The sequence below is a fragment of the Capricornis sumatraensis genome, chromosome 23 (assembly GCF_032405125.1).
Source record: "Capricornis sumatraensis isolate serow.1 chromosome 23, serow.2, whole genome shotgun sequence".
In the NCBI taxonomy this organism is placed as follows: domain Eukaryota; kingdom Metazoa; phylum Chordata; class Mammalia; order Artiodactyla; family Bovidae; genus Capricornis; species Capricornis sumatraensis.
In genome coordinates, this window is record NC_091091.1 from 9,886,390 (window position 1) to 9,958,478 (window position 72,089).

Sequence of the window (72,089 nt, forward strand, 5' to 3'; positions counted from 1 at the left end):
GTCCCTGGAAACGCTGTTCCCACTGCTGAGCTCAGGCTCAACTGTCCTGTCAGCCTACAGAGTCCAGCCCCATCCTCATGCTCATTAGCATGTTCCCCATGCTCCTTAAAGCTCATCCCAACAGTTACTTCTGATAACCAGCTACTCTGTGGCTCAGCAAACGCAGGGAGAATGTTCTGATTTCTATAGGAGCTATTTCTGAATTCAACGGTCCTATCTTACATCATGGCACTAAAATCCTCAAGGGTGGTCCTGATTTTACACATATTTGTGTCACTGGCTGAACCCAGCATGATATTTCTCCTCCTCCTTGCTCTCCTATCGGTGCCAGTGTTACCTCTGAAAAGAAGAGAGGTCCAGGCCCTGCAGAAGGATGCACAGAGCTTATCTGGAGCCTGTCCCTCACCTAGCACTGTCTTAGGCACCGGACAGTAAGGTCTCTGAACTTCTAGACCAGTGGAGATAGGATATTTAAAATAATAATAATAATATGTACACCAAAACACATCAAACAAACATCCAACAAAACTGAGGGCTGGATTCATTATATTATTCTGTTTTCTAGTTGTTCAAAATATTTTCATATTAAAAATATTTAAAATGAGGAAAAAATAAGTGAAAAGCCTCTACTCCCTCGGGAAGGAACTAGTTAGTCAGACTGATTCATTTACAAAGGTTCTACACAGAGAAAATCTTACTGTAACTTGTTTTATTTTTAACACCGTCTTTCACAGGGTGGGGGAAAGAAGCAATCAGGGGAAAGAAAGAAATGCACTGATATGAATTTAATCCAACAATAAAATGAGGTTCTCAAGTCATTCTAGACTTTCCTCATTTCTACCTCCATATCCTCTAAAATGGTAAATGATAAAAGAAAATAACAGAAAACTATAATCACTTTATAGTACATTTTGGCCTCAGGAGAGGAAGTGCTATAATCAATCACTACCATTTACTCTACATCCGTGATGTGCTGGGTGTTTACAGACCCGATCCCATCATGACTCTGTGAGATGAGCCTTATTGTCCCCATTTTATAGATGTGACAATTAAGATTCAAATAATTCAGGTCATTAGATCAACATCCTGCTGTCAGGGATGGCTGAGCAGGCACCCAAACCCATCTCTGCCAAGACTCAAAAGCCCTGATTTTACTTTCATTGCACCGTGCTGTGTGCCCTCCAACAGTCGATATTCCCTTCCTTTCATTTTTCATAAACATCTGGGCTCCACAAATGAGTGAATCTGATAAAGAAAATCTCCACCAGGCAGTTTAGTAAATTAAAAAAAAAAATCCAAGAAACTACAGTCTTGAAGTATACAGTGTCAGAAATAGTACCTCCAAATGTTAACTCAAAGCAATAAACAAAATTGAGTAGTAAAGAACTCAACTGTACAATCCTCTAAAGTCATAAAAGAAATACCGTGTAACTATTTTAAACAGCCATAACATCTGAACAGATCTTAAAGACGCAACAGGCAATAAATCAATGAGAGGAAAAAAATGAATTCTTAAAGTCACTTTCTAATACTATCTATCTTTAAACATTTCTTACTGTGGACAGTGTACAAAACTCACCCTCTACATGGCAATAGAGGAATAAGACAAACCAGAGCCTTTGTGAGCAGGCTGAGATTTTATTATTTACTGAATTCTCAAAAATTAAGAATAGCATTAAATTTGAAATACAGGCTGCTGTTTATTCCAGTAATAGTCGCATTAACAAGTCTGGAAATGAAATACAAATTAGAAAATGCAACGATCAAATTCAATCTATATATCAATAAATTTACTCCTAAAATAGAGACCTTGGTACAAACAGGTCTGCGCTTTCTCTGTCACTTCTTCCCACACAGGCTGGGTAGCAGGACCTCAACTACTCTGACCACACGTCCCAAAAAATAAGGAGCCAGAGCCCTTTCTACCAGGTGGACCCCAACCTCCTCCATCCCACCTCTGAGAAAGGGAAGTGGCCCCTTGCAGGAATCTGCATAGGCCAGGCTGCTGAGCAAGGAGACTCGAGGGTCCAACCTCAGGAAACACGGACACATACATGCAGGTCAGGCAGAGGCAACAGGGAAGGAGTCGGAGAAGGAACAATCGGGAAGATCAGGGAAGAGGAATACACGGAGTCCCCAAGAACCAAAGGAGGAAAAGGAAATGAAAGAAAGGAGCTCCCTGACAGTCAAGAAGGAAGATAAAGAAGCTTTTGCCGAGTTACCTGACACACTGCCAGGTAAGTGAGCCACACTCAAAATTTTAATGATACAAAAAGACCCCAATTATCTTTTTTTCCTAAAGATACATCCCTAATTAAAACTTGTATTTGAATCAAAAAATTAATTCAGCCAGTATTACAGTTATTCTTTGAAGTAGAATATTTGAATAATGGGCAAAAGAGACCATCAGTCTCTTTTGCATATAAAAATTATATGACTTAGGATTAAACATGTACGTTATTTCGTTTCAGAGATCACCTATGAAAATTGAGGACCTTTCAAAATCTATTCCACAACTCTACAAATCTATACACATATGTATCACTAAAAAGACCAGGAGAAATGACAAAAATTAAAAAAGAAAGAGCATGCAGTATGGAAACAGACCTTTAGTATAAAACTATAATTCACAATGCTAGGATCTCCCCGGTGGCCCAGTGGCCAAGACTCTAGACTCCCAATGCAGGCGACCTGGGTTTGATCACTGGTCAGGGAACCAGATCCCACAAGACACAGGTAAGAGTTCCCATGTCATGACTGGAGAAAAAAAAGAAACATCTTGAGTGCCACAAATGAGGCCCAGTACAGCCAAATAAATAACACAAAATAAATATATATTTTTTAAATCCACAATGCTATCAGTAAACTCATGGACAGGGTTCAGATGTATCATTTGTCTTGAGAGAACATGAGCAACATAAGCAAACAGACTTGACTGGCCTCATTTAAACCATGGTTAACTACAGTTAACTGTTCTCTAGCCTGCAAGGTACAAAACATTTCACTTCTTTTTCCACAAAACAGGACTAACCTCAATTTCCCACTTCTCCAGAAATTATCTCAGATGTCATTGCAGGATGAGCAGACACCACTAAGCCAGGGGCCCACCGAATGGAGTCAAGGGAGAGAAGGCTGCCCCATATTCTCCACCAGACCTACCCTACCACACTGATTTGAAAAATATGTTAAGTTTAAATTAAGAGGGCTTGTGGGATACACACAGCCTGCAGCCCAGACCCTGAGCTCCCCTCCAGACAGAGAGGCAGGCTCACTGAAGAGCAAACCCCTTACATAAACCCTATCTATATATCCAGAAAGGGTTCAGATGAGACTTTCAGCAGCTACGACTGAGCTGAGGAAGCAGGGCTACTGCCAGATGTTTCCCTCTTGAGGTCCTGACAGGCAAAGCTAGCAGGGCAAAAGGTATGAAAACATCAGGCTGTTTTCCAAGAACCCTGACAGGCCTCACTCAAGGTTGCTGCCAAGTTCGCTGATGAGACCGCTCAGACGTAGTATGAAACTGCTCTCTCGACCTCAGGCAAATACTAAAGCTTTCAGCTGAACACTGTTGAAAGTACTTGGGGGTTTTTCATGTCTGTGAGGGAGGCATTTCCTGGACCAAACTTGGACGTGGTAGCCCTCTAATAAAACTGATCACAAAATGGCACAGATTTTCCTTTCTTTTTTTAAAGTCTATTTAAAGATGATTCACTCCAAGAAATTCACAGCAGCAGCATTATTCACACCAAAAGGTAGAAGCAACATCCCAGAAGCAATCCCAGCGTCCACCAACAGACAAACAGAAAAGGACAGTGTTTACATACAATAGGATACTATTAAGCCTTAAAAAGAAAGTAAATTCTCATATATGCTACAGTATGGGTGAATGCTGAAAACATGCTACATGAAACAAGCCACATATAAGGACAAATACTGTATTATTTCACTTATATGAGGTACCTGGAAGAGTCAAATTCATAGAGCAAGTAGAATAGCAGTGCCAGAGGATAGAGGGGGGAGGGCATGGAAAGTTATTATTTAATGGGCACAAAGTTTCAGCTTGGGATGATGAAAACATTCTGAAGACAGATGGTGGTATTGGTTGTGCATCAGCGTGAATGTCCTTAACGCCACTGAATTGTACACTCAAAAATGGTTAAAATGGCAAATTTTAAGTTATGTATATTTTACCATAAAACAGAATAATAAATAAAAGATGTTTGTATTTTTAAAAGCAAATGATAGATTTGCTTAGTCACATCTTAGAAATATATTTTAGACCTATACAAATACAATATAGATACATATATTTCTGCTTATTTGAGGATCCAATGCAATTGTCTCCAGCTACCATTCTTGGCTGAACTGCCATTTTTGACTTTCACGTAGAAGGCCAAAGAGCAGACTGCTTTCTTCAAACATCATTCCTGGCATTCGTGAACAGGCATTTGATCAGTGACTGCATCACCACTCAGGTTACACCATCAGCATGGCAGCATCAGCAATAGGAACAAGGCACATCCTTCGGACAGTTTCTGTTAACATCCAAAGACTCACTTCCAAATGCTGGTGAGCATTCCAGAAGCATACCTCAGAAGAAAACACTCCTCCACCCAAAGGCAAATCATGTGATGCCCAAGGGATTCTGTCATGTACTTACACAAGATGTTCCAAGACGGGATGGGAAGGCTGGTTATTACATATGTGAAAAGGCTGTTTGCATAGACGGAAATTCTAACACTGCACTTTGCAGATAACAGCATTGACACAGGACACTTACTAACAATATCAAAGAGCCTGCTTGCTGACAACCCAGGGTTGCTTGTAGGCAAAGCAGTCGATTGTTGGGAACTGAGCTGCCTTGAAGGAGCAAACATTTCTCACATGTTACCTCCGTAAAGATTCTTTTGTCATTCTTCCCCAGGGGAGATGCTGAAATCGGTGTGCAGGTAGTGAAAGCTGAGATGCAGATGGAGATTTGGAAAACAGCTTTGTTATCTTAAAAGCCAATTACGCTGCTCCACTGCCACACTTTCAGAGCCCAGGCTTAGGGATGCGCTATGTTCTCAGCTGGCTGTGGGAAGCGGCAATCACAGGCCAAAATATCAAAGGAAAATGTGTTTAAGATTTTATTTCTGCTTCTGAGATCATCCAGACATATTCTCCTCTGCGTACCACACTAAGCCAGGGTGAGGGATAACTTCACAGGAAACTGTAATATCACCAAGGAAATCTTTACGTCCAGGAGTTAAGGAGGAAATGCCAGTCATTGCTCAAAAGTTCAGTAAGTTGGATACAAACTACAACTTACAGCATCTTAGATGGACAGCTAACCAAAATAATAAAAAGCAATTCAAAAACCAAACCAAATAAATAACAAAATAAATGAATAAAAGCCTTGCTTCTACCTCCTCCACCTCAGCTGAAAGTCAACATCTGCTGCTGCTGCTAAGTCACTTCAGTCGTGTCCGACTCTGTGCGACCCCATAGACGGCAGCCCACCAGGCTCCCCCGTCCCTGGGATCCTCCAGGCAAGAACACTGGAGTGGGTTGCCATTTCCTTCTCCAATGCATGAAAGTGAAAAGTGAAAGTGAGGTGCCTCAGTCGTGTCCGACTCTTCGCGACCCCATGGACTGTAGCCCACCAGGCTTTTCCATCCATGGGATTTTCCAGGCAAGAGTACTGGAGTGGGATGCCATCGCTTTCTCCAAAAGTCAACATCTACCCAGGTTCAAAAATGTTCACAACACTGATCATACATGCTGAAAAATGAAGTTCTTGTGGCATAATGTCAAACTCTGTTATAATTTTTCATATTAGCATTGTTAATAACATTTATAAAATTTCAGATTTATAGTCCATATTTCAGAAGTCAATTTCAGAAACAGTGATATTTAAACATTTCCATCCTTGGGCATTTGGTCAAAATGTTTATTCAATGTGCACGTCTAGTATTTACAGACAAAATGGGAGGGAAACACATCCAAGTAACAGTATTAATAGTTATCTCTGGGTGATGGGATAATGAAGGATATTCTTTCTGCTTAGATATTTTCTAAATGGAAGAAGCACAAAAGGAGTCAGGGAGAAAGGGAAGGAATAGGCTAAGATGGGGAGAGGAGGAGGAGAAGGTGAAAAAGGTTTTCTAAAAAGAGAAGCCAAACTTAGGTTAAAAGGCAAGTAAGTGCCAAGCAGCCTTGAACAGCCAGCACAGGCCGCCCCCTGCCTCCAGCAGTCACCTTCACATGGACTCTGATATTAGCTGTGCCCCTAGTGATCCTGCCCTCAAAGCCACCCTTCCCAGGGATTGCCTTCCTGAACATTTTAGCCCTAACTGCTAAGAGTCCATGTCACCGCATTTCGTCACATGGGCCCTGCCTCATTCTGACTTGGGCGCCTGACTTGCTGTCGTCTGTGGTGTTTGCCACCACGTGGAGGAGTGCTTCATTCTTAGAAATCACCTAGTTTCAATCCCTTCTTGGAGCCTGGTGAAGCCTGGACTGGGACCTGTGCATCCTGACTCCCTGATGGGCATCTTATCCACTCAAGTGCGTGGTCGTCAGGCCCATCTCGACTGCTCTGTCTGGAGAGGGACCCCTGCAACAGAGACCCACATGCCTTCCTGTGTGGATCCCAGGAGCTGGCCTGCTCGCACACGGTAGAAGCTCCCAGAGTTTGGCCAAGAATGCAGCCCTTTCACATGCCCACCAAATGACAGTGTGACTGGGTCTCAATACTGGGACAGGCAGCCCACACTACCAGACGCAGTGATTCAATTCCTCTTCCTCAAGAAATCTGCTGCCCGTTTGCCTTTGAAGGAATCAAGCTTTCCTGAAGCTTCGTGGGGCCACCGATTTGAAATGCAGGCTGGTGCTGGGCGCAGACCTGCTTGGAAGAGCTGTCCCTGGGTGACTGGGAGCAGCCACACTACTGCCTCGTCGAAAAGATGCCCACCTGGGAGTCAGGACGCACAGGTTCCAGTCCAGGCTTCGCCAGCCTCCAAGAAGGGATTGAAACTAGGTGATTTCTAAGAATGAAGCACTCCTCCACGTGGTGGCGAACACCACAGACGACAGCAAGTCAGGGACCCAAGTCAGAATGAGGCGGGGCCCACGAGAGACGACGGTGAACAAGAGGCGATTCCAGGTGAGCTGCTGGCCGGGCTTGTGACAACTCGAGCACCGAGAACAAAGCCAGAAGGGAGAGCAGGGATGCGCCCCACTCCCCGCGTGACGGTGCCTTCACCAGCCTTTCACCCGCAGAGCCTCACACTGCAGTGGAGAAGGGAAGATGGTTTAACAAGAAGGCGTTATCAGTAAACTATGTCAGTGACTTACCTGAAGCTCGCCAGAAAATCAGAGATTTCAGGTCAAGGATGTGGCCAGTAACGGGTTTAACAGACAGAATCTGACTTCACAGGTGGTTGATCGTGCCTGTTAAGGAGTCACTGTTTTTATAGTCCTCTTATGAGTATTTATAAAACTTAGTGAGAGAGTCGATATGGCTTGACTATTTTGCTAGGACACTATATGCTGGTTAAAGAGAGGGAACCATATCTGCCTAGTTTATCCCCGGGCCACCAGCACCCGGCTGGGCTCCTGGCTCATAGTAGGCACCCAACCAGCGTTTTCTGAAGAGTGTGTGTCTCACGAATGCTGTATAGAACTCATTATACATAAAAATGTGTTTTGGAAAACTTTCTACAAATATTCCTCTGATAATCTTCTTTCTAAGGGTTGCCAAGTAGTCCATTATTTGGATATACATCATTTGCTTAACCAACCCCAAACTGTTGTATACTAGCTTTTCAACTTTTCACTATGACAAACATCTCTGTGATAAATAGTGGTCTTAACTATTTCTTAAAATAAACCCCTCGAGTAGAATCGCTGAATCAAATAACTCAGTATTAATGCCTTTCCTCTTACAAGTTACCCTCATCTTGAGGGCCAACTGTCATGAACTCTATTATTTGGGTCAACTACTGTGGAAGTCTCAAGCAGCAGAGTCTCCTAAGACAGGAGACGTTGACATCAACAGCCAAAGTCCTACAGCGTCCTCTCTAGGGCTGTGTACCCATCAGACCCAGAAATCTGGGAAGCAGCATCTGCTCAAGTGGTCTGCTCTCCTCCCGAGCCTCAGCCTTCTGCTCAGTGGAGGACAAAACCACACTGTAGCATCACACACGCCTCCCCTACCCCTCTCCCAGTAGTTGGCTGGTCTTCCACGATGCTAGCCTCATCTTTTGCTTCTTTTTTCTCCAAGGAATAACTGAATGCATTCCCACCATAAGACATAGCAATGTCAAGTCCCAGATAACTGTACTGAGGCTCTCAGCCTGTGTCTGCCTCCCCACTTTAGGCAAATTACATCTCATTAGTTCCTCTAAAAGGGGGACAGACGGCAATAAGGAGAAGCCCTCAACGGCCCAATTCTATCTTTTCATCCACTTTCATAAAAATAAACCTTTCAGAGCTCTTCCCGGGGGATTTAATGAAAGCTTTAGACACTCTCACCAGAAACATGCACACCCAGAATGACAAATCGGATTTAAGTGGCTTCCTGAAATTCATCTATGGACCCCAATAAGAACCGCTGAACCACTGATTGGGTCTTCAAACCAATGGCCAAAAAGAGGCCTGAGATATTCCTGGGGTGTTCATGCTACCCTATCTCTGTCTCTAAAATCAGAGGGAGGGGAAAGTCCACCATGTCCAGGGCCCCTTGGAAACCTGGAAGTCAGCCAGGCACAACTGCTGTTATCTCTCCAGGGCCTTTCAAAGGAACTCAGGTATCACTGCACAAAGAGTGGCAGGACAGCAAAAGCCAAACGACCCACCCTCTGATGGGGCACAGAGCCCTTACACGGCACAGGAAGGCTTTGGCTCCTGACCCGCTGCCAGGCCTCACACTTGCTGACTTGACTGTGGGGTTCGCCCCGTCACCAAGAACACTCCACGCACACAGAGACTTTGGTCTCACCTGTATCCTCAGCCTCGTCCAAGCCAGAGGTGCTGGTCCCAGTGAGTCTGAAGGCCTATACGAGAGACTGAGGCCGCCCATGCAGGCTCCCACAGAGGCCGTGACATACATGGGCCATCCTGTGCACCTGGGACCTTAGGGCGAGGAGACTGGGGTCAAACACAGGGAACAGGGACAGGCTCCAGGATAAGATGGGGAAGAAAAGCAAGGGATCGGATGACAGGCCACAAGGTAAGAAATCCCAGCAGCTCATGGCCACTGAGCTGGGGACGGATGGGCAGTCCCAGGGCACCAGCTCTCAGTCTCCCTCAGGGACCCCCTACTCAAGTGAATGGTCAACGCACCGGCAGGGCAGCCCCCCTCAGACAGTAACCCCCTGCCACCACCGCCCACGTCACCTCACAACCAGGAAGCAGCCCCCCATGCCCTCCTGCATGCACCAAGGGCCTCAGGTGACAACTCTGTGATGCAGTGCCTATTACTGCCATTTCCCACAGGAGAAGGTCCACGCCTCAAAAGGACAGCACCTGTCCCCTCTTGCCCTCTCCTGGTCTCAGGTGACCGCAGCAGCCTGTCTCAGGCTGAAGGCCATGGATTTTCTCTTAGGACAGGATACCCAGCAGGCCAGCCAGAGGCTTTCCTCCACTCCTCCACTCACCCAGCCTGCCCATCCCTCCTGGTTTCCCTCAGAGCAAAAGACTCTGCCCTTCTGGCCTCAGGCCCCCTTTTTCAGACTGGCCTCAGGCAAACCCTCAGGCTATGTTTGCAGGAAGGGTAAAAGCACCTCTCCCCTCCAGCTGCTTTTTCTCTCCCCTTTTTGGTACCTCTGGCCTCTGCTACTGTCCCCTGCAGCTGGAAGGGGGAGCCCTTAGGCCAACCCTCCCCTCTTCCTCAGGGGACAGTCTTCGTGTCTCTCTTTCCACCTCTCAGCTCCTGGGGCTTTTTCCTTCCACCCCCAAACATCACTTGACCTATGACCCTTGGGAGTTCCATTCCTAACCTGAGTATCATCCAACCAGCCCCCACCCCGCCCCACCCCATCCCATAACCTGAGATTAATGGTAACATCCCATAGCATTTGTCCTTAGGTAACGTTTGTTATAACATCCTTCTCGGATTCACACAGTGGGCCCGTGAATCAAACACTGAAAGCTGCACATTTTGCCCCTTTAGCTCAGACAGCCTGCCAGAAGGGATATGGATCACAAGCTGTAAAATACGATAGTGGAGTATCAACCGCTTACTGCTGTTCCTATAAAGTGGTTTGGATGCACAACCAATAGGATCCGGGAAGGCAGTTCTGAAATAACTTATTTTACTAATAGAATAATAAACGACTGATGAAAGGGGCTTCACCAGTCACTTTCAGGTGTCCCCCAGTGACAGGACTCACAGATGTGGGGACCAGGTGACTAGGAGTCAGCTAATCCAAGCTCTCCACTTACAGATAAGGAAGCTGAGGCCCAAGTTCACCAAGGTCATAGTGTGGGCAGGCATGCCCTGGCTGGCAGGGTATCTGTAAAGGCATTAAGGAGAGGAGGGGGAGAGAGAAGGGAGAACAAGGAAAGTGAGAAGCAAACCACCGAAAACAGAACTGAAACTGGAATTTAGCACTTTGCCAGAAATTAAGGGAACCTTAATTTCACAGAACCTTGCTTTTAATAAAGAATCTTCCTTTTAAAAGCTGATATACCTTAAAGATAGAAAGCCATTCATCTTCTGCAAGTTTTATGTTCCTAGGAAATAGCTAAAAATTAGCCACATTTGCAAAGACAGTCATCTGGCACCCGCCCCCTGACCTCCTGAGTGGTTCTGAAGGGCACTCCCAGATCTGGATCCTTACAGTGTCTGCGGGCCCTCTGCAGTCAAAATCCCCTCACTTAAAATGGAAATCACAAAAACAAAAGGAAACAAAACCAAACTATACCAGATCTGGGTCCATCTGTGCCACCCTGCTGTGGTGTCAGCCTCTCACGCGCTCTGGCACATGGGGAACCAGGAGTGGGCCACCTCCCTGTCCAGCTGCCTCACCCCGGGGGCTTGGTGTGCAGCTGCCCACCACTTGGTGGCGGCTTTATCTGCGGATGAGCCTGTCTCCCCCGTGAGTCCCTTAGGAACCCAGACCCCATCTCGCGCATTACTGCATCTCAAGGCCCAACAGGGGTCTGGCCCATAGCTGACCCCCAGCACATGGTCACCCTCCACTACCTGGCCTATGTGCACAGGCCTGTCTGGCCTCCCCAGTCTTCGCTTGGCCCTCTCCCATCCTCTGCCCTGCCACGTCACCTCACCAAGCAAACAAGCTAACCCCAGCTACTGGGGCCACAGGAAAGCCCCGACAACTAGCACAGGGAAAAACCTGGAACACTTCCTCCCAGTTCACCTGCATGTCCTTCTCTGAGGTGATCCTAAGACACCCTCTCCTACAAAATCTTTCAATCTGAAAATGTTCTGATTCCTCAGTTTCATGTATAACATTGCTGAGATGAGGGAAATGCACTTTTTAAATTGCAAAACAGAAAACTTCATCTGGAATAACAGTGGATCATGCATTTGGTGAGGGCTTCCCATGTGGGAGCTAAATTTGGACACAATGTGACTATTTTACCTCACAACTGGAGACGGGTGCAGCCCTTCTTTTTAAGTGCTTTCCTACAAACTACTACAATTAATCCCATCAAATAAGATAATCTATCTCTCTCCTATCAGGTTATGCACCGTCATACATTTTTAATTTCTCCACGTGTAAAGTCTCCCAAAGGGTTAAAACAATGGACACCAAGCCTTTTTGTGCCTATTGCAGGGAGTGGGGAGGGTGGAAAATAACAAAATAAAAACAAATCAGGTATCTTCCTAAGATGGAATGCCCTAGATGGCACTTCTCGCTTCGAATATTAAGCCTTAACTCGCATTTCCAAATTTTCTCTCCACCCTGGGTCCTCATCCATCTAACCCATATCAGAAAACACTGGCAAGGACAGAAAGCATTTTCTCCACTGCCCTGGCCTGGCTCAGACATCCCTCTGCTGGCCTAGATAAACTGGGCCACGTGAGTTCAGTTTTTATGTCATGAGGTGGACAGTATTTAAAATTTCTGAATCTGCAATCATCTCACCTGACTGTAAGTAGAAGTAAGAGCAGCTGACTCTTCACTTATGTGAGTATTGATTATGGAAGTGGTTCTCAGAGTGGTCCCAGGCCAGTAGCATCAGCATGCTCTGGGAACATGTTAGACATGTAAACTATGAGGTCCCAGCCCAAGCTATCGATACTTGCCTCCAAAACTCTGGTGGAGGTGGACCCAGCACAAGCGCTTTAACGAGCCTCCAGGTGATTCTAATATGTGCTGAAATTTGAGAACCATCAGTGTAGGCTGATAAACCTCCAAGGTCATGGGATTGCCCTGCTAGGCTAACGTGTGTTTCCCAATTCTATGTAATTATAATGGCGCCATACCAACAGCACTTACCCTCCACACTCATCTCTAAAAGGGGATGATAATAATAACAGTCATCTTATAGGCTTGTCACAAGAGTCAAGGGCTTACACAGGGTCTGGCACACAGTTCATCTTCAACAAGTCTGAATCCCTATAATTACTACACCTTTGCTAAAAGGTCGAATCAAAATAGGAATACAGCAAAATAAAACCTGCTTCTAGCATGCTAATGTGAAAATTAATAAAGGAAAACCTTACATGCCCCAACAGGAAAAGATAAACATTGCATCTGCTCATAGGATGTCAACTACACCCCAGCGACTCAGTGAGTGCGAGAATATCATCACCCTGAACGCTCACCTTTTTCCAATGGACTTTCCTTCACAACTACCCTTCTAACTTCCTCCTTTTTTCTCTATAAAATAGCATCCCTCTCCTTTACCTGTTGGACTCGCCTATAATATTTGCCATGACTTGCTTGTCCTGAACTGCAAGTCTCTGCTATTCCCAAGGGGCTTCCCTGGTGGCTCAGACGGTGAAGAATCTGCCTGCAATGCAGGAGACCCGGGTTCAATCACCTGACTGAAGACATTCAGGACCAAGAGACAGCGCCTGAGAGAGAGGGCCTGGCTTCACAGTCTACCATGCATTTACTTGCTCAGCCTACAACCTAAGTTCCCACTATATGCCCGGCAATCTGCAGAGGGGAGAAAAAAAATTCTCTCTACAGGACTGTGCCTCCAGCAGTCTTTCTGGACATCCAACAACTCTGGAGCGTAAGGCCTCACACACCTCAAAGCAAGATATGAGAGGAAGGCAATGAATATTATTAACAACAGTAGTCGTAAGAACAGCACTTATATTGTGATTACCTTCTGCCAGGAACTAAGCACCTGACAAAGGTTTACACAGTCCTCAACCTCTGAGGTACCTGCAGTTATGAGACCCAACAGTGAGGGATAGGGAAACTGAGGCATGGAAGGCTTCCATAACTTGCCTAAGGTTCCATAGCTCCTAGATAGTAAGGCCAAGACCTAAACCCAGAAACAGTGCTCTTAACCTCTATATTAAATGACACAGAGCTGTTAGTTACCTAGGCAATACTAGTCACTTACCACTGATTTCAAAGAATGATTTTTAAGACACTTAAATTTAGGCACAAAATCTACCGTCATGAGGTTCAATACCAGGCTCCCAAAACCCTAGACAGAAATGCTAATTACACTTCGTTTCTCAGGCCCCTTCACTACCCTGTAATCTAATTCTACTCAAGTCAAGTCAAAACTCTTACAGACTGGACAGCTACATGCAAGAGAATGAAATTAGAACATACACTAACGATATATACAAAAATAACCTCAAAATGAACTTAAGACCTAAATGTAAATAAAACTCCTAGAGGGGAACACAGGCAGAACACTCTTTGACATAAATCACAGCAATATCCGTTTTTGGATCTGTCTCCTAGAATAATAGAAATAAAAACAAAAATAAACAACTGGAATCTAATTAAACTTATAAGCTTTTGCACAGCAAAGGAAACCATAAACAAAATGAAAAGACAACCTACAAGCTAGGAGAAAAATATTTGCAAACAATGTTACCAACAAGGGCTTAATTTCCAAAATATACAAACAGCTCATACAGCGTAATAGCAAAAAAAAAAAAAAAAAATCCCTATCAAAACACAGGCAGAAAACCTAAATAGACATTTCTTCAAAGGAGACATATAGATGGCCAACAGGCACATGAAAAGATGCTCAACATTGCTAACTATTAAAGAAATGAAAATCAAAACTACAATAAGGTATCACCTCACACCAGTCAGAATGGTCATCATTAAAAAGTCTACAAATTACAGATGCTGGAGAGGGTGCAGAAAAAAAGGAATCCTCCTACACTGCTGGTGGGAATGTAAATTGATAGTGACTACGGACAACAACAGTATGGAGATTCCTTAAGAAAGTAAAAACAGTTATTATATGATCCTGCAGTCCTAGTCCTGAGCAAATATCTGGCATATCCTGGACATATATCTGGCATATCCTGGGCATATATACATCATATATATCTAATTTGAAAAGATATATGCACTCCAATGTTCATCATAGCACTATTTACAACAGCCAAGATACGGAAGCAAACTAAATGTTCACTGAGAGGTAAATGGATAAAGAAGATATGGTGTATACATACATATACCATATATATATATAATCAGCCATAAAAAAGAAGGAAATAATGCCATTTGCAGCAACATAAATGGACATAGGGGCTTATCCAGTGGCTCGGCCATAAAGAATCCGCCTGCAATGCAGGAGACACGAGTTCGATCCCTGGGTTGGGAAGATCCCCTAAAGGAGGGCATGGGAACCCACTCCAGCATTCTTGCCTGGAGAATCCCATGGACAGAGGAGCCTGCCAGGCTATAGTCCACGGGGGTTGCAAAGAGTCGGACACGATGAAGCAACTGAGGACACACAGATGGACCTAGACGTGCTGAGAGGTAAGTCAGATATTTGTCTTCCATGAGGTAAGACAAACATTATGTAACATCAATTATATGTGGAGTCTGAAAAAATGACACAAAAGAACTTACTTACAAAACAGAAATAGACTCACAGATGTAGGTACAAACTCATGGTTACCAGAGGGGGTAGCAGGAGGGGGACGGGTGGGGAAGTAGGTGACCAATTAGGAGTTTGGGATTAACATACACACGTTGCTAATTATAAAGTAAGTAAACAAGGACGTTCTGTACAACACAGGGACCGATATATAGAACAACAACATATAATGGAGAAGAATCTGAAAAAGAATATATGCATGTGCATGTGTATAATTGCATCTCTTTGCTGTACACTTGAAACTAACACAACATTGTAAATTAACTATACTTAAATTTAAAAGATGCTTGCTCTTTGGAAGAAAAGTTATGACCAACCTAGACAGCATATTCAAAAGCAGAGACATTACTTTGCCAACAAAGGTCCGCCTAGTCAAGGCTATGGTTTTTCCAGTAGTCATGTGTGGATGTGAGAGTTGGACCATAAAGAAAGCTGAGTGCAAAAGAGTTGATGCTTTTGAACTGTGGTGTTGGAGAAGACTCTTGAGAGTCCCTCGGACTGCAAGGAGATCCAACCAGTCCATCCTAAAGGAGATCAGTCCTGGGTGTTCATTGGAATGACTGATGCTGAGGCTGAAACTCCAATACTTTGGCCACCTGATGCGAAGAGCTGACTCATTTGAAAAGACCCTGATGCTGGGAAAGATTGAGGGCAGGAGGAAAAGGGGACAACAGAGGATGAGATGGTTGGATGGCATCACCGACTCAATGGACATGGGTTTGGGTAGACTCTGGGAGTTGGTGATGGACAGGGAGGCCTGGCATACTGTGGTTCATGGGGTTGCAAAGAGTCGGACACGACTGAGCAACTAAACGGAACTGAACTGAAATTTTAAAACTGAATAAAAAAACCACTCCTCACCGAGCAGCATTTCTCCCTACTCCTTACTCCCCTGGCACCATACCACTTAACCTTGATTATAAGCCATCTGTCACATAGAGTTCCCTAATTGTTTCTTTTTTTTTTTTTTTAAGATTTTTGATATGGACCATTTGTAAAGTCTTTATTGAATTTGTTACAACATTGCTTCTGTTTTATGTTTTGGTTTTTTAGCCACAAGGCATGTAAGATCTTAGCTCCCAGACCACGGAGCAAATCCCCACCTCTGCACAGGAAGGCAAAGCCCCAAGCACTGGACCAATAGGGAAGCCCCTCACTGTGTCTTATGAATGGGTCTTTTCTTCCCCAGTCGGTGAAACCCCACACAACTAGGTAGAAACATGGGCTTACATGAGTAGACTTGGAGAGCGTTACAAGTAGGCTTGCAGTAGGCTTGTTCACTTTGCTTTTCTGACACTTCTTTATTATCAGTCCCTAAGAAGTAGAAGTATAAAGTCTGTGCTATTTAAAGCCAGCACTAGGGGAGGTATTGGGCTTCCCTGGTGGCTCAGCTGGTAAAGAATTCACCTGCAATGCGAGAGACCTGGGTTGGGTCCCTGGGTTGGGAAGATCCCCTGGAGAAGGAAAAGGCTATCCACTCTAGTATTCTGGCCTGGAGAATTCCATGGACTGTAAGTACAGTCTATGGGGTCACAAAGAGTCAGACATGACGGAGCGACTTTCACTCACAGGAGATATTTGACACCAACATTCACTAACCAGCAAATGTTTCAAAGTTGTACTCCCTGCCTCTCCTACATTATCTCATTTAAAGCCCTCAGCAGCTCAGCAGCCTTGGGGAGGAGGCTGCTGGCATCCAGCCTGAGGAAGGAGAAACCTGGGGCCACCAAAGGAGAGAACTTGCCCAGTGTCACTGAAGGCAAGTGAATGGAGAATGGAGATTGAAGCCAGATCTGTCCCCCAAGCCCATACCCTCTGCCTTCCTCTAAAGTCCAGACTAAGAAGTCCAGGTTCAAATTCTCCTCAAAACAATACATTACTTTTGTTTTAAAACAAAATCTTATGATAGAGAAAATTTAAGCTCAATTGAATGTCATTAGAAAAAGATAGGACCACTATGTTCATGGACAGCATTACAGCTAAGAAGGAAGAGGTGTCAACTGTCCCCTATGTTAGACTATACACTCAACGCAATGTCACTGCATTTCTAAGATGTTAAGAATTTGATAAGCATTCCAAAATGTATATGGAAGAGGAAAGGTCCACAAATAAACAAGCTCTGACATGTAAGACACTGCAGAGCGATAATAATAAAAATAATCTGGCACAGAAATAGACAGATGACTGGGACAGAATAGAGAACTTAAACCCTGTGAAGAATCTCAAAATCTGAAAATGCAAACGAACCTGTTAGTGGCAGAAAGCAAACCAGTGGTTGCCTCCTGAGTCTGGACACAAAAGTGAGATGAAAGGCAAATGAGAAGTTTTAGTGTGAGGGAAATGGTCTGGATCTTGACTGTGGTGGTTTCAGAGGTACACATCCTGTCAAAATTCATCAAACTGGGGGCTTCCCTAGAGCCTCAGATGGTAAAGAATCTGCCTGCAGTGCAGGAGACCCAGGTTCGATCCCGGGGTCAGGAAGATCCCCTAGAGAAGGGAATGGCTACCCACTCCAGTATTCCTGCCTGGAGAATTCCAAGGACAGAGGAGCCTGGCGGATTACAGTCCACCAGGTCACAAAGAGCTGGACACCTCTGAGCAACTAACACTTTCACTTTCTGGTGGTCGAGTGGTTAAGACTCCATGCTCCCACGGCAGAGGGTGCAGGCTCCACCCCTTGTTGAGGAAGTTCCACATAGCATGAGATGTGGCCAAGGCCAAAAAGAAAAAATCATTAGATTGTACACTTTAAATGTACAAGTGAAGTTTACCATACACAGATTATAACTCAATAAAGTAGAAAAAAACAGACATAAGGAATCTGATGAATGATAGAGGCAGCTCCATATTTATCCCTAAAATACCAGGGATATAGTTTAATGATCTGGGGGAAACTGGCTCACAAAATGGAGACAGCGATGGCACCCCACTCCAGTACTCTTGCCTGGAAAATCCCGTGGACGGAGGAGCCTGGTGGGCTGCCATCTATGGGGTCACAGAGTCAGACACGACTGAAGTGACTTAGCAGTAGCAGGCTCACAAAATGGAAAGAAAAAAAATAACACCGGATTCCTTCCTTATACCATGTATTAAGACAAACCTCAGACAGATCACAGCTGTCATTGTGAAGGTAAAAGTAGGAAGTTGATAAAAGAAACTATAGAATATATTTGTAACTTGGGGTAAGGAAGAACATCTTAAGACTCTTACTGTGAAAAAGGCAAAAAGTAATGGCATTGGGCTGTATCAAAATTTTAAATTTCTGAAATTACCACTGAAAATTTCAAGAAGCAACAGTTAGAACTAGACATGGAACAACAGACTGGTTCCAAATTGGGAAAGGAGTACGTCAAGGCTGTATGTTGTCACCCTCCTTATTTAACTTCTATGCAGAGCACATCATGCAAAATGCTGACTGGATGAAGCACAAGCTGGGATCAAGATTGGAGGGAGAAATATCAATAACATCAGATATGCAGATGACACAACCCTTATAGCAGAAAGCAAAGAGGAACTAAAGAGCCTCTTGATGAAAGTAAAAAAGGAGAGTGAAAAAGCTGGCTTAAAACTCAACATTCAAAAAACTAAGATCATGGCATCCAGTTCCATCACTTCATGGCAAATAGATGGGGAAACAATGGAAACAATGACAGACTTTATTTTCTTGGACTCCAAAATCACTGCAAATGGTGACTGCAGCTGTGAAATTAAAAGACGCTTGCACCTTGGAAGAAAAGCTATGACAAACCTAGACAGTATATTAAAAAGCAGAGACATTTCCGACAAATTCTGTCCAGTCAAAGCTATGGTTTTTCCAGGAGTCATGTATGGATGTGTGAGTTGAACTATACAGAAAGCTGAGTGTTGAATAATTGATGCTTTTGAACCGTGGTATTGAAGAAAACTCTTCAGAGTCCCTTGGACTACAAGGAGATCAAACTAGTCAATCCTAAAGGAAATCAGTCCTGAATATTCATTGGAAGAACTGATGCCAAAGCTGAAACTCCCAATACTTTGGCCACCCGATGTGAAGAACTGACTCACTGGAAAAGACCCTGATGCTGGGAAAGACTGAAGGCAAGAGGAGAAGGGGAAAACTGAGGATGAGATGGTTGGATGGTATCACCGACTCGACAGACATGAGTTTGAGCAAGCTCTGAGAGTTGCTGATAGACAGAGAAGCCTGACATGCTTGGGGTGCCTGACGTGCTCCAGTCCATGGGGTGACAAAGAGTCGGACACAACTGAGCGAGTGAACTGAACAGACCACTGATAATTAATATCCAAAATATGTAAGACATCTGCAAATCAACACATTAGAAAAACAGACTAAAGTCAAGGAAATTGTAATAACTAACAAATACATTAAAAAGTGCTTACATTCACTAAGAAATTACCTAAATTCACATTACAACAATAAGGAGCCACTTTATAGCCATCAAGTACTGAAAAAATTAGAAAGACGGTTAATATCAACCACTAGAGAGGATGTGGTGAATCAGGAATCCTTCACGCACTGCGGTGAGAGTGTCAGCCAATCCAGCCACACTGGAGACTAACTTGGTAAAAATAGGGGTTTGTTCTCTTTAACCCAGCCTTCCCACTCCTGGGGACATACACTTAGAGCAGTGGTCTTCAAACTTTCCTAGGTACCAGTCTCCAAGCTTGCTTGTTGTTCAGTCACTAAGTCGAGCCTGACTCTTTGAGATCCTTTCAGACTCTTCGAGACTGCAGCACGACCACGACTTGCTCTAAAGCACCAACTGATGGTGTCTGTCCCCAGGGTTTCTGATTCAAGAGGTCTAGGTTAGATCCTGATGCTATCTTCCCAGGTGAGGCTGATGCTGCTGGGTGTGGACCACTGTAAGAACCACTACCCCAGACAGTCTCACAGGTATCATCAAGAGATGCTCCAGGACATTCCTTCATCACAGCTTTGCTCATGGTAGCAAGACTGGAGGGGAGCTAAGCGTACATAATTAGAAAAATGGTGAGATTAGTGGGTATGTCGCAGGCCAGCCATACCAAGTAGCAACGACAGCCAGGCACTGGATAAACCTATGCTAACCACAGGTAGCAAATAAACTGCTAAATGAAATTCGTTCAACTTTTATGAATGTCTGAAAATTTCCATAATAAAAGTTTTAATATTGAATGGGAAAGCAACTGAATGAAACTGTACTAGCACAGCACTATTTACCTAAACTAAAAACATGCACACAACACCTTTAACAAGGGTACAGACACACCCAAGAACACCAATGCGAGAGAGGAAGTTCCTCTGACAAAGAGGGAATGAGACTGGGAAAGAAGGAAAAATATAAAACAAGAAAGGGGCTTTGTTCAGGGAGATCTGGTGCCCCAAATCGAGGAATGTTAACTCAACCCCAGCACCAGAAAGTCTAAATGGTGAAAACCACATTTACCTTTAATGTTTGCTTCAGTGAAAGCCCCCAGCAGCTTTGCGGGTTAAGCGGGACAGATCAGCTTGCCATGGAAAGAGAGAAGGGGAATCTTTCTGAAATACATGATTAGGGTGATTTCAGATCCCCCAAATTCAGCCTGCTACTGAGCCCTGGGCTTTACCTGTGTGACATATTGGTTTAAAAAAGAAGTGGGGATGCTCAGCTTTTGGCAAAAGATACACGTGTCTACATCCGTGTCTGTGCCTCTTGTCACTACGTCTGCGCATGTGTGGGTCTGTGAATTTGTCTGAGGCAACGTGTGTGTGGTGTGCTCACTGGCGGAGGGAAGAATACTAGAGAGGGCAGCAGAGCACTCCAGCACAGACTGAGCGACACACGCTGATCAGACACTTGATTCTGCTTTACTGAAACCAGAAGTCACAGTTGCAGAACCAAGCCATCTCCCCGACCCCACTCACTGTTCTTTTCCCCTTTCTGCACCCGTGCCTCCCCCACGTCCAGTGCTGCTTCCCAACTCCCCTGTCTAAATGGGCTGATACGAAATATGGTCCTCTGGCAATCGGGTAGCTTATTAAAGTGACATACTTTACAGTCAAAATTCTTGGGATGTGGTTCAGTTCAGTTGCTCAGTTGTGTCCGACTCTTTGCAACCCTATGGACTGCAGCCAGACTTCCCTGTCCATCACCAACTCCTGGGATAGGATGTGGTAGGAGAGGATAAGTGACCATTGATATTCCCTACCAAGAGCCTTAACAGAAAGTCCAAAATCTTTAAGACTGGGCATACTTTAACAGTCCTTCCAGAAGAGGTTGCTATGGCTACAGAGATCATCCAAAAGAGGCAAAGAAAGAGCCAACTCTATTCTGTCATGTCCCCTTCCCCCACAGCCCCCACCAACTCCACCAGTCCCCATTTTTAAAAGGACCATTGAACAATTTATCATATGAAGTGGTGGGAAAGTGTATGGGACAATTAAAAAATAAAGGTCATTGTTAATAGAATTTATGTGAGAAAATGCAGCAGCTTTAGGTCAGAAAATGAAGCAGCTTTAAGTCAGCAAGTCCATGCCAGGAAAGTATGTCTTTAGGGGAAGAAGAAACAGCTTAACAACTGGAGGAAGGAACAGAATAGCAAAGGTAAAACACAGAAAGAACTGGACAAACACTCCAGCTGCCCTCAAAGACGGGGCCAATTACCCCCGAGCAAATAAGTGAGAACTTTTATTTTCCAAACACTGTTTTGTCTTTTCTATGGCAGGACTTTTCACTGATAACGTGATAATAAATGCTTCGGAACTCTACAGTTGTCCTGAAACGTTTTGTACAAAATAAAGTTTTGTAAATAAAGTGTTCTGATATGCAATTAGACCATTTTCTAGGTTAAAAAAAAAAAGTATAACAGTTATATGTAGGAGTCTTCAAGATTTTCATGAGATAAGTTAGCAAAACACACCTGCCTGTTTTTTCAGCTGACCTGCAGGATATGTCACAATTTGCAAATTAAGGGGCCTTACCTGGAAAAAGTAAAAGGGTTGAGGCTTCAAGGTAAAATTGAATGTCTAAGGTCAACATAGGCAACTCTGACATTTGAAAACATACAAAGTTCTTTAAGTGTCAAAACTTACCAACAAGCTTTTATTATGAAAAATTCTTTAAATTTCAGTCGAATAAACATTTATTGAGTTAGGCACTGTGCAAGATGCTAGAGATCCTCAAATGATTAAGACACTGTTTTAATAATTGTGTCCTTTTAATGTCAATGTATCAATTCCTTTAATTAATTTGTTCACGCTTTCTGCTATTTGAAATAGCTCACTACAGCAATGAAGAGCTGCAGGAATAGACCCTACTATTTAACTAAAAATGTAAATTTCTAATCTCTGAAGCAGAAACAGAAGGAACAGACTATTTCTCTGCTTTACATATTGCTATCTTTTTCTGCACATTAACTAATAAACTGTGCGTGGTGGCAGGTGCCACTTCCTGCTATTCAGAGGGTCACAGAGCTGGAGAGGTTCGAAAACATGCTACACACTTTAAGAGAGGCGGGGAAGGAACCCAAAAGACCAAGGCCTCCTGTCATACACAAAAAGCAAGATAAGGAAAGTCCGCTTCTACAGGCAGAAGTCTCCTGGAGATTCCCCAGAAGCTGGCGCTTCTGACAGCAGGCACAAGCAGCTGCCGCTGGCTTGCTTGGCCAAGGTATGGCTTCAGGGCTGGAAAGTTGCCACCTGCTGAATCACTAAACATCCCTGGGCTTCCCTTGGAGCACTGACCAGACGGGGACCCATCCCCCGCCCGGCTTCTCCCGTGAACACCTTACTCCCCGGACCAATGAAACGCCCAGCCCTCTCCCTTCCCGCACCAGCCAAAACAGCCAACCAACCTCGCTCTGTCTGGGCAGCCCCAGGCAACTCCCACCGCTGCTACGTCACTAGTCCCACTCCTCTCTTTCTGCCCGCTCGGTCCCCAGCTCCCCGAATGTTCAACCCCCGGTGCCAGGAAGCGTGGGGAGTTCACAGCACACCATGATTGGCACCCGCCACTTCCACACCCAGGGAGCCAACCCCAAAACACCCCCAAGTCTGCACGGAAAATAACCCGCAAGCAAAATAACCTGTCCAAACAGCTCCGAAGGCCCGGGAAGGTAAATGTCAACGGAGCTAGAATAGTAAGCAGGCCCGAAAACAGAAAATAAACTTCCTCTTCAGAAAAGCAGTCGTCACTCTTCGTGTCGTAAGAGTGTACCGCTGAAGTCGCTACTGTCTGAAGGTGAAATGAAACATCTGAGAAGCTCCTGGAAGGATTCTCTTCACTCCCTCTGGCCCTGGCAAGCCTCATCCCGAATTTTACTCGAAGCTCCGGAGACGGAAACAAGCTTTAACAAGAAGCTTCCAGTGTGCCTCCGTGAGCGGACCAGGACACCGTACCAGACCCACCAGAGGAAGCAGAAAGCCCGAGCCTGGGCTAAGAAGGTGGGAGAAACAGCCCTGCTGTCGCTGCCCTGCCCTTGACAAGTCGCCTCGGAATCGCGGAGACCCTTCACGGGAAAAGCCGCGTCCTGGAAAGAATGTCCAGCTCCAGGCTGGCTGATGGCTCCTCCAAGGCCTTACCCTTAAGCACCCTCAAGCGTGGGGGCAGCCCCGCCGGGTGTCAGAGCCGCCCCCAAACCTGGAGGCTGTTAAGCGGTCTGTGGAGGGAGACTCGCTGCTCAGCGAAAGGGGTCCCACCTGTTATGTTACCCACGGACATCGAGCGGGGGAGGGGGGTGGCGCGGAGGTACCCCGAAACTCAGAGTGCCTTGCCAGCTGCGATCGGACCCAGAGGTACCAACTGTCACGCCGCCACCAGATGGGGGTAGGGCCGTAATTTGGGGTCGGATCTGCGGGTCTCCCGACCCCCGCCCGCCACTGTCCGAAGGTTCTTCGGCCCCGCCACAGTCCGCTCGCCCCAAACCGACACTAGGCAGCCTTCCAGACCGCACGCAGGACCTCTGAAAAAGGTGCCCGCTGACGCCCCCGCCTTTCTCCCCGCCCCAACTAGGTCCGGGAGCCCCGCAGGCGGCCCGCCCCCTCGTGGCCCCGAGAACAGCTGCGGGACCGCCCCCCCGCCTCCCGAGCGGCGGCGCGGGGGGAGTGCCAGCCAGGTACTCGCCAGGCACGGAGCCGGCTGCGCTCACGCCCCCTCGCCCCGGGGTTGCCGGCACACCTTTCCTGGCGTCAAGCCAGGCCCCGGAGGTGGGTGTCCGATCTGCTCCCCAGCGATCGGCTCTCTCCCGCCGCCCGACTCACTTGCACCGGAGTCGCGGCAGCCGCCGGAATTCCGCTCGCCGAGCCCCCAGCCGCGGAATGAAATCCGGGGCAGGGCAGCGTTGGGGCTCCGTACCCGGATTGCGCTCTCTGTCCGGCTCGTCGGGCGCTAGGCGAGAGCAGCCTTCCCTGGCCGGCCGTTCCCGCTCCCGTGCTGCCCCTCGCTGCCGCCGCCGCTGCCCCGGCCACTGCCTAGCTGGTGCGAACGCTTCCGACTAGCCACCGCTCCCGGGCTGCCGAGCATGCCCAGTCCGCTGCCCGAGCCGGCCCAGCTGCCCGCGCTACGCAAATCCGCTCCTCCGGGTGTTCGCGGCAGCTGGGAGGGCGGGGCAGGCGGGCGGGGTCTGCAGGGAGCTCGTCCCCGGACCCAGCAGGACTCCGGCCAGACTGCGCACCTAGGGGCAAGCGAGGCTTGGCACCCTGTTATTTCATTTTCAAGTAGCTGAAAATTCGGGAGGCGGGCGTTTTCTCCACCGAGGAGAGAGGCCTTGCTTGCACATTTTTCGGGGGCCGTTTAGTGAGGCCGGACGGAAGCCAGCTTTTACGCGTGGGGACAGTATTCCACTTGGAGCAAAACCATGTAGCCGGTCAGAGCAGAGAACGCAAACTCGGCCTCCTGGAGACCCGGTTCGCAGGCACGAGTTTGCTGGCTGCCCGAGGATTCTCTTTCCCACCGAGCCTAGGAGTACAGCACTTGGAATTAACTCGTGATTGATCATAAAAACAAACAAACAAAACTTAAATGGCGGACCTCACACTCTACGATTCATTTTCAAACCTCTATTCACAGACTCCCCAAAAACAGGGAGCGAAGGCGAGCAAGGCCTGGAGTACCTTCTATTGGAGGGGGGAGACTCGGGCCCGCCCCTTCCCGGCCCCACCTCCTGCAGACCCGAAGGAGCTGCGGGAAAAAGCTGGAGAGCCGGCGCACGCGGGCCGGAGCATTGCGCATGCCCAGTGGCCCGACCTGGTGCAGGTCGCTCGAAGGAAGGTTTTTTCCGGCTGCCAGAGCCGGACTCCTGCGCCCGGGAAGCGGATGCCCGGGCGAGCTCTCGGCTTTCTGCAGTGGGATCTTCCCTTCTGTCTGTACCGCTCGGTACCCGGGTGGCGGAGAGGCAGCCTAGGGCTGCGCGACCCTCGGGGTCCGGGACTCGGCGAGCGGGGGAGGGGGCGTGCGGCGGTATCGCCGTGACACGTGACTGTCCGCGGCGCTCCGGGCAGCCATCTTCCGCTGGGCCCTCGGTCGGTGGGCAGTCGGGACGGACCGGAGAGTTGGCAGGATGGGAGCAGAGAGCTCGGCTCCCCGCCACGCCCTCACGCCGGGCTCCAGCTTCTGCTCTGCACCTGCCTCCGCCCCGCCCGAGGGCGCTGGATTCCGGGCTCTGGCCCTAGGTTTCTGAGAGGACAGGCTCCCGCGAGGGCTAAAAACAAACGGTTGTGAAATCGAGAGGGCAGGACTCCGGGGGTGGATGGCCTGTGCTTTTTCCCAGAGGCGCAAGTTGGAGAAAGGGGCCCCCTTCTGTAAGGCAGTGAAGCCGTTGCTCTAGCTGCTTCCCTGTTCTGATCTGTTCCCTGCGGAGACGTGGTGGGTCGCTGGGAACCTCTGGACAGAGGCCATCGCTGTCCCTGAGATGTAATATCCCCGAGCCCCTGCCGGTGCACAGCTGGAATAGTGAACCTTTATTGATGTCCTGCCACGAACCACTTGGGGTCCCTGTGGCCTTAGGACCAGATGAGTCTCCATCACCCGAGAATTTGTTAGAAATGCGAAATGCTAGACCTCCAGCGTTTTGAATCAGAAATACTACTGGGGGAGAGGAGGTATCCTGCCACCTCAGTTAAGCCCTCCAGCTGGTTCTGGTGAACATTATACTGCTTTATTTCAACTAAATTTTAGGGCTCCTCGATTTATAAACGAGGGATTGAAATTTTGCCCCAGAAGAGGGTGAACTGGTCGGAGAGTGTGACCCAGTGCCGGCGTTTAATCGCACCCTTCACTCTGGCTGCTTCACTGTTATGTCACTATACTGCTCTTTCAGGGAGATTTTTGAAAGTACATTTGTCACGTAGGGGTTTAAAATAAAAACTGCAATTCAGTTCAGCAACATCTTTTGGATGTACAGAGGCCAAAGCTCTTTGAGTCATAGTAGCCCTACTGAATATTTTCATCAGTTTACACCAAAGAAGTGCAAGAAAGGCTTGCTTTCTTGTGATGTAAATTTTTCAAACTGAGGAAGTGCCAGAAAACTGCTGGCTGATTTCTCTGAAGTGCTGTTTATGCAGAATGGCCAGACTTTGGACTTCTAGAAAATGCCATTCAAGGAAGCAGATGGTGTTGACATGTGTCAAGGAGTCTTTCAGTTCAGTTCAGTTGCTCAGTCGTGTCCGACTCTTTGCGACCCCATGGACAGCAGCACACCAGGCTTCCCTGTCCATCACCAACTCTGGAAGCTTACTCAAACTCAGGTCCATTTAGCTGATGATGCCATCCAACCATCTCATGCTCTGCTGTCCCTTTCGCCTCCTGCCTTCAATCTTTCCCAGCATCAGAGTCTTTTCCAGTGAGTCAGTTCTTCCCATCAGGTGCCCAAAGTATTGGAGTTTCAGCTTCAACATCAGCCCTTCCAACAAATATTCAGGACTAATTTCCTTTAGGATGGACTAGTTGGATCTCCTTGCTGTCCGAGAGACTCTCAAGAGTCTTATCCAACACCACAATTAAACGCATCAATTCTTCGGCGCTCAGCTTTCTTTATAGTCAAACTCTCACATCCATACATGACTACTGGTAAAACAACGGCTTTGATTAGATGGACCTTTGTTGACAAAGTAATGTCTCTGCTTTTTAATATACTGTCTAGGTCGATCATAACTTTTCTTCCAAGGAGCAAGCGTCTTTTAATTTCCTAGCTGCAATCACCATCTGCAGTGATTTTGGAGCCCAAAAAACTCTGTCACTGTTTCCATTGTTTCCCCATCTATTTGCCCTGAAGTGATGGGACTGGATGCCATGATCTTAGTTTTCTGAATGTTGAGTTTTAAGCAAACTTTTTCGCTCTCCTCTTTCACTTTCAACAAGAGCCTCCTTAGTTCTTCTTCATTTTCTGCCATAAGGGTGGTGTCATCTGCATATCTGAGGTTATTGGTATTTCTCCCAGCAATCTTGTTTCCAGCTTGTGCTTCATCCAGTCCAGCATTTCAAATGATGTACTTTGCATATAAATTAAATAAGCAGAGTGACAATATACAGTCTTGACATACTCCTTTCTTGATTTGGAACCAGTCAAAAGTGCCCCACCCACAATGTAAAGCTGAACTACTGCTGTTGCTGCTGCTGCTAAGTCACTTCAGTCGTGTCCAACTCTGGGTGACCCCATAGATGGCAGCCCACCAGTCTCCCCCGTCCCTGGGATTCTACAGGCAAGAACACTGGAGTGGTTTGCCATTTCCTTCTCCAATGATGAAAGTGAAAAGTGAAATCGAAGCTGCTCAGTCGTATCCAACTCGCAGCGACCCCAGGGACTGCAGCACCAGGCTCCTCTGTCCATGGGATTTTCCAGGCAAGAGTACTGGAGTGAAAGCTGAACTGAGTTTTATAAAATGGTAGTGGTTTTTGTTTGTAAGTGCTTTTACTAGGGTGATACTTGTAATTCTTTTCCTTAATTCTTGATTTTCCTATGTTTGAAATGTTTCATAATAAAAAGCATTCTAAATTCCTTTCCATGAATAATTTTAAACACATGGAAAAAAAGCAAGTGTAAAACTATTTCCAATTTGTTCCAATTTCATAAGATAATTCAAAGAGAAAGAGCTATAATAAACTAGGGAAAATAAGAAATTGAAAAGCAGTGAAAATAAATTCTAGATGAGATGATTTTAAGAAATACTTGAGATGATCCTCCTTGATATTCAGTGTAGTCCTGGTTGTTAAGTCACTACCATTTGTAACCAAAATAAGAAGAAAAAAATTAAGGAAAACAAATAATTGTCCTTCTCCCAGTCCACCCAACACTAGTTTGGGTAAAACACGAGTTTTACCAGTGTATTTTTCTATTCAAAATTTAAGTAAACAGCATACTGCTGCTGCTGCTGCTAAGTTGCTTGGTTGTAAAATTTTAGAATTCTCAAGTACATAGAATATCATAAATTACATTGTTGTCAAGACAACAATGAAATAAAAATGAATCACCTCCAAATCACAATCTGTCATTAAAATATCTTTTAAATTAGTATTAAGAATAAATACTTCAATTCAGTTCAGTCGCTCAGTCGTGTCCAACTCTTTGCGATCCCATGAATTGCAGCACGCCAGACCTCCCTGTCCATCACCAACTCCCGGACTTCACTCAGACTCATGTCCGTCGAGTCCGTGAAGCCATCCAGCCATCTCATCCTCTGTCATCCCCTTCTCCTCCTGCCCCCAATCCCTCCCAGCATCAGGGTCTTTTCCAATGAGTCAACCCATCACATGAGGTGACCAAAGTATTGGAGTTGCAGCTTTAGCATCAGTCCTTCCAATGAACACCCAGGAGTAATCTCCTTTAGAATGGACTGGATGGATCTCCTTGCAGTCCAAGGGACTCTCAAGAGTCTTCTTCAACACCACAGTTCAAAAACATCAATTCTAAGGCACTCAGCCTTCTTCACAGTCCATCACTCACATCCATACATGACCACAGGAAAAACCATAGCCTTGACTAGACGGACCTTAGTCGGCCAAGTAATGTCTCTGCTTTTGAATATACCATCTAGGTTGGTCATAACTTTTCTTCCAAGGAGTAAGCGTCTTTTAATTTCATGGCTGCAGTCGCCATCTGCAGTGATTTTTGAGCCCCCCAAAATAAAGTCTGACACTGTTTCTACTGTTTCCCCATCTATTTCCCATGAAGTGATGGGACCAGATGCCATGATCTTTGTTTTCTGAATGTTGAGCTTTAAGCCAACTTTAAGGTCTATCTAGTCAAGGTTATGGTTTTTCCAGTAGTCATGTATGGATGTGAGAGTTGGACTGTGAAGAAGGCTGAGCGCCGAAGAATTGACGCTCTTGAACTGTGGTGTTGGAGAAGACTCTTGAGAGTCCCTTGGACTGCAAGGAGATCCAATCAGCCCATTCTGAAGGAGATCAGCCCTGGGATTTCTTTGGAAGGAATGATGCTAAAGTGAAACTCCAGTACTTTGGCCACCTCATGCGAAGAGTTGACTCATTGGAAAAGACTTTGATGCTGGGAGGGATTGGGGCCAGGAGAAGAAGGGGATGACCGAGGATGAGATGGCTGGATGGCATCACTGACTCGATGGACATGAGTCTGAGTGAACTCCAGGAGTTGGTGAAAGACAGGGAGGCCTGGCGTGCTGCAATTCATGGGATCGCAAAGAGTTGGACACAACTGAGCGACTGAACTGAACTGAACTGATAGCTAGAAGCCCTTTCTTAGAAATAGTGAGCTTAGGATACTAGGGGCAAACAGGACTTTGAAAGATAAGAAATAAACTGAGGAATGTGGTATGCAGCCCAGACATTAGCATGAGTTACAGTGTATTCACAAGGACGCATGAGAAAAAGTAGATAAGAGAATCGCTGAGGAAGGAACTCCTTTTGAGGGGCAACAGTGATTTTTGGAGAAAAATAAATCTGGGTCAATTGGAACTAAAAATATCAAACCTCTGACCTATGCTTTTGTAAAAGTATAAAAGAGAATCATAAGCTTGAAATAAACAGGCAGTCCAAGAAAAATGAGACGCTGCCTCAGTTTCTTGCCGACACCGCTCACCCCTTCAGGTTGAATCCCTGGCTGCTGGAGCTAGACTCTGGCATTAGAGGCCTTTTTCAAGGTCATCATCTGGCCAACCCACAGCCCAGTTTCCAAAACAAGTTTGATCAGATCAGAAGAACCAGATGCACACAACAGGGCTGATTCCAAGTGTTTATCCTGAGGCTTCGATCTGGTAACCTCTGTCTGGGCCTTTTCCTATGCCTGTGGCTAGGATTCCTGGCTTCAATGACTGCTGGGGTTCTCTCCCTGGTCAACAAAAAGCTGGAATTTATTTGAAGACACTGAGGTGTATCAGGGATGCAGCTGAGGCTCAGACAGAGATCAGAACCAGGAATTGGACTATTGACAGGAACCCAGGAAGTCTCCCTCTGTTTCCTTTTCTGTTTCCCTCTATTTACTCTCTCCCCTCACACTATGGGTTTTTCCATCTTTCCAAGTAGATAAGGTTGGAGAAGGTGATGGCACCCCACTCCAGTACTCTTGCCTGGAAAATCCCATGGACGGAGGAGCCTGGTAGGCTGTAGTCCATGGGGTCGCGAAGAGTCAGACACGACTGAGCAACTTCATTTTCACTTTTCACTTTCATGCATTGGAGAAGGAAATGGCAACCCACTCCAGTGTTCTTGCCTAGAGAATCCCAGGGACAGGGGAGCCTGGTGGGCTGCCGTCTATGGAGTCGCACAGAGTCAGACTAAAGCGACTTAGCAGCAGCAGCAGCAGCAAGTAGATAAGGTAGGAAGTCCCGGGAGAAGGAAAACCAGGCGTGGCTTTCTTGACATGCTGTGTGCTGTGTGCTTAGTCACTCAGTCGCGTCTGACTCTTTGTGACACCATGGACTGCAGCCAGCCAAGCTCCTCTGTCCATGGTATTTCCCAGACAAGGATGCTGGAGTGGGTTGCCCTTTCCTCAGGGGCTCTTCCCGAGATTGAACCTGAGTCTCCTGCCTCTCCTGCATTGGCAGGCAGATTCTTTATCACTCTGTCACCTGGGAAGATACCTGGAATATGCAGGTATCCTTAACTTAAAACTTCCCCAATTTGCTGTTAGAGAGACATTGCTTTGGGAAAGATCCTTGGGGTTCTTCTTACTTGCTGCAAGTAGTAAGTTGTTCCTTCTCCCTATCTTTGTCTTGTGTCTTTTGTTTCAACACCCACCAAGAAGCAAACCCAGTTGTAGGGTAACACCTTCAGTTTACAAAGAAGGAAATGACCACATGAGAGCTCCCAAATTTTTCTCTTCCAAAGAGTAGCAAGACTCACTCTACCCATATTCATTAGAATTGATGCCTTTGGTGCTGGAGAAACCTCATGAGGGTCCCTTGGAGGGCAAAATCAAACCAGTCAATCCTAAAGGAAATAAACCCTGAATATTCATTAGAAGGACTGATGTTGAAGTTGAAGCTCCAGTAATTTGGCCACCTGATATGAGGAGCAGACTCATTGGAAAAGACCCTGATGCTGGGAAGGATTGAAGGCAGGAGGAGAAGGGGAATGAGATGGTTGGATGGCATCATCAACTCAATGGACATGAGTTTGAGCAAACTCCAGGAGATAATGAAGGCCAGGGAAGGATGGTGTGCTGCAGTCCATGGGATCACAAAGAGTTGGACACAACTGAGCAACTGAACAACAACAACCCATATTCATTATCCCATTTGTCTAACTGAATCTTATTTCCCTTCCCCAGATTCCTACTGTCCACTAGAACCAGTCTTACTAATATTTCAAAACCCATCTCCAAGTCTACCTTTTTCATAAAAGCTTCTTTCCCTTCTAGGACATAGAAATCTCCTATTTACACATTTTGGCATTTACTTAAGTTACATTGTATCTTTAACAATTCTCTGTATGTTTCCTGCAGATAAGTTTTGAGTTACAGCTTACCTATTAAATAGCATATTGATGATATATATTTATTTTTAATCTTCCATAGCACCTAGCACAGGAGTGAGCATCAGGTAGCCCACAGTATTTCTTGAACTTTTACACTTTTCTCCTTTTTACTTTTCTGTTACTGTGTTTTTGTTTAAAAAGGGTAAACCACTAGGCATGGCAATGTCCTTGCGTTATTGCTCTCTAATTAGCAACCACTCTTCACAATCTGCTGTGTGCATCTAAAAAGGATTTTGAAATTAGACATTTATGACTGGGCACTAACCAGGGTCTGATGAATCAGTACTATCAACAGAATGCTGCACTGACAGACACATCACAATTGTCAAGAGCTGTAATTTGCTCCCAATTTTTTAAATAGTCAGTGTGTAACTCCAGGCAAGGCTTGATTATCACCTCTTAAAATGGGAATAATATAAACCACCTCCTCTTTGCTCCCCACGGGTTTCACAGAAGTTAATTAGATCTTTAATAAGAATATATTAACTGTCTTATAACTAATTAGCAGTAAACAGAATGAAAATATCAGATACTGTCAAGGTATTAAGAATGTTTTTGTTGTTGTATTTAGCAATCATCTGCCTTCTAAAGATAATGATTACGGCCACAGCTGTAGTACAGAAAATAATGACTATGTACTGGGTCAGTGACTCCTCCAACTATCATTTGTAAACAAGTCCTGAATGGCCAGAACTAATTGGAGGGTTGAGAATAAAATTCTCTCTCTCACACTAAGGGAGGGATTTACATAGTGCAATCACTTGGATTTCGTAGGTTCTACCCAAACTCTTCAAAGGCTTCAAATCTAGGACATGCTAGAGAGAACAGCAGCAATTGAGGACTGGCACTTTTTCTGGAACCTCCACAGCACCTCCTTTGTTCTGTAAAATGTTAAAGGAGCATATAGAAATTCTTCTATGATTACCTTTATAGTACAGCAAATTGAGGACATTCTCTCTGCCAAATTAACACCTGGAAGACGTATCTGGAGTAACTTAACAAAAGATTTGTTAAATATTGTGCACTGTGATCTAGACTAGGCTTTCTCAACCTTGGCTCTGTAGACATTTTGGAGAAGAAAATACTTTACTGTGGGAGGCTGTCCAGTATATCATAGAATATTTAGCAGTATCCCGGGCCTCAACCAACTAGAAGCCAGTAGCACTGCCCCTCCCAACTGTGACAGCCAGAAATGTCTCCAGACATTGCCAAGTGTCCCCTGGGTAGGGGTGGAGGTTGGAATCATCCTCAGTTGGGAACCACTGCTTTAGACAGTAACAAAAATGAAGTAACAGAAAAGAAAATTCTTGGGCTCTCGAGTTATCAAGCATCCTTCTTTCATGTCACTCAGCAATTTTATATACTATGTTTATACCTTAAGTATCCATATTGAATTAAATCAGCCAATGATTGTTCAGCTCTTGATGGACAAGTCTGAGGGTTGTTTCTGTCTAATCATAAATAGAAACAGATGGGATATGTTCTATTTCTCCAAAGCAGGCACATACGTTATTCTCATCCTAATATCTGCCCCATCCTCAAGATTCTCAAACAATGAATGAAACATACTTATATCTTACAATTATTCATCATTTGTCTGAAATTCAAATTTAACTGAATGTCCTGGGGTATATATATATTAATGGCTAAATCTGGCAACCTTATAGACTGAAAATTTATGCTTCTCCCTTGAGTTCTAGCTCCAGAAACTTTATAACTTGACTTCGTGAAGAATAATAAAGACCAGTTATTGGAAGGAATTTTTAAAAAGAAGAAGAAATGTTGGTAGAAGGAGGGACATAACTAAATTTAACTATGGTGAATTTCCTTTGAAAAATATTTGTTCTCTTACTGAAAATTGTGGCAACTTCTTAGAATCCACTCAAAGCCTAATGGGATTCATTGTGTAATTTATTTCAAAATGCTTCTGCTGCTCATAGGCCACTTAGCATTTACCTGGCAAATGATGATGTTCTAGCGTTCTTGTCCAGTCATCCTGTGGGAAGTCATGGAGTAGACTGAGACGTAAGCCCCTCGTAATCTCCTAGGAGGGAAGAAGAGGAGAAGCTCGGAGCAGTTTTACTTTTCCTTCAGCTCACCTTCCTGATCACCTGGGAACTGATTAGAAATGCATGATCTTGGACCCTACCCCCAAACTACTGATGGAAATTCTAGGGATGAGTCCCAGCAACCAGGTATTTAACAAGCCTTGCAGGTGATTCTGATGCACATGCAAGTTTGAGAACCCTGGTTCTCAACTGTGAATGCGGAAGAGAAACACCTGCTACCTGGAATCCGCGCCCAACAGATTCTGATTTAAGTGATCTGATGTGCAATTCAAGCATCAAGATTTTGTAAAGCTCTCAGTGTGCACCACTGCCTTACAGTATTTATTTTCAAATGCCAAAGGGAAGAGAAGCTCCTGACATCGCAAATATAATGCTTTCTACTTCTGGCCCAGGTCAACTTTACATGCAGGCAAAATGGACAGGCGTTACGTGATTAATATGTGGTTTCTCCCTCAAAGCTCTAAATTCACTCTTTAAGGACCTCCTAGAGTCACTTTGATATAATAGAAAGAGAGAAAAATAATTTCCTGATCCCCAAGTCCTGCCTAAATATTCATTAACCTCCTGGAGCCACATTCTCTTGTGTCTACACGAAGGATGATATTAACTCTCCACAGGGCTTTGAGTGTGATTGAAAGAGACCATGTAGATAAAAAAGGCAGAGGATCAATAATCACATCTGAACCAAAGGAGGCTTCATGGAAGGGGGAAATTTAAAAGGACAAAACTGAGTAAATTCACAAATTTCAATGTGTCTTTCTACTATAATTATTTACATTATTTTCTCATTTTATATTCCCTCACTTTTTTGTGTGTCTCCCCTCCCCTCCACCAACCTAATCATTTTTCCTGTTTTCAGTGCAGATACTTTGGTGACCCATCTGTATTTTTGGTTGAGCCATCTCGATGACACTAAGAATGGTAGTTCTAAAGACTGTGGTAGCTACATACCACTATTATGGTCTATTATTCCTTGGGGCCAAAACAAAGTTAACATGACAATTGTGTGTGTGTGTGTGTGTGTGTGTTTAACATGCTTGCCTGTTGGGCAAGCTAATCATTTAAAGCCCCTTATTCATCTCAAGATGGATGTAACAGACTTCCCTATGAGCTAAAACCCCTCAGTGCTTTGGAGCTGCCCTGTCTGATTCAGAGCATGGTGCATATTCTACCATTAAATGGAATAGTTCTTTACAAGACTTCTTTTTAAATTGTGTATTTAGTTTTCACTGTGCTGGGTCTTTGTTGCTGCAATGAACTTTCTCTAGTTGCGGTGAGCGGGGCTACTTTCTGGTTGCGCTGCACAGGCTTCTCTTTGTGGGGGCTTCTCTTGTTGCAGAGCATGGGCTCTAGGCGCGTTAGTTGCAGCACATGGGCTCAGTAGTTGTAGCTTGCGGGCCCTAGGGCGAGTGGGCTTCAGTAGGTGTGGCACGCAGGCTTAGTTGCTCTGCGGCATGTGGAATCTTCCCGGACCAGGGATCGAACCCCTATCCCCTGCACTGGCAGGCAGAGTCCTATCCACTGTACCACCAGGGAAGTCCTTTAGAAGGCTTCTTAATATAGAAGCTTGAGATGTATGGACATACCTCTGTTACCTGTTGCAACATGGGATGGTGGCCCCCTCCTACGGAACTGCTGAGCCTAACCATTCAAACACTCACCAAGTAGCCTTGGAAAGCTGGGCATGCTGTGCATCTAGAAAAAGAACAAAGGGGAAGTTTCCAAGAAAACCTGAGTGGCAAAAATGAAGTAACTCAGATGAGCCCTTGGCATGTACTCTAGCTAGCGTCTGCTGGATCAGCCCTTAGTTCAGTTCAGTTCAGTTCAGTCACTCAGTCGTGTCCGACTGTCTGCGACCCCATGAATTGCAGCACGCCAGGCCTCCCTGTCCATGACCAACTCCCGGAGTTCACTCAAACTCACGTCTATCAAGTCCGTGATGCCATCCAGCCATCACATCCTTGGTCGTCCCCTTCTCCTCCTGCCTCCAATCCCTCCCAGCATCAAAGTCTTTTCCAATGAGTCAACTCTTAGCATGAGGTGGCCAAAGTACTGGAGTTTCAGCTTTAGCATCATTCCTTCCAAAGAACACCCAGGGCTGATCTCCTTCAGAATGGACTGGTTGGATGTCCTTGCAGTCCAAGGGACTCTCAAGAGTCTTCTCCAACACCACAGTTCAAAAGCATCAATTCTTCAGCACTCAGCTTTCGTCACAGTCCAACTCTCACATCCATACATGACCACTGGAAAAACCATAGCCTTGACTAGATGGACCTTTGTTGGCAAAGTAATGTCTCTGCTTTTGAATATGCTGTCTAGGTTGGTCATAACTTTCCTTCCAAGGAGTAAGCATCTTTTAATTTCATGGCTGCAATCACCATCTGCGGTGATCTTGGAGCCCAAAAATAAAGTCTGACACTGTTTCCCCGTCTATTTCCCATGACATGATGGGACCAATCTGAAGCAGAAATTCCTTCTGGGACATGTGTCATGAACCAGAAACCAGACACTGGAGCAGAGCCAGAGGCAATGGGCTTTGGAATCAGAAGCCAAGTTTGTGCTCTAGCCCTGCCGCTTACTAGCTGTGTGACATTGTGCAGGAGACTAAACCTCCTGGAGACACATTTTCCTCACCTGTACAATGTGGGTTCTTGTGCTTGTGCTTAGTTGCTCAGTTGTGTACAACTCTTTGTGATCCCATGGACGGTAGTCTGCCAGGCTCCTGTGTCCATGGGATTCTCCAAGCTAAAATACTGGAGTGGATTACCATGCTCTGCTCCAGGGAATCCTCCCAACCCAGGATCGACCCCAGGTCTCCCACGTTGCAGGCGGATTCTTTACCATCTGAGCCACCAGGGAATAATAACTTATTTCTGGGTTATGAGGATTACTTGATAATCCATACAAAGCAACATCTAGAACACTGTGTAAGTGTGTAATAAATGTTTTTGTTTTAAGATGATATTTTGAGATAATTATCTTCTTTAACTGTAGGTCCCCTTTTCCTTCTTTTCCGTCCCCTTCCATCCAACCCCTATTTGAGCAGATCTACCTTCACAGCCTTTGTTGAGGAAGGAAAGAGACCTTGAGACTTCCCGACTTTTGTTTACAGAAGTTTGAGTCCCGGTAGACTGAGACAAGGCATCTCAGCCAGAAACAGGGAAGGAAACTGATGGGGTTTCTTTTCACCCCAAACTAGAAAGAGATTTTGTTTGGATGGAAGGAGAAGAGAAAAGAGAGAGAAGGGTGCTTCATCAGCTTTCCAGCACAGCTGTTAGGAAGAAAGTTAGACCAGAGAAGGAAGGGCCACTGAGATACCTGGACAGCTGGGAATGTAAGCAACCCAATAAAGATTCCAAAGTCTAAACCATGGGTCCAAAGAGTGGAGCTGCCAGACACCACGGACCTTGCCCCTTCCACCAGCATGGAAAGGGAACTCAGGAGCCTGCACACCCACAACCCCCACGACGCTCTCCCACCCTGTTGTTGTTGTCTAGTCGCTAAGTCTTGTCCAACTCTTGCAAACCCATGGACTATCGCCTGCCAGGCTCCTCTGCCCATGGGATTTCTCAGGCAAGAATACTGGACTGGGTTGCCATTTCCTTCTCCAGGGGATCTTCCTGACCCAGGGATCAAATGCACATTTCTTACATTGTCCGGTGCATTCTTTACCTCTGAGCCACCGGGGAAGTCCCTCTACCACTCTAAACCTTGATGATTCCAGGGAGCATTTGAAAAACATTGACCCTTAAAAAAATAAAAAGGTAGGTTTTCCATCAACTAGGGAGAATGGGCAGTGGTGGTGGTGGTGATGGTGGTATAGAAATGGAGATTAAATGGAGTTACCAAAACTAAAGTTATACTTCCCACACAATAGTGTTTGCAGATTTGTGCACCAAGATTTTTATAAAATTCCAGAATTTGCGATGTCTCAAGGCAATAGTTTAAAACATTAATTATTGTGGTCTCACTAGAAATGTTGACATAAATGCTGGTGGGGGGGGCGCGGCAATAGGAGAAAATCAGCATAAACCTCAAGAATACCTTGGAATTCGCTACCTTCAGTGTCTATCGGCATCCTTGCACTTGCTCATGAAAATTAAGTGAACCAGGATGGCTTGATGAGCAGCACACAAGAAAGATGTTCTGTAAATGTGCTTACTAGGTTGTGAGGCTGGAAGCCTCCTTTCCCCCAGCTTTTCTCCATCCCTAAAATCTTTTTTCATTTCTTTGTCAGTGCCTTTATTTTTTTTAGCTGCGTTTAAAATGTTTTTCATTATTTCTGCATGAGTAAGACTATGTGTCATTTCAGCCTCCTTGTCAGCTTCTGTTTCACTTTCATTAAGTTTGTTGATTGAGTGTGAAGGAGGAGGCACCATCATCATTTTTGGATTTTGTTCTTCTGGGCTAGATCTCTCTAGGAGCAATGCTGTGATTTCGACTGCAGTTTTGTAATGATGCTCTGGAAAGATAGGGTGAGACAAGGGAAGGCACTTTATCCCTTCTTTCTCTCTTTCTGTGGCTTCAGAGAGGCAGTAAAGAAGGGGAGGAGGATACTTATGTTTCCCCTCCCTTCACTCATTCTTTCATTTCTCATCACATGTGTTTACCAGCACTTTCTAGCTGGCGGACACTGCTTTGGGAGCTGGAGGTACAATGGACAACAAAAACAGGGCTGGTTCCTGCCCTCGTGGAGCCTATGGTCTGGTGGCAAGTTAGACCTTTTTTTTTAATTTTTAAAAATTATGTATTTATTTGGCTGTGCTGGGTCTTAGTTGTGGCACGTGAACAGTTGAGGCAAGTACAATCTAGCTCCCTGACTAGGGTTAGAACCTGGGCCCCCTGCCTTGGGAGTAAAGAGTCTTAGACACTGGACTGCCAAGAAAGTCCCAAATTTATCCTCTTAATAATTTTTTAATTTTTTTGAAATACTTCTTTATTTTGGCTGTGCTGGGTCTTAGTTTGCAGCATGTGGGATCTAGTTCCCTGACCAGGGATCGAACCTGGGCCCCCTGCATTGGGAGCTCAGAGTCTTAGCCACTGGACCACCAGGGAAGTCTTGAGACAGACTTCAATCAAACACAACATGAATTAGTGTCTAGTTACCCCTAGAGATCCAGATCTAATTGAGCTGGAGGAGGGTCCAGGCATCAGTATATTTTATAAGCTCCATAGGTAATTCTAACAGGCTTCCAGGGCTGGGAATCACTGGGCTAGGCCACACAGTTCTAATCAAGCACCAGGAAGCATTTTTATTTACCTTACAACAATGGTGAAGTTACTGAAAAGAGGTGGTATAGTAATATTTGACTATTATTATTTTTAAGAAGCTTTATTTTGAAATAATTATAGATATCCATAAAGTTGTAAGAAATAATACAGAGAGATCCTATTTCCCCTTTACCCAGTTTTCCCCAATGGTCATATGTTGCAAAACTATTGATATAATACAATATCACAGCCAAGATACTGGCACTGATACAGTCAAGTACAGAATATTTTTAACACCATAACGATCCTTCCTGTTGCCCTTTGATAGCCATGCAAATTCTCTCATATCCTCCCAAATCCTGGTGATCATTAACGTAATCTCTATACTTTTGTCATGCCTGTAATCTGGTCATTTTCAACAATGTTATAGAATGGAATCGCACAGTATTTAACCTTTTGGGATTGCCCTTTTCCTCTCAGCATAATTACCTGGAGATTCATAAAGGTTGCTGCATATATCAATAGTTTGTTCCCTTTTTCACTGAGTAGCAGTAGTCCACGGTAAGAATGTACCACAGCTAAACCATTCATACATTAGAGGACATGTAGGTTGTTTCCAGTGTTTAAAGATTATAAATGGAGCTGCTAAACATTCATCTGAATGTAAGTCTTTATTTTTCTGGGATGAAATCTCAACATTGTAATTGTTGTGTTCTATGATATTAACATGTAGAATCTGTCATGCATAAAGAAACTATCAAGTTGTTCCAGAGTGCCTGTACCATTTTACATTCCCAACATTAAAGAATGAATGATCCAGTTTTTCCTCATTCTCATCAGCAAGTAATGTCACTATTTTTTTTTTTAATTTAAACTATGCTGATAGGTGGAGAAGGCAATGGCACCCCACTCCAGTACTCTTGCCTGGAAAATCCCATGGACGGAGGAGCCTGGTAGGCTGCAGTCCATGGGGTCGCCAAGAGTCGGACACGACTGAGCGACTTCACTTTGATTTTTCACTTTCATGCATTGGAGAAAGAAATGGGAACCCACTCCAGTGTTCTTGCCTCGAGAATCCCATGGACAGAGGAGCCTGGTGGGCTACAGTCCTTGGGGTCAAAAAGAGTCAGACACGACTGAAGTGACTTAGCAGCAGCAGCATTCTGATAGGTATGTAGTAATATCTTGCTGTGGTTTTAATTTGCATTTTCCTAATGACTAATGTGGAGAAGGCAATGGCACCCCAATCCAGTACTCTTGCCTGGAAAATCCCATGGACGGAGAAGCCTGGTAGGCTGCAGTCCATGGGGTAGCTAAGAGTCGGACACGACTGAGCGGCTTCACCTTCATTTTTCACTTTCATGCATTGGAGAAGGAAATGGCAACCCACTCCAGTGTTCTTGCCTGGAGAATCCCAGGGATGGGGGAGCCTGGTGGGCTGCCATCTATGGGGTTGCACAGAGTCGGACACGACTGAAGTGACTTAGCAGCAGCAATGACTAATGAGCCAAGCATCCTTTTGTGTGCTTACTTGCCTTTCGAATATGCTCTTTGGTGCAGAGTTTCTTCATGTCTTTTCTAATTAGAGTGTTAGATTTTAATGTTAGGTTTGAGAGTTCCCTTTTATATTCCAGATACTAGTCCTTTTTGTTGAATATGTGGTTTGGAAATACCTTTTGCCATTCTGCAACTTGTTTTTCATCCTCTTAACAGAGTCTTGCAGAGCAAAAGTTTCTAACTGTGATGAAGTCTAATTTTTTTCCTTTTATGAATCATGCTTTTGGTGTCAAGTATAACTCTGCCTAGTCCAAGATCATGAAGAATTTCTCCTATGTGTTTTACTAAAAGTTTTATAGTTTTCTTTTCTACATTTAACTTTTATAAACCATTTTGAGTTAATTTTTTTGTAAAATGTGAGTTTGGAGTCAAGGTTCATTTTTTCCCCCTATGAATTGTTCAACATCATTTGTTCAAAATGCTGTCTTTACTCCATGGGACTTCTTTTACATCAGTGTCAAAACATCATTTGTGCACATTTGTGTGAGCCGAACTCTGGGTCTTTCTGTTCTGTTCCATCAATCTGCAAGTCTATTCCTCTGCCAGTACCACAGTCTTGACTATAGTGGCTATATAATAAGTACTGAGCCTAGGTAGAAGGATATATTTCCTCTTAGTTAATAATACAAGTCAAGAGAAAATATGGATAGACTCTACAATGGCAACAGTTATTCTAGACAGAAGCTTTGCTATTTACAGATAGCTCTCTGTCCCTAATACATTATTTCTGATAAAGTGAAGTGTGATAGGCAAAATTTCTCCATGCCGGTGATTTTATTTTATGAGAGGCCTGTGTCTGTGTGAATGTTCAGTTGCTTCAGTTGTGTCTTTGCGACCCTATTGATGGACCTAGATATTATCATACTAAGTGAAGTCAGATAGATAAATACCGTATGATATCACTTATATGTGGAATCTAAAATATGACACAAATGAACATATATATATATGAGACAGAAACAGAGAACTGGCGGTTGCAAAGGGGAGGGGGAGGGGAGGGAAGGACTGGGAGTTCTGGGTTAGCAGATGCAAACTATTATATATAGGATGGATAAACAGCAGGGTTCTACTGTATAACACAGGGAACTATATTCAATACTCATAATGGAGAAGAATATTTTAGAAAAATGTACATATATGTATCTGTGTATAACTGAATCACTTTGCTGTATAGCAAAAATGAACACAACATTGTAAATCAACTATCAGTTCAGTTCAGTTACTCAGTCGTGTCCAACTCTTTGCCACCCCATGAATCGCAGCATGCCAGGCCTCCCTGTTCATCATCATCTCCCGGAGTTCACTCAGACTCATGTCCATTGAGTCCGTGATGCCATCCAGCCATCTCATCCTCGGTCGTCCCTTTCTCCTACTGCCCCCGATCCCTCCCAGCATCGAGTCTTTTCCAATGAGTCAACTCTTTGCCTGAGGTGGCCAAAGTACTGGAGTTTCAGCTTCAGCATCATTCCCTCCAAAGAAATCCCAGGGTTGATCTCCTTCAGAATGGACTGGTTGGATCTCCTTGCAGTCCAAGGGACTCTCAAGAGTCTTCTCCAACACCACAGTTCAAAAGCATCAATTCTTCGGCACTCAGCCTTCTTCACAGTCCAACTCTCGCATCCATACATGACCACAGGAAAAACCATAGCCTTGACTAGACGGACCTTAATCGGCAAAGTAATGTCTCTGCTTTTGAATATGCTATCTAGGTTGGTCATAACTTTTCTTCCAAGGAGTAAGCTATACTTTAATAAATTTCCTTTAAAAAGGAATTTAAACCTTTAGTTAACCAAAGGAAGCCTATGAATGAAATTGTGCCACAAATCAAAAGGGTATTAACTGAAAGAGAAGTCCTGATGCTGATGGGGGGACAGTGAAGATAGCAGGGACCCCTGCCCCACTGCAGAAAGAATATTCAAGACCAGAGGCACAGAAGAGCAGGCAAGGTGTGGCTTACTTGAGAGAAAATAAAACCTTTCCCAGCAGGGGAGCCACCAAACAAGAACTTCATAGTGTTAACAAGTGGTAGATTTTAACAGAGAAATGGCACTTTCCCTCAAGTAAGCAGCCTGAAGTAACCCACAATAAGTAGTAGACACCCTACAGCTATCAAAAAAATTCTGATATTGGCACCTGGGTGACAGACATTCATGTTTAGGTAAGAAAACTGTTAAAATGTATTCACGATGCCACTTTCCTTTACTTGGTGCAGTTTGCCCAGGTATTAGGATTTACCTCTCAGGTGCTATTGTTAGATCAAGAAGCCTATTCTACACGTGTTATAACATCTATATGTATAATAAGTCTATTATACATGTAATATAAATAATAAGTTGTTATTCAACAAAAGTGTTTGTCACTCAGTCCTGTCCGACTCTTTGTGACCCCATGGACTGTAGCCTGCCAGGCTCCTCTGTCCATGGAATTCTCCAGGCAAGAATACTGGAGTGGGTTGCCATTTCCTTCTCCAGGGGATCTTCCCAAGCCAGAGATGGGACACGGTTCTCCTGCACTGCAGGCAGACCCTCTGCCCACTGAGCCACCGGGGAAGGCCTGCCTCTCACATCTCCCCAGGCGGTTCTAATATACAGTCAACGATGCCCATTTCTGCCTGTAGTTTTCATGTGCATTATTGACTGAACATTAGAACCGCTTGGGGAGATGTGAGAAGTATACATGCCAGGGGGCCCACTTTCAAAAATTCTCATTCAGTGAGTCCAAGAAAGGTCCAAATTTGAATATTATTTTCTAGAGAGACATGACCATACACTGGCTTCCCGAAACGGAATTACTAGGCATAAAAGGAAATGATCAGCTGTTGTCAGGTTGCCGTCAAACCTGTGGAGCTGTAAACCTTTAAAGTTCCCAACCTTGCTACTTTTCCCCATCATTTGGAAACTCATAAAAATCTTGAGGTCTAGCTGCACCCACACCAATAAAATCAAAACTCTGGAAAAGGAATTTAGGCATCAGCTTTAAAATATTTATAGACAAGGTCCAGAGTCAAGATTTAAATGAGTGGCTTTATTATTAGAGATGCTCCACAAGAATTAGAACAGGCAGTCCTTAGGTGTTGGTCCTTACAGAAACTGATTGATCAAAACATTTCTTTAAACTTCTAATCCTCATTGCTTCAGTTCTATTAGCTATCACTATTCACCTAGGGTTTTTAAAAGGCACTGGTTGCCTAAATGTACTGGTCATTTTAATACCCATCATCTGAGACAGTATTCTCAATGTATGGAGGCTTTTTTACAAATTCATCAGGATTCTGTTGTGGCTAAGTTGTGAAGCACAATTATCTCAGCATTGACCTAAATTAGACCTCTAGCAGGGAATTTCAAGACTATAATTTACTGCATGCTTGTGCAGTTAAAGGACAGAACTGTTTTATGAAATAGGCAGTAATGAATACAAGACGTCTCATTTTAAACAAACAGATATTGTTAAACACATGACCGTAATTAATGAATTTGCTAACAGTTCACTATTTTTAGGAACAACAAGCTAAGCATAGCACTAAATCTGTGACACAGTTTCCAAATTTAAAAAGAAATATTTCTTTGTAAGCAAATAATTTTTTTTTTAATAGTAGAAAGCCGTTTTCCACGGGCATTATTCAGAGTTACTTTGTTTTGTTTTGTTTTGTTTTTTTCAGAGCAGTCAACACATTTTATAATATCCCTGAAAATCATTTTAAACTCAATTTCTTCCAATGCATGGACAAACCATAAATATAGCTTTGAGTACAGCAGTGAAAGGAAAACAGCGTCACATTCATGAAGATATCTGATAACCTGAATTTCAAATTTAAAGAAAGAGAAACAGATAGAAATGCACTCAGTTTTCATGTTTACCTTTAACATGCATGGCCCTAAGCAAAACTTGGAAGTAAATGTAGATTGGTTTGTAGTTTTCCTACGCTTCTGGGAGCCTAATCAGTTGCTTTGAGCCTTTTTTTCCCCTGCTTCTCCTCTTCTTGTCAGAGCTGATAGCCTCCCCTCTCAAATCTTACCTCTAAAAAGAAATCAAATCTGTATTGTTTATTTGTTCCTTAATAGAAATGTTCTTTCTAATAAAAGCCCTCCCAAGGATATTAGCATTTTAAGATCTTCTTCATTATTCTTATAACAATAATAATGGTAGTGGTTGTTGTTAAAAAGGAACAGTCATACCCTGAAGGAAATGAGTTAGAATAATATTGAATCAGGAAATTTTTTTGTGCTCCCAGCTAGAGTTGCTTGGAAAAAGAAAAAAAAAAAAAAACCATTATATATACTTACATCTTAAAGAGAAAAAGGAATTACTATACAAATGCCTTGTTGTGCCAAAAGGAGGAAAAATGAATTTAGAATGTGCCTGTGTGTGTGTGTGTGTACACACACACACACACACACATATATAGATTTAAAGATGCTTCTCAGACTACCATCTAGAATGCATGACTCAGAGAAAAGAGATCTGGGAGCTCAGAGAAGCAACCACTATTATGAATTCATAGAGGTGGTGATGATTCCATGGAGATGGCAGGATACAAACTAGACATTTATGGGATGGAAAATTTCATTTAACAGTTCAGTCCATCTGTACATTTGATTTCATGCAGACTGAACATCTAGATGATTGACTTATTAAACCTATGACAAAATGAATTTTAGGCTTTTGTTGTTTTTGCTTTAAGAGATGACATGTTGGAAAAAATTGAGGAACTATTTCCTCAGAGGCAGAGATCTTTTGACATGAGGAGATATTAAAGAAGTGAATTTTAAGATGCTTCAAAGAAAGAAAAACAGAGATGGAAATGCACTTGATTTTAATTTTTTTACCTTTAACATGGATGGCCCTAAGCAAACTGGGAAGTATATCTAGATTGGTTTGTAGCTTCCCTACCCTTCTGGGAGCCTAATCAGTTGCTTAGGTAAGACTATGCTTTAAGCTTAGTAGTTTAATACATTTCAATTCTTACTGCCTTCTCCTTTAGTTTGCACGTAAATTACCTCCTTGTATAACTTCACGCTCTTCTCCAGACTTCTCCAAGATTATTTAATGACCTACCTTTTTCTCTTCTACCTTCACTGACAATATCACCTCTACTTCTGAGTCACTCTCTAAACTCTGCAGTCTGACCACTGCTACCACCATCCTGACAACATTATTCTTTATAAAAGAATGTTCAGGGTTATCTCTCTAGAAATGTTAATTTAAACCAAGGCTCATTTCTATCTCCCCCTTTCAGTCCACCCCCTGAGGAGACGTCTCTGCCTCACTGTCTAATTCTAGCTGAGGAAGGACTGTAGGTTAAAATGAATTAGTAAGAATGAAGATACTTTTAGCAAAATTTTAAAATATTATTCCTCTATATGTTGTATCTATGAATAATCAAATTATTAATTGCATTTGTGATAAGCATATGTGGGACAATCATGAGGCAAGGGTTGCCTGAAGGACTGTCCTGTTATGAGTAGCCAATGAAGGAGCAAGTATGAAGTTCTCCTTCTATCCCACCCAGGCTCAGAACATCACTGCTGTTTCTACGCCCAGACATTGCAGTGTTACTGCATATAGCTTTGTCTGAGTACAGCAGTGAAAGTTTACGCCGAGAATTATTCCGGGGACCCTCACTGTCAACGTTACACAATTTGATCCCACTCCATCGTGAGGAGTTTGTCTCTCTCTTTCTCTTTTCCATCTGAAACTCTGGCTAAAGGAAACAGTCATGGCCCAAATATCTGGCATATTTTCCCATCTTTAGGTCTCTGCTTAGTATTGACTCCACCTATAATGTCTAGCCCTATCATTTCTACCCATCCTTCAAGCCCAGCTCAACTCTTTAATGGGTAAGTGAACAGAGGCTTGAGGACAGTCTTGATCACAGTCACATAGCCTAGCTTCTCTGTATGGCCTGAAGTCTGCCAGCAGTGCTGCCCTTTGAACATATCACCGCTACACATTTTTAATCAGCATTCGTGGCAATTCCCATAGCTTCATTTACCAAATGTCAAAGGGAAATATGTACCCAAAGTTCCCATACCCAAACCATAAAGTGCTTTTGCAAACATAGCAGTAATCAAAAAGTGCTCACATTTCCCTTCTGAGCTACAAAATCAATGTCCTGCCTGCCCCCCTCCCCTCAGCTCTATGTTTTCAACTTTCTCCTCTCTCTCTCTTGCTCATTTACTGATTTTAGTACCTTTCCTGCTAACTATTCTGTGTGACATAATCCTATAGGGAATCAAGCTGATGCTTCCAATTAGATTCATTACAAGTTCCCTTAAGAAGCGATTAGAAAGACAGAATCCCAAGTGGCAGATTCCCTCAGCAATCCCAGCATCATTGTCGGGGTGCTTGCCAACACCAGACCAGGTTTTAAATACCACACTTACCACTCTATCACCAAGGGATCCTGGGAAGCTTGTAAAATTGGGAGTGCAATTGTGCTTTACTGGAAGCCCTCATGTGGTGATAACAAAGAAAGGAGAAATGTGAAAGCCTCATGGATAGGTAGTTCGGAGTGGTGGTTAATCAGTGCATGTCCCTGTAGTCAGTGATGCTGGGCTTAAACTTCAGTGACACGACCCACTAGCTATAAGAGTTGGGATTACTTAACTTCTCTGAGTCTCTGTAAAATGGGTATAATGATAGCACTTTGGAGAATTAATGAAGTCTGCACAAAGGTTGGTATATAGTATTCAAATAAATAAAACCTACTCATCACCATGAAAAGTGATAATCTAGGGAATCATGAATTGCCTCTGATTCCAAAACCATGACCTTTCAGTTGCAAAGCTATTTGTAATCACTTCAGACAATAAGGAAGATGGAAAAAAGGGAAGGAAATGGGAAAGAGGTTTGCCTATTTTTGTGACTCCAGGCTCTCACTGTTGCCCAACTCTTTATATAATTGAGATAATATTCTGAAAATATTTCTCTTTACTTTCCTTTATAAATCTGGTTCCCTGCAGCCATTCCACTAGTAGAGCCTGAGGAAATCCTTAATCAGAATAGAGGAAAATATGATGTGAGTGAATTCCTCCTTTTAGCCTGATGGGTTGTGGGGAAAAACAAAAATAAAGAAAAAACCATAACAGGAAAAAGGACAAGCATTATGCCTCCTGTATATTGTCACCCTGCTTATTTAAATTACATGCAGAGTACATCATGTGAAATATTGGGCTGGATGAATCTCAAGCTGGAATCAAGATGGCCGGGGTAACAAGAACCTTAGATATGCAGATTGATTTCATTCTAATGCCAGAAAATGAAGAGGAACTAAAAAGCCTCCTAATGAGGGTGAAAGAGGAGAGTGAAAAAGCTGACTCAAAACTTAGCATTCAAAAACTAAGATCATGGCATCCAGTCCCATCACTTCATGGGGAAAAAGTGGAAGCAGTGACAGATTTTATTTTCACGGGCTCCAAAATCACTGCAGATGGTGAATGCAGCCGTGAAATTAAAAGACGCTTTCTCCTTGGAAGGAAAGCTATGCCAAACCTAGACAGCATATTGAAAACCAGAAACATCACTTTGCCAACAAAGGTACATATAGTCAAAGATATGGTTTTTTCAGTAGTCGTGTATGGATGTGAGAGTTGGACCATAAAGAAGGCTGCTGCTGCTGCTAAGTCACTTCAGTCATGTCCAACTCTGTGCAACCCCATAGATGGCAGCCCACCAGGTTCCCCCATCCCTGGGATTCTCCAGGCAAGAATGCTGGAGTGGGTTGCCATTTCCTTCTCCAATGCATGAAAGTAGAAAGTGAAAGTGAAGTCGCTCAGTCGTGCCCAACTCTTAGCAACCCCATGGACTGCAGCCTACCAGGCTCCTCTGTCCATGGGATTTTCCAGGCAAGAGTACTGGAGTGGGTTGCCATTGCCTTCTCCTTAAAGAAGGATGAGCACTAAAGAATTGATGCTTTCAAATTGTGGTGCTGGAGAAGATTCTTGAGAGTCCCTTGGACAGCAAAGAGATCAAACCGGTCAATCCTGAAGGAAATCAACCCTGAATATTCATTGGAAGGACTTATGCTGAACCTGAAGCTCCAGTACTTTGGCTACTTGATGTGAAAAGCAAAATCACTGCAAAAGACCCCAAAGCTGGGAAAGATTGAGGGCAAGAGAAAAAGGGGGCGACAGAAGATGAGATGGTTGGATGGCATCACTGGCTTGACGGACATGAGTTTGAACAAAGTCTGGGAGATAATGAAGGACAGGGAAGCCTGGCATGCTACAGCCCATGGGGTCGCAAAGAGTCAGACACAACTTAGCAACTAAACAACAACATCATGCACCCTCAAGGTCACAATCTGGAATAGGAGGGAAGGAGAGACAAAACATAAGCTGGTAGAGAGCCAGACTCAGAAGCAGAGGGAATTGTACCACAATTTGTTTAGAACTGAGAGGAAACTGCCATATAGAATGTCCTCACCATACAGAACTACCACAGTACAATGAAGATGGCAAGGTGTTACAGTTCAGCAGAGAGAGGACCTGTGTGCCCCTTTCCATACCTGCTTTGGCTCTTAAGTGTCAGAGTTCCAAGAATTCCCACAGTACCCTGTGCGAGACATGCTAAGTAACAGAATTGGCAGCCTTGAGAACAGCTATGGTAGGGCCTCAGGGTTAGGTGTGACATAACCCTAAAATTGAGGCTAGAGGGGAGATGCCTCTCAGTCAGGGGTCAGAGAGAAGTCCTGACTGATACTTGATGAAACTGTTCACCTTAGATTGGGACTTGAGCCCATGTGCCAGAACTCAAGCCTGGTCAAAACCCAGCTTGGGACGCTAACCCACATGGCCAGGACTCGAACTCAGCCAAACCCCACAGTCTTCCAACTTAGATCACATGCCTGGTTCAGGACCTATTGAAGCTCAGGCTCTTGATGTCTCACGGCAGAAAGAATTCAGTGAGAGACAAAGTGATAGGTAAGAAGTGGATTTATTTAGAGAGAAACACACACCACAGATAAAGAGTGTAGACTGTCGCAAAGGATAAGTGTGGCTATAAAATGTGGTGTGGTTAGTTTCTATGGGCTGGCTAACTTCAAAGGCTAATGAATGGGAGGATTATTCTGACCATTTTGGGGAAAGGGCAGAGATTTCCAGGAACTGGGTCACCACCCACTTTCTGGTCTTTGATGGTCAGCCTTGGAGCTGTCATGGTGCCTCTGGGTATGTCATTTAGCTTGCTGATGTGTTACAATGAGGGTAAAAGTGAAGAGGAACTAAAAAGCCTCTTGATGAAAGTGAAAGAGGAGAGTGAAAAAGTTGGCTTAAAGCTCAACATTCAGAAAACTAAGATCATGGCATCTGGTCCCATCACTTCATGGGAAATAGATGGGGAAACAGTGGAAACAGAGTCAGACTTTATTTTTTTGGGCTCCAAAATCATTGCAGATGGTGACTGCAGCCATGAAATTAAAAGACGCTTACTCCTTGGAAGAAAAGTTATGGCCAACCTAGACAGTATATGCAAAAGCAGGGACATTACTTTGCCGACTAAGGTCCATCTAGTCAAGGCTATGGTTTTTCCTGTGGTCATGTATGGATGCGAGAGTTGGACTGTGAAGAAAGCTGAGCGCCAAAGAATTGATGCTTTTGAACTGTGGTGTTGGAGAAGACTCTTGAGAGTCCCTTGGACTGCAAGGACATCCAACCAGTCCATTCTGAAGGAGATCAGCCCTGGGATTTCTTTGGAAGGAATGATGCTAAAGCTGAAGCTCCAGTACTTTGGCCACCTCATGCGAAGAGTTGACTCATTGGAACAGACTCTGATGCTGGGAGGGATTGGGGGTAGGAGGAGAAAGGGACGACAGAGGATGAGATGGCTGGATGGCATCACTAACTCGATGAACGTGAATCTGAGTGAACTCCAGGAGTTGGTGATGGACAGGGAGGCCTGGCGTGCTGCGATTCATGGTGTCACAAAGAGTCAGACACGACTGAGTGACTGAACTGAACTGAACTGATACTGAGGATCAAATCTAGTCAAAGTTGACTTGTCTGCCATCTTGGAGCCATTTGGTTCTAATCAGTATATGTTGTGTCCTCAGGCTATGCTATTCTTTTAAATGTGCCCTGCTCCCTTCCCTCCTGTTTCCTTAGGGTCTGTGCTCCTGACAGATATAGGGCGGAGTGGGTCTAACTGAACCAAAGAACAACATTGAACTTAGGGAAGCATCATTCTGAGACTCCAGAAACCTGATCAGCTGCCCTGCTGCAGAGGCACAGGTCAGAAGAGGACCTGTACTTAGACGAAAGCCCATTTCTCTTGTCATAATGGGGTGCAGATGTCCGATACCATGCTGACAGAGAAGTGGGAAATGAATAGAGAGGAAACTGAAAAATTGGCTCACCTCCCCTCTTTGGAAAATAATTTTGCCCCAAGAAAAATCTGGCCTTTACTCTGGGAGGTAATACCTAAATCATTGGAATGTCCTGCCTGATAAGAGTGTCTGTTTACCCTGGGAGCCTTAAGGGCACACAAGATAATCTATGCTAACAATGTGATTTATGGTTGGGGCTTTGGGCCACCCCATCAGCACTACCTCTGGAGAGGCTGGAAACTAAGATGCAGGTGGTCAATCATATCTATGTGACTGAACCCCAGTAAAAACAGTGGTTGCTGTGGCTCAAGTGAGCTTCCCTGGCTGACAACACTCTGTGCGGATTGTTATATGTCACTGCTGGGAGAAGTTAGCCCTGTCAGAGACTCCTCTGGGAGATGGCAATTGGAAGGTTTGTGTTTGGAACTCTCCTGGACTCAGACCCCAGGCATTGCTTTCCTTGGTCAATTTCAATCTGTAAACGTTCGCTGTAATAAACCATCATCATGAGTATAACAATGTTGAGTGAGTTCTATAAATATTCTAATGAATTATTGAAATTGAAGGTGGTCTTGAGGACTCTCGACGTCCACACACTTCAAGGAAACTGAGTCACCTGGCACAGTCAGTGAGGAAAATCTCATCCATTAGAGAAATAAAGAAGCCTTATTGGTCTTGTCAACTTTGAGTGACACTTTGTAAATACATGAACCTACTACCAAAGCAAGTAAGGTCTCTTTACCACTCCAAATGAAACATGGATGAAGAAATCAGGACTGGTAAGTCCTTCTTCCCGCAGAGTAAGGAAGACGACATGAGAAGCGCCTTCAAATGTTTTAAAGCTGTCATGTGAGAAAAGAACTAGAATTAGCTTGTCGGGCGAAAGAGGTTATATAAAGTCCAGCAGAGGAAAGTTACGGAAGGCCAGGTTTTGGTTTATTCTAAGACAAACTTAGTGGCAACAAGAGGCCTCCAAAAACAGATGGGGCTGGCTCAAAGACGGGTGGCTCAAAGATCCACCATCAGAGATCTAGAAGTGGAGGCTGGATGACCCCTTGAACTGATTTTGTGTAAGAGGCGAGAGTTGACTCAAATGTTCTTTAAGATGCGATCCAAGTTAAGAGGCTATGATTGGGATGTAAGAGAATGTGGCAAAAAGGTGAGTCTATATATGGGTATATTATTCTTTCAACTTTTCTGTAGGTTTGAAATTTTTTTAAGTTGAAAAACAAACAAAGAAGGAAACTACTTGGTGGCTAAAAATCTTCAATCATTCTAGAAAGAAACAGAAAATTTTGTTTGTTTGTTTCAACATGTTAAGTTTAGACTCAAGGATAATGGGTATTCCATCTGACAAAAATATATATGATAGTACCTGCATTTTGGCATTACTGACACATCTTGATATTAAGTCCATTTGTAGTTAGTGAGTGCTATGTGGACTGAATTACATCTCCCCCACATTTATGTGTTGAAATTTTAATCCCCAAGGTGAATTTATCTGAAGTTAGAAATATCTACAGAGGCAGAGAAAGCATTAACAGCGGCATTTTGGGAGACAGATTTTGGAGTGCTTCCTTGCAAGCACACAGTGGAGAGCAAGTGATGGTGGCAGGAATGACTGCAGGACTGACTGAAGAACCTCTCGTCATAGCAGGAAATAGCAAGAGAAAATCGGGAGCCTTGTAGATAAACCCCCTATATGAAGTAAGAATGACCCAGGTGGGCAACTATTGTTGAACACAAGCTTTTGTATATATATTAACAGCTGAAGACACAAGATTCAAATTTTACTATGGCAAAAATCTTACCAGTTCAGAACTGTAAACAGGATAAATTGCATCTTAGGAAACAAAATGATTTTTCTGCTCTTTGCTGGAGCAGCACCATCTGCCGGACTTGCTCAAAATGCAGATTCTCCAATCCTGAAGAAACTAAACAAAGTCACCAGACTTGTCTAGCTGCTCTTTTCTAGACCCTAACATCCCTTTTCTGTTTCCTATCTTTGGCTGACACTTCCTTCCTGCGCTCATAAATATAGATGTCCTATTTATACTTCACATTTTCATTGGGTTTCCTAGAGATTTGTTACCCATACGTAAGGTATGCTATGGAGAATGAATGCAGGGAATCTACTAGAGAATTTTAAATAAGAAAATTAGTCTTTGGGGGGATTCCCTGGCAGTCCAGTGATTAGGACTCAGCACTTTCACTGCTGTGGCCTGGGTTCAATCCCCAGTCAGGGAACTAAGACCCAGAAAGCTGAACGGTGTGGTCAAAAAAAATTACTCTTTAATTTTGCTGGGCAATCCTTGAAAAGTGGAGCAAATAAAATATATACTGCTCCTTAAGCTCGATTCTTTTCCCAAAAGCAGCAGTGTGAGTATGTAAATGCTGACTAACTTGCCTAATTTCCTGTCTCTACATTTAACACACTGAACAGATTCTAGGCTCCAAATATCCTTTCTTCTCTTACTGCACCTTTATACGCTTCAAGCTCCCCAGACTCTGAGATGAATCCTGACCCCAGCCAGAGGATGTTTAACAAGCTTACTCAATACTAAAGCTATTGCTATTTCAACCTTCATCTTTACCCTGGTTCTAGTAGACAGACCTCTGCCTTGTGGCTAACATTACTTCCCATAGCTCAGTCTTCAGTCCCCATACCGAGCTCGGCCTATTTTCCCTTATGCTTGTGTCACTTTCTTGCTTATTTGCTCAGCTCTCCCATTTCCAGGGCTGTCAGGGTGGAAATCGTTGGGAAAGAAATCAGGAAGGATATAGAGCAGTACACTGCAGAGCTGAGCTCTCTGAGGAGCCCACTCTGAGATGGAGATTAGCATGTGGCAAGGGAAGAGAGGGGAGCCAGTGGGACAGAGACAGAAGTCCAGTTATTAATTCAGTCTCAAATAAAGCCTGAACTGATCCTGTGGGGAGTTCTGAAAATGAGATTATGACTTCACAGGTCACTTGGCAAGAGGGCCAAACCTTCATACGTCTAGTCCATTAGCCACTGGATGTGGGCCGCCAGCAGGAAGCATGACCTCAGGCAAGGGGTGTGTTTCAGCTCAGACCCAAGGGGGTCAACCCAGAGGGCATTTTTCCAGAAGCACTCCTAGCGGCTAGGAGAATAAGTCCTAAAGAGATTTTAGTCAGTCAGTCAGCTCAGTCATGTCCAACTCTTTGCAACCCCATGGACTGCAGCACGCCAGGCTTCCCTGTCCATCACCAACTCCCGGAGCTTACTCAAACTCATGTCCATCGAGTCGGTGATGCCATCCAACCATGTCATCCTCTGTTGTCCCCTTCTTCCACCTTCAATCTTTCCTAGCATCAGGATCTTTTCAAATGAGTCAGTTCTTCACATCAGGTGGCCAAGGTATTAGAGTTTCAGCTTCATCATCAGTCCTTCCAAAGAATACTCAAGATTGATCTCCTTTAGGATGGAGTAGTTGGATCTCCTTGCAGTCCAAGGGACTCTCAAGAGTCTTCTCCAACACCGCAGTTCAAAAGCATCAATTCTTTGGCACTCAGCTTTCTTTATGGTCCAACTCTCACATCCATACATGACCACTGGAAAAACCATAGCTTTGACTAGATGGACCTTTGTTGGCAAAGTAAGGAAAGAGACTTAGTCTTTCCTAAAGCAGAATGTCTTTCCTGAAGAGAGATCTGGACCAGTATCCCAGTGCCCTCCAACCCTACACCCCCATGAAGTGCCATGCAGAGACCTTTTTTTTTCTAAATCCCACTTCCAATTTGGAAGTCACTCTGAATCCTGATCCCAAACACAAGAAGGATTAATCCTTTCATGACAAGCAACCAAGGAAGAAGGTAGATAGATAGCACTTAACAGCAGGGAGAGTATTTGAAGAGAATAAAGTGAAAACAAAGTGAAGCCTACTCTCAGGTAATGAGAAATCCGTAGCAGTCATTTCACAGAGTATGCATCATGAAAGAGAAAACACCATGAGGAGAATGAGCTTTGAACAGGTAAGGATGGAGAACTTCCTGCAATTGGGAAATTATTACCTCGACATAGAACATGGGCATAGTCAAAAAAGAAGAATAGGACTTCCCTGGAGGTACAGTGGATGGGAACCTGCCTGACAATGCAGGGGACACAGGTTCAATCCCTGCTCCAGGAAGATTCTACACTCAGAGAAACCAAGTCTGATCACCACTACTACTAAGAGCCAGGGAGCCGCAACTGCTGGGCCCGTGTGCTGCAACGACTGAAGCCGGCACACCTGTGCTGCTCAACAAGAGAAGCCACTGCAGTGAGCAGCCTGTGAAACACAACGAAGAGAGCCCTGCCTGCTGCAGCCAGAGAGAGCCTGAGCACAGCAGTGAGAACCCAAAGCAACCAAACAAAAGAAGAACGAGAACGACAGAAGAGAGTGCCAGACTGAAAAATATGTGAACAGAAATCCACCCTTCCAGCTTCACCAGGCTAAGGGTTTCCTTAAAAATGAGACAGAGAAAGATGATTTTATAACTTTCCTTCTTCCACAAATAATTTCCTACAGCAGATCCGTAGTGAACAGGAGAGAAAACTACTTACATCAGAATCTCCTACTTGTTTTGTATAATTCCTGGTAAATTGGATATAATTCTCTCACTATATCATAGCTAAAGACAGAGTAATTACTGATAAATCCTTTAGTCATTGTTACGGACTGGATGCTTGTGTCCTCCCAAAACTCACACGTTGAAGTTCTAACCCGCAATGTGATGATACTAGGAGGAGGGGTTTTGGAGGTGATTAGGTCATGAGGGTGGGGCTCTCAAAAATGGGATTAATGCCCTCAAAAGAGACTGCACAGAGCTCTCTTATCAGTTTCTGCCATGGAGAACACAGAGAAAAGACAGCTGTCTATGAATCAGGAAACTTGTCCCTACCAGACATTGAATCTGCTGGTGCCTGGATCTTGGACTTCTCAGATTCCAGAACTGTGAGAAATAAATGTTTATTGTTTAAGCCACTCAGTTTATGGTATTCTTGTTACCGCAGCCTAAACAGACTAAAGCAGCCATCTTGTAAAAATCCTGGGTTAAAGTTTCTTTCCAGTATTATATATAGTTCTGGTCTGGATCACTCATTAACTTGATAATTATCTCCAACGTCTAGAGAAGATCTCTAGTAAGCTGCCTTGTTACACACAGCATCTTAAAGAGACTCATTCCTCCTTGTGTAGGCTAAATACTACACAAGCAAAAGAGGATGGGTCCAGAAATAAGGTTACCAGAAAGAATCAACAAAAAATTAACAGAGAAATTAATTTAAAACTTAATAAAAAAATTAATACAGATAACAGAAAGCCCAACATTAGCTATCACACATGACTACACGCAACTGCACATTACATATAAGGGTGAGAAAACAATTAAGATGCTTGCCATTTGGGGGCTTAGCCAACAAAAAAGGAAAAGTTAAAAACTAATAAATATTTTAACTCTTAAAAAAATATGTGCCACATACTCTGTGCTAGGTGCTGGAGAGAGATCAGAGGATAAAAACAGACCAAAATCTCTATTCTCATAGAGTTTTCAGTCTAATGAAGGGGGAAAAAAAAACAATAAATAATTTTTTCAAAGGAATACAAAGTATGTTGATGGAGATGAGACTAACAGAAAAATCAAGCAGGGAAGAAGGAATGCTGGGGTAGAAGCAGAGTCAGTGTCAAACAGGGAAGATCACACTGAGAAGATAACACTGAAGCAAAGACCCACAGGAAGTACAGTAGTGAGCCATTCAAAGGAGGAATGTTCAGGCAGAGAGAAGAACAGGGCGAAGCCAGGGAGGAGGACCATACCTGTGCACTGAGAAAAGCAAGAGGACCGGAGCAGCCCCAGTAGGACATTGTATGAAAAGCAAGTGTAGATGAGGTCCAAGAGGCTACTGGGTGGGGAATACAGACCAGGAATCACAAAGATGATTCTAGTGTGCAGCCGGCCTGGAAGTGTAGTCCATGGACAAGAAGTATTGGTATCACCTATGGTCTTGTTGGGCTTCCCAAGTGGCTCAGGTGGTAAAGAATCTGCCTGCAATGTGGGAGACTGGGGTTCAATTTCTGGATCAGGAAGATCTGCTGGAGAAGGGAATGGCAACCCACTCCAATATTCTTGCTGGAGAATTCCATGGACAGAGGAGCTTGACAGGCTACAGTCCACAGGGTCACAGAATTGGACATGGCTTAGTGACTAAATCTCCATCATGAGCTTGTTAGAAATGCAGACTCTTGAGCCCTGCCCATGAACCAGAACATAAATTTTTATAGATGATTTTTGTAGAAAATGTTTGAAAGGCACTGGTATAGCAACTTGTAGAAAAAGCAGGACTTTGGTTACCTTTGAGAGAAAAGAAAAGACACTGCAGGGTTTGTGATCCTGGACATACTGACACACACAAAACTGAAATTACACAAAACAACTTAGATTACCACGTGGGATGCAACCTGACTTTTTTTCGTATTTCCTTCCCCCTCCCCCCACAGTTGTGATTTAGATCTCATAAACAATCAGTTTGGAAAAAACCATGGTATAAGATGCTTCAGGAAATGACACCTTCGACTGAGCAAAGTGTAAAGAATTTTGACATGAGCAAATCTAATGCCTGGGTAAAATGATAAATCCCACTCTGTGGATTGAAAAGCATGTGGTCCAGAAATGCAGTTTCCCATATTCTTGGTTAATGCAAATATTCACGTGAAGCTCACTTTGGACATAGACCAATTCAATATCCTAAGACACAATAATTTAGGTTGCTAAAAGCTAAAATTAAGTATATTTCAAATATAGCAAAACAACGGTTAACACATGATAGTCTTTACTATGTGCAGGCATTGTTGTAAAGAACATATATAATATATATATAAAGAGTATATGTATGTGTACCCATAAATATACAAAATCTTTAACCTTAAAACAACTCTGAAGCAGATACTGTAGCTATCCCCATTTCACAGATGAATAAATCAATAAATAAATGTAGTATCTAGTCAGTGTGAATTTTCAAAAATGTTATGATCAATTTGTGTTAGCAGTACAAAGGAAAAAACTTGGTGCAATCCCAGATCTCTGACTAAAGCTCTGGCAGAGGCAGGAATTAAAGGGCCGCAGTGTGTCTGGTCTCCTGGTTCCCCTGAGAGTACTGAGGAAGGTTACCTCAAGGGTAAACACAGTTTGGCCCCAGGGAGTGAATGGTGGTTGTTCTCTTCTCAGGGGCAAGTAGAATCAAGGGAAGTTCGACAATCCATCTTTGCTCTACTTTTAGTTTCCTTTTTAACCCATTACATGCCTTTTGGGCTCTGCACAATAGCTTTCTTATACCTCTGACCAAAGCTTGTTCCCTGTTCACTTTGGCCAGAGGTTGGTTACACAACTCCTTTTCTGCTTTGACATCAATTAGAAGATTCAATCTTTCGTTTTCCTAATAATCTTTTTTTTCTATACTTGATTGTGAGTTCTTTAAGAAACATAACATATTACTGGGTCTTGTGTGCCTAGGACAGAGGCTAGATTGAAATGTTTCAAAGGAGTTGGATATTCATCTGCTGGGGCTGGCTAAAGCTAGCCCACGAAAGACACTCCCTTTGGATCTAGCAGTCAGACAACTCAATGGTTTAAAACTGGTAGGGGGAGACCTGGGCTGAACTGGGCTGGCAGAGTAATTTTTTTAGGAATTTGCTCCCATTTATAAAATGCTGCATCATCAACTCAAATAATCAAATCAAATCCAAGTACAGTTGGTCCTCCATACCCATAGGTTCCAAAATAGCAGATTCAGCCCACTGTAGAAGGAAAATATTTGAAAAAAAATTCCAGAAACTTCCCAAAGCAAAACTTGAATTTGCCACATGCTGGCAATTATTTACATAATATTTACATTGTGTTTATAACTATTTATATAGTTATTACATTGTATTCAGTATTATAAGTAATCCAGAGATGATTTAAAGTATACAGATTGATATGCTAGGTTACATGCAAATACTATACCATTTTATATAAGGGATTTGAGCATCCGTAGACTGAAGTATCTTCGGGGGTCCTGGAACTAATCCCTATGGATATCAATGGACAACTCTATGTCCATTTCGTATATTTATTCTTCACTTCCTTCTGACATAGGGGGTGGGATATAATGGAAATAGCTTTTATTTCCCCTCTGTAATGGTGGTATGATTCTGAACCTAATAGACCATCACACAGCTCTGTTGGTTGATTAGTTTATATCTATTCTACCCTGCAAGGAGACAAAATAAGCAACTTTTGAAACTGCATTTTTTAGTCCTAGGAGTTTTTACAAATAAAGTGACACATGTGCTAAGACAAATTACATGCTTAAAAATCTGTCACTAACATCAGTTTTGCATAAAAAAACTATTCAGCAACTGTTACAGCGGCATTTTTCTGTCAGTGGTGGAAATAATGTGTGAATAGCTATGCTAATTGAGAGGCAATTTTCATGTTTTGAGGCTACATGAAAAAAAGCTAAGAGTAGTTCAATAGGAAATGCTTGTGGGGCTGTTGTTGGTAGACTTTCTTTTTGATTTATTATGTAATGACAGACTGATGTGATTGAAATGAAATAAATATTAGACATACTTAACATTTTATATGCTATATGTCATCATAATGGGAAAGTACATAGGTCACATTATTGAGTGCCTTTGGGTTTTAAAAATAAAGATTGCTGTTTTATGAATACTATTTCATTATTGTCTGCCTTGCTCTGTCAAATTAAAAAATATAATAGCTATCTTTATACCCAGTTTAAAGGGTGGCAGTCAAGAAAATGTTGAAGTCTATCACAGTATATTAAAACAGAAGTCACTTTTATAGGTGGGTTATAGAATATAGCAAGGCCTTCCAATGAGAAAGTCAATGTTTCCATGGAGATTTCAGAGCCTTACTTGACACACCTTAGCACCAATGCTGTGACAGTTTCCAATCCCATATTTGTTGCCAGATGCTCCTCATCCTGAACTCCTGCAGATTATAAGAATTTGGGGAAAGGGATGTTAAAAATATCTTTTTGTGGGGAATTCCCTGATAGTCCAGCAGTTAGGACTTGATGCTTTCACTGACAGGGCCCAAGTACAATCCCTGGTCAGGGAACTAAGATCCTACAAGCCTCTCAGTGCAGCCAGGAAAAAAAAAAAAAGTATCTCTTGTTTTCCAACAGGGTACTTTAGCTTGGAAGCAGTAGATACCTACTTAAATTATCTTATGTGACCAAAAAAATTCATTATAAAGAAACAGGGATGCTAAAAAGAAATGAAAAAGATATGGAGGAAGTTTAAATGCATACTACTAAGTAAAAGCAGGCAATCTGAAAAGGCTACATACTGCATGATTCCAACAAATGACACTGCGGAAAAGTGTGCAAATGGTAAAACTACGCAGACAGTAGAAAGATCAGGGGTGCTGGGGAAGGATGAATAGGTGGAAAACAAGGGCTTTTAGGGCAGTGAAAATATTTTGTATGATACCATAATGATGGCTACGTGTCGTTACACATACATCCAAATCCACAGAATGTACAACATGAAGAGTGAACCATAATGTAAACTATGGATGATAATGTGGTAAACTACTAGGTGATTATGATTTGTCAGTATAGATTCATCAGTTGTAACAAACGGACCACTCTGGTTTTGGACCACTCTGAAACTGGAGGAGGCTATGCTCGTGTGGGGACAGGGGGTATATGGAAAATCTCTGTACTTTGCTTTCAATTTTTCTCTGAACCTAAAACTAATCTAAAAAAAATTAAACCCTTAAAAAATGCAGGGGTGTTTCTTGGACATCAAGAATGGAGGTATATTTCCGTCTCATGGGGGATTAAAATCTGGAACTCTAAAGCAAATTCAAATAACTGCATCTCAGTTTCTACGTCTCTCCCTCAAGGACTTCAATCTCGAGTGTCTGACTTTCTTTGTCAATAGGCATCATTCTAGCTCAGAAAATTAGGCTCATTTTTTCCTACAGTACAAGATAGCCTTGCTTTGGTGCAGCAAGCCACAGAGCCTGAACAGCCCCTCTGAATACGGAGCCCCTTTCTCACTCAAAATTTTTCTTAACCTGGGTCCATGTAGGGGGTCCGTGAATTTGCTGGCATTAAGAAATTACATATTTATTTTTACCAACCTGTTAGTCAAATTCATTTTCTTCAAATATGAGTGTAAGCAACAAAGCACAGTAGAAATTGTAGCAGCTGTAGCTTTGTCACTGTGATGGATGTTAGGATGTGCCTCTCAGATTCCCTTATCCCGTAGCTGCTGGGAAAGCTTTTGGCAGAGTATCCTCAGCTGTCAGACCCTTCATGGATGGCTTCAGCTGCAGAGTCACCTCACCCTGGGTCATCACCTTGCTGGGCTTGTTTACAGTCAGCAATTGACTGTGAAGGGGGACTGTGGTTGAGAGGAATCTCTACAAACCTTATAAATAACCCTCATCTTCCTAGTCACTTCTCTACTATTAACAACCCCAGCTCAAGTCCCCTCAGCATTATCACATTTTCACAACTCACTACTCCGTGCAGCTCAGTATACAAGTATTCAACTCTAACTGCTTCTTTGGATCTTCATTTCCTTATGAGGGCTTCAGTGACACATAGAAAATTTTATATATATATATATATATATATATATATATATATACACACACACATATGACTCATAATGAATAATTTTGCATTTATTTGCATGTTTGTCTGTCTCTGTCACTAAGCTGTTAAGAGACTTGTCAGTCTTGTTCAATAATCTATATCTTGTCTCAACAGAGTGCCTGGTACATAGTAAGCACTCACTAAAATATACATATATATTTTTCAGAGGTAAAAGTTTAAATGTAGAAAGAGCTGTTGCTGCTGCTGCTAAGTCGCTTCAGTCGTGTCCAACTCTGTGCAACCCCATAGATAGCAGCCCACCAGGCTCCTCTGTCCCTGGGATTCTCCAGGCAAGAATACTGGAGTGAGTTGCCATTTTCTTCTCCAGTAGAAAGAGCAGTTATATTAAATTTTGAAAAGGATGACCTGTCTTATTTAAACATTTAATGTTCCTGACTATAATAACAGATGTGACTGTTCATCAGCACTAACTGATGACAGGCTGATAAGTTATTTCAGATCATCCATTTAAAAAAAATCTTTCCAGCATATAAAATTTCTCCCCAATATCCACAAGAGCTAGAACTTTATAACATACTTTTCTTTGGTTATACATTTTTTTTTCAAAAATTCTCTGTAAGTATTTGAAATCATCAATAAGAATTCAGAAAAATAGATATGCGGCAAGCAACAAAACTTTACTGTATTGCACAGGGAACTATAGACAATATCTTGTAATAACTCATAGTGGAAAATAATCTGAAAAATAATACATGTGTATACGTATAACTGAATGACCTTGCTGTGCACCTGAAACATTGTAAGTCAACTATATTTCAACTATATATACGTATAAGTGAATGACCTTGCTGTGCACCTGAAACATTGTAAGTCAACTATACTTCAACTGTATATATATATATATATATATATATATATATATATAAAAGAAACTCAGTTGGCTTTTTTAGAAATGTTATAAGTGGGGTCCTAGAAACCTATCACTAAGACAGTCAGTATAAAACAGTTGTTTCCCATTACCATGAAGTGTGGACAGTCTAGCATTTATTTTATCTGAACCAGTTCCCTGCCTCAGATTGCTATCCTGAAGCATCACTCTAGGCTGAATCTCTACTGCAACGTGTATAAAATAGAATTACAGTTCATTGCTACATTTGCTACAGTTACTGACATGATGGATTATAGGTACTCAACCAGAGTGCATTTAGCATTATGATTTAGTAAAGTGGACAAAAGAGGAACATTTGTTCTCTTTTTGTTATATAATACTTTTTTTATTAGAAATGTAATATATGTATAATGTTAAAAATAGGAAAATACTGAAAAGTATATGGAAGAGAATGAAAATTGCTGATCATCTTACCACCAAAGAATAATAACCATTAATATTTTAGATTATTTGATTTCAGATATTTTTCCCATCAAGAAATTACTGCGACATGATCCTTTGACCTACAGAAATGCTAATATCATGTGGTTTGCTCTAAATAATATTAAATACATATTATTTTACTTAAAAGCATACTAAAAAGATTATTTTGTAGTTTGCTTATCTCACTTAACATGATAATTTAAGTGTTTGTTCATAATACAAAACCTTTCTGAAAACATTATTCTGAGTGACTATTATATTCTAATATATGAAAGTGCCATAACTTTGCCTAATGATTCCTCCTCTATTGGACGTATCAGTTATTTCCACTTGTAACTATTACAAATAGTGTTCTGATGAACATCTCTATGTATAATTATTTGTATCTATTTGAGATTATTTTCATTTTTGGAAATGGAATTCTTGGTTACAGGTTATATATACATCTTTTAAAGTCTATTGATCCTGATTGCAGGAATTTGATTTTAAGAAGAAGCATGTTCTATGAGTGCAAGGGCCATTTTTGTTTGCTCACTATTTTTTCAGTGGTTAGAGTATTACCTGTTACATTAATGATATACAATAAAACATTTGTTCAGTGGATTAACATATGGCAGCAACTATTGGAAATTTCAGAAGATAGCACCTATAAGCCTTCTGCATGTATGAGAGATGTTTTACAGTGGTTGAAAATCTGAATTCTCAAAGTAGATAAATTGTAGTTTAAATTTAGAACCCTCAACTTACTAGCTGTGTAAGTAAGTATATTGCAGAGTATATTTAGTTTCTGGGCCCCAGTTTTCTCCTCTGTAAAACAGGAAGGCTGACAGCATCAAACTCACCGAGATGTTGTGAGGATTAAATGAGATAATTTTGTACCAAGATGTATTATGGTGCCAAGCACACAGTAATTGCTCAATAATTTTTTTCTATTACTATTCTACATAACTGAAAGATTCTGACAGTATTTTTTACCCAACAGTAGGCACATAAGAAAAAGAGATGATTCTATGCAAACATCTCAAAAAGGTTGAGAAATATAGATGAGAAACACAGCTTTGAAAATTTTATCTTTCAAAACCTTTTAAAGTACTTGTTGGCTTTTTATTATCCCAGGTCTGTTTCCCTCTAATGCCTGGCAGAAAAATCTTCACAGGATAAAGAGCTCCTCTTGCAGAGAAGCATAGAAGGGGCAGCAGGGGAGACTGGCTCCTGTCCTGTAGCCAGTCTTCCCTGGGGAGAGTTGCCGACTGAAAGACAGGAGGACATCTGCAGTGGTGTGGACAGGAGCAAGGGCAGGGAGCAGACACAGACTGTGAAAGGACTTTGAGACTTGAGGAGTTCCAGATCCAGACAAGTTGCTGACGTTGGATGTCTGGGTTAGCTCATGGGCAGCAGTGGTGGCACTGAAACCGAGCAATCCCCAGACAGGTTTTCTTCACAACAGACCCCTTTGTGTTCCCCACCTTTTGCTTAAAGAAAAAAATCAGTCTTATGATCCTTCCCTGAATTTCAGAAAGTCTGACTCAAGGGTTAACATTCAGAAGAGTGAGAATATACAGAGACAAATAGCAGTTGGGCGCAAAATTGATAACAATTTAAACAATAAAACAGCCATACAGCAGAGTCACGGGACCTTTAGTTTCTCCCTGAAGGACATGGATAATAATGTCTGATGCACATTCCTAAGTTATTTTTATGGAGACCAGACTCTCACCAGATGAAAACGGCTCATCGCAAGCAGGTAGACTTCAGACTAGTTAGTACCAGAAGGTTGATGACTGAGATTCCTGAAATATTACCCTCTTACCTCACTATCAACTAATCAGAGAATTGTGCAGAGGAAGCCCTCTACAGAGGAACTTGTGGGCGACCCTGGGGAAGTAAGTAGGAGGTGAAGTTGATGCCTGGATAGACCCTCCCTGAGCATTTGCTTTAGAGATTTCAAATATGTTATAAGACTTCGGCTGCTGGGTCCAACTCCCATGCTCCCAAACCTTCTACCCCTTCAAGGGTATGGCTTCCCTGGTGGCTCAGAGGTTAAAGCGTCTGCCTGCAATGCAGGAGACCTGGGTTTGATCCCTGGGTCGGGAAGATCCCCTGGAGAAGGAAATGGCAACCCACTCCAATATTCTTGCCTGGAGAATCCCATGGACAGAGGAGCCTGGTGGGCTACACAGTCCACGGGGTCGCAAAGAGTCGGACACAACTGAGCGACTTCACTTTCACTTTTTCTCAGCTTTCAAGAGAATATGACTTTCCCTGAAGACTCCAATATGGAAAGAACTGGAAAGAACTTGCTGAAGTAGGAAGGTCTAATTCCCCAAAAGGAAACCGAATCTATGGGAGCATTTCCTCTAAAAGGATCTTTGTAGTGATTAACAAAGACACTTACCATGATGAAGAGGAGGTAAGTACAATTAAGGACCATGATTATTCAAGATGTTTATAAGCAAATGTATCACTTCAAAATTCTTCAAACACAGACAATTCTCTAGCTTGGGAGTTAAGGACTAAAGCATTATTTACATTTTAAGATTTGGGGGGCTGAAAATATGCTTTTAAGAGCTGTTTACAATTTTGTCATTTTTATTCACTTCTTATTTTCAAACATGTGTGCTCTCTCTATGGAAATGTAAAGCTTCACTTATTTAACTTTCAGGGATATTGAAATATTAAAATAAGTATTTGGAATTCACATTATATATGTGATTTCAATTCATGTGAATATATATAAGATACAACCCCAAATCACTTTTAAAAAAAATCAGAAAGCTCTGCCAAGAAGTGGGAGTCAAATGAGTAATAGCCACCTGGTTGGAATTAAGCCACTTTGAGGAGCTACTCTTTCTGGAAGCTTATTTATTGATCACCTTAGGAAACACTTCTCTGTTGGTGTGACAGATTGCTGACCTTAGATATCCCCTTCTGGATAAAACTTCAGTCAGATCAGCTTACTCAGAAGAATGCTTGCCAGTCTGAGCATACCCTTCCAACCAGCAGCTGCAGAGAGACAGGCCTGAAGTCACCCAAAGGCTTGGCTAGTAGGCTCGCCCACATGTTCAACACCAAATTTTCCCTCTGGAACATGCCCTCGTCAATCTTCTCATCTCAGGAACTGGAACTACCACCCTGTTACTTGTTTAAACTAAAAATCTAGGAGTAGTCCTTTGACTCGCCACCTCTCCCCATCCCCCACCATATATATGTAATAAATCAATTGATCCTAGCAGCTCCATCTCTGAAAACTTTAGTGACTCTTTACTCTTCCTTTACCGATACACTCTTGCTCTAAATCTTAATCACCTCTAGCCTTAGTTATGTGAGAGCTGCTTAAATAATCCCCATACTCCTTTTCTCAACATAATAAAAGCTATCTATGACAAACCCACAGCCCACATAATACTCAACAGTGAAAAGCTGAAAGTCTTCTCACTAAAATCTGGAACAAGATAAGGAGAGCCACTCTCACCACTTTTATTAAACATAATATTAGAAGTCCTGATTACAGCAAGAAAAAGAAATAAAAGGGATCCAAATTGAAAGGGAAGAAATTAAACTGTCATTATATGCAGATAGCATGATACTATATATAGAAAACCCTAAAGACTCTGCACAAAAACTACTAGAACTAGTCAACAACTTCAGCAAGGTAGCAGAATACAAGATGAACATACAAATATCTGTTGCATTTCTTCACACTAATAATGAAATATCAAAAAGGGAAAGTAAAAAAAAAAATCCTTTTTAAAATTGCATCAAAAAAAATTAAGTACTTAGGAATAAACCTGACCAGGAAGGTGAAAACATATGCTGAGAACTATAAAACATCGATAAAGGAAATTGAAGATGATTCAAAGAAAGTGAAAGATATCTCAGGCTCTTGGGTTGGAAGAATTAATATTGAATTAATATTGTTAAATAGTTACACTACCCAAAGCAACCTACAGATTTAATGCAATCATTACCAAATTACTCATGACATTTTTTACAGAACTAGAACAAATAATCCTAAAATCTATATAGACCCATAGAAGACCCAGAATTTCCAAAGCAACCCTGAGGAAAAAGAAGAAAGCTGGAGATATCACCATCCCAAAATTCAGAGATTACCAGAGTAATGGTAAGTGAAACAGCATGGTATTGGCACAAAAATAGACATGTGGATCAAGGGAACAGAATACAGAGCCCAGAAATAAACCTACATACTTAAGGTCAATTAATCTTTGACAAAGGAGGCAAGAATATACAATGGAGAAAAGATAATCTCTTCAGCAAGTTGTGTTGGGAAAGCTGGACAGCCACATGTAAATCAATGAAGTTAGAACACTCCCTCACACCATACACAAAAATAAACTCAAAATGACTTAGAGACTTATTTATAAAACATGATACCATAAAACTTCTAGAAGAAAACACAAGCAAAACCTTCTCTGACATAAATCATAGCAATGTTTTCTTAGATCAGTCTCCCAAGGAAATAGATATAAAACACAAACAAATAGGACCTAATCTGACTAATAAGATTTTTCACAGCAAAAGAAACTATAAACAAAATGAAAAGAAAACCAATGGACTAGGAGATCATGGACCACAGCCTTGTCATGGTGAAGGGGCTTGCATCACTCAGTGAAGCTATGGGCCATGCTATGCAGGGCCACCCAAGATGGACAGGTCATAGTGGAGAGTTCTGACAAAATGTATTCCACTGGAGGAGGGAATGACAAACCACTCTAGTATACTTGCCTTGAGAACCCCATGAACAGTATGAAAAGGCAAAAAGGTATGACACCAGAAGATAACCCTAATTTAATTTTTATTAATTAAAAATAAATAAAAATTTTAAAAATGGGTGGAGGACCTAAATAGACATTTCTCCAAGGATGACATACAGATGGCCAACAGAGCCATTAAAAGATGCTCAACATGGCTAATTATTTGAGAAATGCAAATCAAAATTACAATGAGGTACCTACTCATACTGGTCAGGATAGCCATCATTGAAGAGTCTACAAATAACAAATGCTAGAGAGGATATATAGAGAAGTGAATCTTCCTACAGTATTGGTGGAAATGTAAATTTGTATAGTCCCTATGGCAAACAGTAGGAAGATTCCTTAAAAAAACTAAAAATAGAGCTACCATATGGTCTAGAAATCCCAGCCCTAGGCATATACCTGGAGGAAACTCTAATTTAAAAACTACATGCACCCCAATGTTCATTGCAGCACTATTTGCAATAGCCAAGACATGGAAGCAACTACAATGTCCATCAAGGTGAATGTATAAAGAAGGGGTGAGATATATATATATAATGGAATACTACTCAGCCATAAAAAGAATGAAAGAATGTCACTTTCAGCAACATGGATAAACCTAGAGACTAACATACTAAGTGAAGTAAGCCAAGCCAAGAAAGAAAAATAGCACATATTGCTTATATGTGTAATACAAAAAAAAATGATACAAATGAACTTACATACAAAATGGAAATAGACTTGAAGATATAGAAAACTTATGGTTTACCAAAGGTAAAAGAGGAGGAAAGAAAAATTAGGAGTTTGGATTAACATGTGTATACTATCATATATGAAATAGATAACCAACAAGGATTGATTACAAAGCACAGGGAACTATACTCAATATTTTATAATAATCTACAAAGGAAAACAATCTGAAAAAGAATATATATATATATATAAAACACCAAATCACTTTGCTTTACACCTGAAATTAACACAACATTGTAAGTCAACTATACTTCAATAAAAAAAATAAAATTTAAAAAAAAGGAAAAAGAGAAATACCATATGATATCACTTTTATGTGGTACCTAAAATAAGATACAAATGAACATATATACTGGAAGTTCATGGTTCACGTATTATTGAAGCCTGGCTTTGGAGAATCCAAAATCACTGCAGATGGTGACTGCAGCCATGAAACCATGAAATTTAAAGACGCTTACTCCTTGGCAGGAAAGTTATGACCAACCTAGATAGCATATTCAAAAGCAGAGACATTACTTTGCCAACAAAGTTCTGTCTAGTCAAGGCTATGGTTTTTCCAGTAGTCATGTATTGATGTGAGAGCTGGACTTTATAGAAAGCTGAGCGCTGAAGAATTGATGCTTTTGAACTGTGGTGTTGGAGAAGACTCTTGAGAGTCCCTTGGACTGCAAGGAGATCCAACCAGTCCATCCTAAAAGAGATCAGTCCTGAGTGTTCATTGGAAGGACTGATGTGGAAGCTGAAACTCCAATACCTTGGCCACCTGATGCGAAGAACTGACTCATTTGAAACTGACTCCCTGATGCTGGGAAAGATTGAAGGCAGGAGGAGAAGGGGACAACAGAAAATGAGATGGTTCGATGACATCACCGACTCAATGGACATGAGTTTGAGTAAACTCCAGGAGTTGGTGATGGACAGGGAGGCCTGGTGTGCTGCAGTCCATGGGGTCACAAAGAGTCGGACACGACTGATTTGAACTGAACTGAACATATATACAAAATAGAAACATACTCACAAACATAGAGAACAGACTCATGATTGCCAAAGTGGAGAGGGTGGAGGAGAGAAGGATTGGGAGTCTGGTGTTAGTAGATGGCAAACTATTATATATAGAATGGATAAACAACAAGGTCCTACTGTGTAGCACAGAGAATTATGTTCAATATGCTGTAATAAACCACAACAGAAAAAAATAGGAAAAAAGAATAGGTGTGTGTATATATATACATGTACGTACGTATGTATGTATGTATAATTGAATCACTTTTCTGAAAACCAGAAAGTAACACAACATTGTAAATCAAGTATATTTTAATTAAAATGATAATAATAATCTCCATCTTCCCCAGCTTGCCCTCCTAATGGTAGTAAGAGTGAATTTAAAAAAAACTACATGAGACCATTTCATTTCTCTGTGTGAAATTCCCCACATCTCTCAATGGACTAAAATAAAATTCAAATTCCTTTTCTTGGCCCACAAGACTTAGTTGAGTAGACTCTCGCCTACCTTTCTGATTTCATCTTCTTCCTTGGGTGCTCTACTCTAGCCACTCTTGCCTAATTCTGTTTCTTAAATCCATTCAATATGTTCCAGCCTTTGTATCAGGTGTTTCCTTTCCCTGGAGCATTCCCTCAAACCTGTTATGTGCAACACTAGCTCCTTATCACTCAGATTTCATCTAAAATACTACTCCTCAAAAAGGCCTTCCCTGATCCCCCAATACAAAGTAGTCCCCGCAAGTCAGTTTCTTTCCTATTTTAATTCTCAAAGAAATACTCTTATTTATTTCTCTTTTGTTGCTTTCTCCTACTCATGCCCAGAGTGTGAACTATGTGAGAGAAGGACTCTTGTCTATGTAATTTCCCACCATATTCCAGCACCCGGAACAGTACTTGGACTTGGCAAATAGAGGTCTTTCTGTAAATATCTGGTGAATGAATAAAGTGTTATTCTGATGGCTTGGTTTCTGAATCTGACTTTATGTCAGAGATACATATTTTTATATATTTATATCATGTTATCTTTATAGTCAACCCATGACTCTGTACAGCCTATTTCTCCCGGGCCATACAACTGATAAATCGGCATGTTCCCTTTACCACTAGCAACGGGAAAGAAGGAGTGGTCACAGGAAGGAGGCGGGTGAACTCATTTAAGTTGAACAGCTCAATGCAGAAGACTCAAAACTCATGCTCTTATGCGGACAAACTGGTAGCATTATGTTTTCAATTACTAGAATATTTTACATTTCATTTAGATGAGAAAGACAAATACTGTATGTCACTTACATGTGAATTCTAAAAAGTAAAACAAACTAGTGAATATAAGAAAAAATAAGCAGACTCACAGATATAGAGAACAAATTAGTGATTACCAGTGGGGAGAAGGATGAGAGGAGGGACAATATAAGGGTAGGAGATTGAAAGGCACAAACTATTGGTTACAAATTAAGTTACAAGCGTATATTGTACAACACAATATTTTATAATTTTACAGTAACTATAAATGGAGCATAACCATTAAAAATTGCAAATCACTATAGTGTACACCTGTAACTTATTATAACAATATAACAACTATACTTCAATAATATTTTTTAAAAGTTTATTTTGCATTTTTACATAGATGTTCTTGTAAGAACTAATATCTATCTCTTTAGTTCTCTGCTATCTCTGTATAACAGAAAGGGGAAAAGCATTACTCTCCATTTTCCCAAGAAGCTTACTACTGAAATTATTTTAGAAGCTTTAAAAATAGGTGGTCAGGAACTTCCCCGGTGGTCCAGTGGTTAAGAATCTGCCTTGCAATGCAAAGGACTCAGTTTCAATCTCTGCCCCAGGAACTTAAGATCCTACATGCTGCAGGGCAAGTAACTCACACACCCACAACTACAGAGCCCAGGAGTGGCAATGAAAGAGCCCGCATGACGCAGCGAAGACCCGACACGTGTAAGTTGTGCATGCCACAACTAAGACCCCACACAGGCAAACAAGTAAATAAACATTTTAAAAACCAAGTGGTCAATGCCATTTTAATATAGAAAATTTAAAACAAGAGTCATGTAATCTAGCAACTTAACTTTGGGCTTTGAATCATGAGAAAAGTTAAAGTGATAGTCTAGACAGCAAGCTAAAAATGGAAGTTAATTTTACACTTCAGGTAATGCCTTCTATGAGTATTTTGCTTTCATGTTTAAATAACTCTGTGATTTATTCAGATTATTATTAATTTATTATTTTTTTCTCATTTATAAAAGTAGTACTCCTCATTAAATAATTTGGAAAATTCTGGTGCAGTGATAATTTGGCCGGGTGAGAACTGTACAAAAAAGATCTTCACGACCAAGACAATCACGATGGTGTGATCACTCATCTAGAGCCAGACATCCTGAAATGTGAAGTCAAGTGGGCCTTAGAAAGCATCACTATGAACAAAGCTAATGGAGGTAATGGCATTCCAG

General features: G+C 42.7%; 1 protein-coding gene and 2 non-coding genes across 3 annotated transcripts; 2 read left to right on the top strand and 1 right to left on the bottom strand.

Moving 5' to 3' along the window:
• Positions 1-9,174: 9,174 nt before the first annotated feature.
• On the top strand, positions 9,175-24,396 carry LOC138070519 (proline-rich proteoglycan 2-like). Its single transcript, XM_068961779.1, has 4 exons — positions 9,175-9,351; positions 22,948-23,121; positions 23,616-23,800; positions 23,895-24,396. The coding sequence occupies exons 1-4, from the start codon at positions 9,175-9,177 to the stop codon at positions 24,394-24,396; spliced, it is 1,038 nt and encodes a 345-aa protein (XP_068817880.1).
• Positions 24,397-39,000: 14,604 nt separating this feature from the next.
• Positions 39,001-39,073, bottom strand: TRNAG-CCC (transfer RNA glycine (anticodon CCC)). Its single transcript has one exon. It is a non-coding gene; the product is annotated as a tRNA-Gly (tRNA).
• A 14,209-nt stretch (positions 39,074-53,282) lies between these two features.
• Positions 53,283-53,354, top strand: TRNAE-UUC (transfer RNA glutamic acid (anticodon UUC)). The gene has a single exon. It is a non-coding gene; the product is annotated as a tRNA-Glu (tRNA).
• Positions 53,355-72,089: the final 18,735 nt, after the last annotated feature.

Excerpts from the sequence above, each read along its gene's own strand:
- LOC138070519 (XM_068961779.1), top strand. The coding sequence starts at position 9,175 with ATGGGGAAGAAAAGCAAGGGATCGGATGACAGGCCACAAGGTAAGAAA. Across the intron at positions 23,122-23,615 it reads AGCTCCGAAGGCCCGGGAAG|CCCCGCCGGGTGTCAGAGCC; the intron begins GTAAATGTCAAC and ends GCGTGGGGGCAG. Across the intron at positions 23,801-23,894 it reads AGCTGCGATCGGACCCAGAG|GTTCTTCGGCCCCGCCACAG; the intron begins GTACCAACTGTC and ends CACTGTCCGAAG.